The sequence below is a fragment of the Archocentrus centrarchus genome, chromosome 24, assembly GCF_007364275.1.
Source record: "Archocentrus centrarchus isolate MPI-CPG fArcCen1 chromosome 24, fArcCen1, whole genome shotgun sequence".
Lineage (NCBI taxonomy): Eukaryota > Metazoa > Chordata > Actinopteri > Cichliformes > Cichlidae > Archocentrus > Archocentrus centrarchus.
The window spans coordinates 26,948,160-27,005,064 of record NC_044369.1 but is presented as its reverse complement, the minus strand read 5'-3'; the positions used below and the strand labels follow the sequence as shown (position 1 = coordinate 27,005,064).

At 42.1% G+C, this 56,905-nt stretch overlaps 1 protein-coding gene across 3 annotated transcripts; it reads left to right on the top strand.

Moving 5' to 3' along the window:
- The first annotated feature begins 1,073 nt into the window (after positions 1 to 1,073).
- On the top strand, positions 1,074 to 52,845 carry tnfrsf21 (tumor necrosis factor receptor superfamily, member 21). 3 transcript variants are annotated; one of them, XM_030722055.1, is made up of 7 exons: positions 1,074 to 1,431; positions 15,292 to 15,991; positions 19,900 to 20,469; positions 32,378 to 32,643; positions 48,804 to 49,056; positions 50,638 to 50,697; positions 52,419 to 52,845. In XM_030722055.1, the coding sequence occupies exons 1-7, from the start codon at positions 1,396 to 1,398 to the stop codon at positions 52,454 to 52,456; spliced, it is 1,923 nt and encodes a 640-aa protein (XP_030577915.1). In that variant the 5' UTR covers positions 1,074 to 1,395; the 3' UTR covers positions 52,457 to 52,845. The 3 variants fall into 3 exon arrangements, with proteins under 3 accessions (XP_030577915.1, XP_030577914.1, XP_030577913.1); XM_030722054.1 differs by lacking the exon at positions 52,419 to 52,845 and having other exon boundaries at positions 1,074 to 1,390; positions 15,416 to 15,991; positions 50,638 to 52,260; XM_030722053.1 differs by lacking the exon at positions 52,419 to 52,845 and having other exon boundaries at positions 50,638 to 52,260.
- The last annotated feature ends 4,060 nt before the right edge of the window (positions 52,846 to 56,905 follow it).

Below are 56,905 nucleotides of genomic sequence, written 5' to 3'. Positions count from 1 at the left end.
ATATTGGTGAACCTGTGCAAGCTGTAGCCTCAGTGTCCTGCTTTTAGCTCACAGGACTCTCACCCACCAGTGTGGTTTTCTGCTGCTGCAGCCCATCTGCTTGGTATTTTGATGTGTGTTCACAGATGCTCTTCTGCATAACTTGGTTGTAATGAGTGGTTAATTGAATTATTCTTGCCATCCCATCAACTTGAAGTAATCTGGCCATTCCCCTTTGATGCTGGATATGTTCTCTTTTTCGGATCATTCCCTGTAAGCCCTAGCGATGGTAAACCCAGTAGATCAGCAGTTATTCTGACATCCTCAGATTTGCCCGTCTGCCCCAGCAACTTAAATCCCCTTTCTTCCCCATTCTGATGCTCGGTTTGAACTTCAGGAAGTCATTTAATCATCTCTACATGTCTAAATGCATTAAATGATTAGATTTAGGAGAAGTTTAACAGATATACCTAACTCCTGTGTACCTAAGTGACTTTTTTGTTATATGTAATTTAAAAACACTTAAAGACGGCTCCAAATGCAGTATACTTTCAGAGCCTTTTTTCTTTGTTTGGCCCAATATAGAATCACAGTCTAGTAGAAACAAGAAAAACTAGTCTTTAATCATTCTGTGGGGGATACTTTCATCTAGGAAGATAGAAGCTTTGAGGGACACTTTCAGAACAACTGGAGTTGAAACTGTAACAGTCTTAAATTAGATAAATTTAAGCAGGTTGATTTACTTTTAGAAAAAAAAATGCTGGTCTGTGACCCCAGTGAGCGCACATGAGCAGACTGGGGCTAATTTGGCTATCACAGGTTTCTTTTCTAATGTAAATAATACAGCAGAATTTCTTGTCTTTAAAGGCAGCTTACACAACAACACACTGTGTCCTATAGTCTCACAGCACACCAAGGACACTGCCTGGGTTCACCTCCACTCCACACGCCACCCCTTCTTTTCTAACCAGAAGCGGGGTTCAATACACGTGCACGACTAATGCGGGGCTGCGATTGGCCGAGACGCTTCGCTAGGTCCCGCCTCTCTGCTTTACGTCAGCGGTGTCTGTGGAAGTCTGCAGAGCGGACAGAGATCCGCACTGCACGCTGACAAGCCAGGACGGGGCGAGGCGGCGGTCCCGGTGTATGCCCTCATCCGTCATCGCTATGGGAATTACCACAGCGCTCTCTGTGAAGCAAACCCTCACCACGTACCGTCTGAAACCGGTTCACCTGGAGACACAGACTATAAAACACTGCAGTTGAGGCTGTCGCTGCTCAGAGCCCGGCTCAGCTCCTCTCCTCCAGTAAACTGAGGAGGACGATGATGATGATGATGAGAAACATCTAGAGATGCCAAGTGTTTCTCAAGCAGCCAACTTGGACCTTTGCTCGACCTTCATCTGTATACTCTAAATGAGGACCATGCCTGCCTTGTGTGTATCCGCAGTGGTGAGTACATCCCATTTCCCTTTACCTCTCGCTGGTTTTTTATTCTTTATTCTAAGGACTCCTCCAGCAGGTTCTCCATTTAAAGGGCCAGTGCCTGTTTTTTTTTTTTCTTCCGCGCTTGACACAACTTCAAATGAATTATCCACAATTATTTAGGAGTCTGACACTTAAAGAATGCATTTATTATTTTTTCAACTCAAAGTGTGACAGCTCAGGAGTTTGTCATGAGTCTCCAGTGGAAGGATGGAGAAAGGAAGGGCACTCAGCGGTCTATTGTTTAGCCCTGTTGCACTGCAAACAACTGAAATGTCAGTCAATGGAATTTAAACTGATAAGTCTTTGTCACAGCTAATGAAGGGTACAGTTATAGATATTACAAAACATAACTTAACACAACGTTATATTACAAAACATAAGTTTCAGGGATGGACAAGCTGATGTTTTCATGCAGTTTAATACAGTTATAATGTCATCATTCTTGCCTCCACTCAGATGAGACTTTGCCTTTGTCTCCTCCCGGTCATGTTGACTTGTGCTAACAAAGAGTGAAGTGCTTCTTTATGCAGATATCATACTTATTTCATCATGATAATTTTATGGAATTCATAGCTTTGAGCTTGGTGTATGTTAGCATCCATCCATCCATCCATCCTCTTCCACTTACCCAATTTAGGGTCTGGGGTGGGGGATGCCAGGTACACTATGGACACAGGTCATTCAAACACAATGGTAATGGCAATAATTGAAACAAAAATCATCATGATGGTATCTTAAAAAGCACATTCTCACATTTACAAACTAAAGGTTTAAAGTACTGCAGTACTACAGTATATGTGACTTCAGGATTAATAAGAATATAACATCTCCATTCAGAAATTCAAATTACCAATTAAAAAATACCATCTGCTGTCACTGCAGCGTGCTACAAATGGTTCTGAGTGTCGTGTAATTTATACTTACCACTTCTACATGGCTGCAACTGTATGCAAGGGTCTGTCTGTGTAATGTTAACTGTGTCATCTAATTATCTCCATAATAACTGATGTATGTGGACATGCTGCCCTCAACAATGGACCACAAACATATTCAGCTGGCTTCAGTCTGTTTATTATCTGTATAAAAACACTGAACAAAAATCAGATCAGGTTTAGTCTGAGTTGTTGCATGAAGCTTTATGCTTTGAATATACCAGTTGCCTGTGTCATGTTGCCCAGTGGAAAACAGACAGACATTAGCTAGGCTAATGCAATGTATTGCAATGTATTACATTAGCCTAGTGGGCTAATAGTCAGTAATGGATGATATAAAGCACAGATACAACCTCATGTGGGCGTGTGGTCCAGGTTTGGATCTCAGTTTTTAGCTTTTGGGCCTTTTACACAACAGATATTTATTCAGATAGCTAATGAAAAGTGCCTTAAAGCTGTAGTCTATTTAATGGCCACCAAGGTGTTGAAAACAATGTGCTGTGAGTCAGGCGCTCTCTCCTGGTATGGTGAGTCTCAACTGCCTGGTGAGCTGACAGCTGGTGAGGCGAGCAGCTGCTAGACCAGCGGGAATGAACGGATATCTCTGAAAACGTAGGAGAACTTTTACAATTAAGCAGCATCTTGATAAATTGAGCAGACATTTAGGGTTTACACATCTGCATTCTCATCTGGAAACATGGTTAAAGTTTATTTTGTGTCACAGAAACTAATATTTAAAAATTCTCCTCCGCCATTCCTTCAGCAGATTTCAGCCTGCAATGAATCATGGGATAGGCTAGGAGACAGAAGATACACCTGACCTGTTCTTAAAATTCGGGGAAATTGCGGCCCACAAATTACAGCATTTGTGGGCAGCATCAAATTGGAAAATTGGAAATTTGATGCTGCCCAAATTGTTGCCTGTGACATAATCGGCCTTAAAATACCAATTAGAGGGATGCAGCCCCTGAATTGGGACACACCTATTGACTGTACCTGTCTCTTTTTTATTGAACTTGCCAGAGTAATACATTTTAAATGGCATAAAATCACCTGTAGTGCTGAATGTGGACCCTAACTAATGGCGCATTTCATTGCAGTTTACCCTCAAACACACCAAAGTCCAACTGCACAAAAACAAACTATTCCTGTAACACTTCAGAAAACAAACACAGCCCCAAACGACAGAGAGCTCTATTTGCAAGTTCTCTTTTTCACAAAGAATGACCTCATCCGGCAGTGCTCCCGCTCTTCAGTCATTAGCAGAAAACTCAGTAAACATCTACAGAAATAATCATTGCTGGCTATTGTCAGTGAATCCAAACAGAGTCTCTTTCTCCCAGTGAGCAGTGACACGAGGACACACCGCAACAGGTGCTGGGTAAATGTGTGAGTGTGTTGGTTAATAAGAGCATGTGGGAATGCACACATGTGTGTGTGTTTGTGCTCAGTGTTTGTTAGTGTGTGTCTGTCTGTGCATGTTTGCTTATGTGCGTTACTTAAATTTGGATAGTAATTACAGCCTAATGTCATCTCCCACAAACATCCCACCCCTGTACTGTATACACACACCTTATTATGTAACAGTTTCCAACGCGCACGCACAGAACACACACATGCTATCCTAAACAGTAGCTTGATTGTTTCTGTCATGACCCACTGTGTACAGTTAATAAAGCAATTTATTAAAACCAACTGAATTTCTGAAAGAATTACCAGTTCTCACCGACTCTCAGTCTGTTTCCTGTTCTGTGGTAAAGCTTGTCAGCATTAATCATAAGCTGTGTCACAGGATGTTTTCACGCTGCACAGCACTACCACAATACCATCAGATCATAAGTCTCGAAGACGAGCAGTTTGTCACGACAGGGTGAGCACAGTGACACCTTATGTTTGTTAACGGACTGCTGGTAGGAAATAAAAAGACACTCAAAGGTGCTTCTGTATTAGGTTTCAGGTGAGTAAGTTCATCAGGTGTGTGTAGTCACAGGTGTTAGGTGCAGTGTTTACTTTGGCCGAAATGTTTAAAACTTAATTAAAAGTCCTGCATAGAGCATTACAAAATCAAATACTATATTGATTTGCTGAAATACATTAGAATGAATAGTTGTGACTCAGCGCTTTTGCAGCTGCAGCCACAAAAGCATTTACTCAGAAAACAGTATGCAGTAAATCTTCGGACAAATGCTGCACTCTCACTGTCTTATGGAACAGCCTTTTCTTTTTTCTTTTTGCACAAAAGCAGCTTCAAGAGTATTAAATCAGCAGCCACTTGTTGCTTAAAGTTAAGCAACCGTCAACTTCCAGGGATGAAAAATTAAACTGGCACAGTGCCAAAAAAATACAGTTCCTCTAATGGCCACCCCAGTCCCATAGACTCCCATGTTTATGTGCCTGGTGTAAATAACAGTTTTAGGTTTGTTTACACAAGAATGTTTTCAGGTGAAAACAGTTTTGCGCTATGAGTACCGTTCGCTGTCTCTGTGTTAACGGCTAAAATGCTACGTTTTGAAAAGGAATTGGCACACGCACACTATGGTTGCAACTCCTGTACACGCACCGCCAACTGGTAGCCTGGCATGGGAACTACATCGTTTTCAGCGTCTCTTGCAGTTCTGTATAAAACGCATTACTCTTCGAGAACGACAACAGAAAAATGATACTGTTCTTGTGTAAACTGGGCCTTAGTCTCTAGAGTCTAATTTTTATATTACTTCACTGATGTTATGCAAAATTAGGGTGGCGGCCCCTTTGAGTGACAGGTGGCTGCGGTTTTGTCTTGTTCAGCTTTTGGTTGTGAGTTGACTCTTTAGTTTTGGCTGTTTTGTCAAAGCTAAAATTACTGTTTCATTAAATATCACAGTGAATTATAGTTGCACCTTGCTAACCAAGCTAGCTGGTTAGCACTAGTAAAAACAAAACCAACTAACTAAATTAATAAAAAGGGACAGTGACCAAAAGGATGGTAGCAAATGTTAGCCATACAAATATTCAGAGGACTGAAATGCTTACAAGTTGGTTTTGTTTGGCTAAAATGTTAGATATCACCACTGAAGATGTGTTAGCACCCTGTATCTACAGTAATTGACTGCTAGAAAGCTAATGCTAGCTACAGTGCCTTGCGAAAGTATTCGGCCCCCTTGAACTTTTCAACCTTTTGCCACATTTCAGGCTTCAAACATAAAGATATAAAATTTTTATTTTTTGTGAAGAATCAACAACAAATGGGACACAATCGTGAAGTGGAATGAAATTTATTGGATGTGGCCCCCTTGCATTAATACTTTGTAGCGCCACCTTTTGCTGCAATTACAGCTGCAAGTTGCTGGGGATATGTCTCTATCAGTTTTGCACATCGAGAGACTGAAATTCTTGCCCATTCTTCCTTGCAAAACAGCTCGAGCTCAGTGAGGTTGGATGGAGAGCGTTTGTGAACAGCAGTCTTCAGCTCTTTCCACAGATTCTCGATTGGATTCAGGTCTGGACTTTGACTTGGCCATTCCAACACCTGGATACGTTTATTTGTGAACCATTCCATTGTAGATTTGGCTTTATGTTTTGGATCATTGTCTTGTTGGAAGATAAATCTCCGTCCCAGTCTCAGGTCTCTTGCAGACTCCAACAGGTTTTCTTCCAGAATGGTCCTGTATTTGGCCCCATCCATCTTCCCATCAATTTTGACCATCTTCCCTGTCCCTGCTGACGAAAAGCAGGCCCAAACCATGATGCTGCCACCACCATGTTTGACAGTGGGGATGGTGTGTTCAGGGTGATGAGCTGTGTTGCTTTTACGCCAAACATATCGTTTTGCATTGTGGCCAAACAGTTCGATTTTGGTTTCATCTGACCAGAGCACCTTCTTCCACGTTTGGTGTGTCTCTTGGTGGCTTGTGGCAAACTTTAAACAAGATTTTTTATGGATATCTTTGAGAAATGGCTTTCTTCTTGCCACTCTTCCATAAAGGCCAGATTTGTGCAGTGTACGACTGATTGTTGTCCTATGGTCAGACTCTCCCACCTCAGCTGTAGAGCTCTGCAGTTCATGCAGAGTGATCATGGGCCTCTTGGCTGCATTTCTGATCAGTCTTCTCCTTGTTTGAGATGAAAGTTTAGAGGGACGGCCAGGTCTTGGTAGATTTGCAGTGGTCTGATACTCCTTCCATTTCAATATGATTGCTTGCACAGTGCTCCTTGAGATGTTTAAAGCTTGGGAAATCTTTTTTGTATCCAGCTTTGAACTTCTCCACAACAGTATCTCGGACCTGCCTGATGTGTTCCTTGGTCTTTGTGATGCTCTCTGCACTTTGAACAGAACCCTGAGACTATCACAGAGCAGGTGCATTTATACGGAGACTTGATTACACACAGGTGGATTCTATTTATCATCATCAGTCATTTGGGACAACATTGGATCATTCAGAGATCCTCACTGAACTTCTGGAGTGAGTTTGCTGCACTGAAAGTAAAGGGGCCGAATAATATTGCATGCCCCACTTTTCAGTTTTTTATTTGTTAAAAAAGTTTGACACATCCAATAAATTTCATTCCATTTCACGATTGTGTCCCACTTGTTGTTGATTCTTCACAAGAAATTAAAATTTTATATCTTTATGTTTGAAGCCTGAAATGTGGCAAAAGGTTGAAAAGTTCAAGGGGGCCGAATACTTTCGCAAGGCACTGTATATGTTATGAAGCTACTATAGTTATCTATGGCACTTGGAAACATAATACCATTACTCACAGGTTTCTGAATTATCCACATTCCACTATAACACAAGGTGCACTCTATCGAAATGCTTTAGCTTAACTTAAAGAAATATAACTCAGATTAAAAACTAGACATCTAGATATTTGACTCAGCAATGAACAATGCTAAATATTGGGATCCCAGCCTCCCTATTTTATCAACTGATGGTGCCTCACATCTTATTGCTGCTTCCCACTTTTACTTTCTAAATATTTTATTGCATTATAATATGAATATTGTAAAAGCTCAGTTGTTCAGTTTGGAAGTTAAAAAGTTAGTTCTGGGTGCCTTAGTACAGCCCAGCCCATAGAATCTCTTAGTCATCCAGTTTTTGCTAACACACAGAGCCGACAGTAGTTGACAGTTGACATGGCTATGTATACATCTTTTTTATACAGTCTATGAATATAAGTCAAAACTGTCTTAAAGGGTAATTTCAGTGATTCAGGAACACACTGACAGTGCTTGATGGCTGAAAGCTGGGAATTGAATAGTAGAATGTTTAAAATAAAAGCAATAGAAGCTTGAGCATGTCCCATAATGCACATATCCATATGTTGCAAACTCTACAGCCTCTGTATATGGCATTAAAACAAACAGAACCAGAACCAAACCTTACTACATCTGAATGCATTCCATTATATTTTTCACATTTTGTTTTGTTTGAGAGCATATTATTAATAAAAAAAAAGTTACGATAGCCTGATTGATAGGCGACCCAGCCTGTTCAGCTACTTGAAAAATAGTCTCTACTGTAATACTGCTGAGCTATGGAATCTGTAAATGCACTGATAATTAAAAATTGTGTGATTAAGAATTTAAAAAGAGCAACCTGTATAAATATACTACACTGTCTTTACATTTGCTGCAGGCTTTTACAAACACACACTTTAAAACAACTTCCGTGTGAAAAGTTCCACATCCAGACGTGGATGTTCTTCACATACCAGAAATATTCAGACAACTGTTCACTTAATGCTCCCGGCAAACAACAGGGAAGTGAAAAGAGGCGGTTGAAATTCAGCCATCTGTCTCCTGAAAATGATCTGACCTATCGGCTCTGCTTCTGATCAGATGCCTGCGAGCAGAGTGGGAGCTGGGCGTATCAGTGGGTTGCCTACACAGTACCTGCAGTTGGAGGTAGAATTACAGGTTTTCTGCTTAGGGAGTCACAAAGTCAGCTTGAGAGCTGTGTTTTCTTAGAGTGACTGTGTGTGCAGTGGGTGGCTGTGCTCAAAGGGAGCCTGCTCTGCAGTGGTGGTGCAGTGGTGCCACACTGATGCCTCTATGGTGTAAACACAAGCTTCCTGAGTGAAGACTCCACCCTCAGATCTCTCCGTCTGTCCTCTGCTCTGTTCTTTTCTCTCTCTCTGAATCACAGAGACATCAGCTAAATGTCTCTGCGGGATTCTCGCCGCAGTGTCCACCAGTAAAATTTTCAGATATCACCGACTGTACATGAATAGATCCTGATTGTCTCAGAAAGTTGATTCTGGACGGAGCGTTTTCAGTGCGAGAAATGTTCAAGCACTCATCCAGCACAGTACAACAGTACAGCTGCATAATGACCATTACCTAACAAAGACCCACAAGATCAGTTTCATAATTGTTAATATACAAATTGTCGTGACCATTGATCAGAGTTGGGGAGTGTCTGTAAGATGGTGAAAGATGTACTCCGGGGAAGGGGCCCATTTACCAAAATGTTTCTGCTTATGCTTGAGGACTTCAATCTTTGTCTCTTAATTTGAAGTCTCAAAGTCTAAGGTAACCCTGATTACTTCTATGTGACATCACCAAGGTCAGGCTTCTCCAGGGGCCGAGAGGATGTGTACGCACATTTAGATGTGACCAGAAGAGGGGCCAAAGACGGGACTGGGGTGGCACTGCATCCTAAGATGTTTATTCCTTTCATGAAGCATTTTTAAAGCTTTTTTTTTTTTTTTGCATCAACAGTTGAGCTGTCCAGTCATCTGCTTTAGTGCAAACAGAAGTGACAACAGGTGCACTGGAGGGTGAACAACAAGACAACCCCAGACTTTTACACTGAATTAGGTGAAACTGATTCACGGTGGATTATGCTACCTAACTGTGCAGGCTGATATTCCTGAAGTTTAGCTGACCTATACTGTGATGATAGAGTGTTCCCTTCATTTTTTTGAGCAGTGCAAATGCATCCAAGTCCCCGACTGTGCCACCTGCTTTAAAACAAATCCTCCTACTGCTCCTGGTTATGAGCAGTAAACTGAAATTTAGATCTTAAAGTTGGTGGCTTGTACCTTTAGCTTTATCCTGTGAGTAAGTGAAGCAGGTGTAAATTAAGATTTAGGTCAACTGGTCATGCTGAAAGCTAATCAGGGTTTCCCTCTTTGTTGCCTGCGCCAGTAAGTGGTGGAACTCATGGAGACTGCAAGACCTGCAGTAAGGTTTGCAGAGGCAGGGACTGCAGAGCTGGAAGAGAACACAGATACGATAGCCCAGGCCTTGTCCCATCGCTTTGTGTCTGACGCTCTGATCGGAGGTCTGTGCACCAGGCAGATGATGTAAGTTTATCAGCAATGTGGAAAGATAGAGAGAAAGTTGGCATAATAGGAGGAGGGCTGGCAGCACAAAGACAGAAATGGATTCATACAATAATGAGCTGCAGAGGTGTCAGTGTGAGTATGCAGACAGTGTCTGTCTGCGCTAACAAAGTGCTGTTACTGCACTTTGCCTCCTCTTCTGTGTGTCTTTTTTGCCAGTTTCATTGTTTTGTATCTAAAATGCAAAAAGAGGGATGATTAACAAAGTGTGTTGAGCAGAGACGCACAGCCAAATATGACCACGGGCTTTGCTGCCATTAGCTGACTCGCTGCTTCCCCGACATGCTGACTAGCAGACGTTGCAGTAATTATCTTCATTGGCTTAAAACCGTAGATGCAGACAGAGGAGGGTCAGGAGGTCGGCCTGCTCGCTGAACAGCTTTATCAGTCTGCTCAGTGAAGAAGTCTGTTTCTCCTTCCAGGAGCTGCCTTGTGTTGTCAATCAGAATATTCTGTTAAAGCAGTGCTCTCCACACCTTCATTTACTGTTACATGTTACCAGGCTCATATAAATCACAAGGGCATTTAATGGAGTTAACCAGGTATGAGTTCAATACAGGAAAGGCACTGAAAAGAAAATGATGATTAACAGTTAAACAGCTACGTGGAACGTGATGCAGGGGAGGGGGTTAGTAACACTGTTGCTAAACTACTAACATTATATGATAAAGTATATCTGCATTTGACTACAAAGCCTTATGAAATATTTATTATAATATAAAATATTTCATCCCTTTTTTAATTTTATTAATAAAATTATGAACTTGAGCCTTTCACTCAGTGTGTTTGTGTCACCTGCTCCACAACTGCCATCTAACACTTGTCTGTCACTTTTTTAAAAATGCTGTTATACACAGTTATATACAATATGTTGCATGACTTAATTTCTTTTTTTTGCTGTTCAGGTAGAAAAAGTTACTAAGTCCAGTGTCTGTGACCATAGACAGTATAAACGATGGCCATAGACACTATGACATCACCCACTGATTAGTGAAGTCCCATTTTGAAGCCTTGAGATGAGCATTTTCAGCGTTGCCATCTTGGGGTGTTTGAAACTGGATGTGAGAAGTGAGGGATGGATCTGACTGAGCTGAGCTGATGTGCTAATAAGCATGCCCTCAGCAATCGTCCTTTCTGACACTTAAATGACCAAAATTAACAAAACGAACTCAGTGTTTCGTTCAATATGACTGAAACCAAATTCATCAGGAGAGTATTTACAGAGGTCCAGGCAAAGGGCTGTTTTCACACTTATTGTTCCCTTGTTGCCTTTAAAAAGAATACATGTTTAAGGCACTTCTGTGCTGGCTTCACTTTTAAGACCTGGAAGCTATGTGTATGGCTGTGACTGGCTTTTAATGCGTACTATATTCAATGACATTAATAGTGAAAGAGAAGTAGATACTGAGGAATATGAACTATACTGCCAAACATCAGTGTCTGACCTCACAAATGCACTTCTGAAAGAATGGTCAAAAATTCCCATAAACACTCCTAAACCTTGTGGAAAGCCTTCCCAGAAGAGTTGAAAGCTGTTATAGCTGCAGAGGGTGGGCCGACATCATAACAAACCCTATGGATTAGGAATGGGAGGTGTGAATACTTTTGGAAATATAGTGTATGTTTTACATTCCAACATGAGCAGAAAGTACTGAATCATCATGAAGTTCTTTCACATACAGCAAGGAAAGATGTAGCCTACTATAATCAGTGAGCATCAGTGGAAATGTGCATGCTAAACAGTTAAAACAGTATTTTTCTTTTTACTTCTTTAGTTTAGCTCTCTAGAATTGATTTTACTTGTCCAAAACAGCTAACGAGAACAGTAGGCTAATAAATATGTGAGTTAGCTTAATGTTAAGTCTATTTCAGGTGGTGCTCACGATATCTATGCTATTGTTAACCCAAGCACCTTCAAGGTAAACAGGGATAAGTTTTAAGCAGTGTTCACCCAAATGGCGATGATTGGTATATTTTTATTGCTTCTTCAAGCATAACAACATCAGCGCCGTTGGTAGGGGAATGAGAGAAAACCTCAGAAAGTTCTTGATTAATATCAACACTGAGTACAACACCCAAATTATGGTAATGTCCAGATTCATGCTGTGTCAGTAATCAAATTCTATGGACAAGCAGAAGGAGCCATGGTGGGGAACCATCCATCGTGTCCTGTAACAAGCAGAATGTTCCCATTTACTGCTGCTGGTGTTTTGACTTTGAACATTGATTTGAATGAATGCATTGACATTGCTGACGCACGTGAGTTATGAGCAGCATGTCGAGAACATGCGCTGATGTTTATGGATGAGGTTCAGGGAATGAACACAAAGAATGAACACTGGGTGGAGTGGTGAAAGGGCAACAGAGTGGTGGAAGAATGGACAGCTTTATCCTTATTAGCACCAATCAGAAATAGTTTGCCTTCCTTTGACTGTTTATTGCGCGTAGTTTGTGCTAAGTTTCTTTATATACCCCTGCAAGTAGTTTCCATTCATCAAAACATATATGTGGTCATTTTATGCCCTCCCAACTGCTACCACATTGGTATGAGTCTGAACTGATGCTTTTGGTTCAGTGGAAGATTTGGCCCTATGTTCGCAGTTGACAAACATTCACATGCGTCATCAGCTAAATTTTCCCCTCAGTGCATGACTTCAAACCCACTGGCCCTGTTGGGACCGCATACACACACACATTCTACAGCAGAGAACACCCTTTAAACACACATTTTTGCAAGCAGATCCACACTTAGCCTGTTCTGTCTCCATCCTCGTCTGTGTTTGTCTCTGTATGTGTCAGCACTTTTCCTAATCCTTCTCCTCCCTTTTTTATTTCTGTTGTGACATAATAGCAGCTAATCCTTCATAAAGTTTAGTTTTCTTCTCCAGACTACACTGATACACAGACTTTAGGTTGCTTGTGCCAGCATCAGACTACATGATTTTTTTTTTACAGTGTGTTCACTGTGTCAGCTTCACTGCTCGCTGTGTGAGAGTGAAGTTGACACAGAATCAAAAGTTTTTGTCGTGCCAGGCATACATAGACAGTCAGGCAGAGGTGCTGAGCTGGACTTATCATCTATCTGAATGGCATGTCAGATCACATGGATGGATGACTGATTGAGCTGACCTGATTAGGGATCATGAGGGGTGAACTACTATAGCTAGATACAAAATTAATCTAAATAAATCTACTACTTTCAGTCTTGCTCCAATAAAGGAGGTTATAGGGTAGTTAGCTGTCCATGATGACGACTGGTTTAATAAAAACCCTCTGATGTCTGAGTCACTATTTGAAGCCCTAGTGCCAAATCCTAACCCTGTTTTGGAGAAAATTAGAAAAATAAAATAAAATAGTATTTTACTCAAACTCAAATTACTCAAACTGACATTACTCAAATGTCAGTTTGAGTAATTACTTAAACTTAAACTACCTTTCAGATTAAATTTCAACCTATCCCTAAAGTTTATGATTACAGCATTCGTTGTGTTGTGTGCCAACTGTGATGTCGACACAGTCCCATAAGTGTGTATACGGGTACTTAAAGGCTCATTGGCGCTCTGCAGTCTTCTCCAGAATGATAGGTATCGCCACTTGGCAAAAACCTTGCTGGTTTAAGAGTTTAAGAGTAGAAAACTTCTTAACAGCAAGCAAAACAATCATAAAGTTTTTTTAGTCACAGAAAGTCTTTTCCAACTGTTGGAGCATCCCCATCTGTATACTCTGGGAATTCTGCGCTCCTTTACTGCTGTATCATCAAAATTGTGGTAGGGGTACTACTTTAGTCGAGCGCGTGACCCATGCACTATTGTCTACTCTACATCGTCCCACCAAAATGAAGTAAAAAAAAAAAAAAAAGTTAAAATAAACAAGAACTGGTGGTAAAGACTCACGTGCTTCTACACTTTTACATGACGGGCCAGTAGTAACCCTAAACTAGGTTACGCCTAAACTAGGTGTAACCCTGTATCATGGAGTTTTGTTGACAATCTGGTGGCTGTTAACCCGCTGAGGTGTACTGTAAGTCATCATCAGTGATGACCCCAACCGTAGCCCTGAACACTAACTCTCATTCTTTGGTTTTAGAAGAAAGCAAAAAGGACTTCTTTGGAAAAAATGTAAAAGAAAAAATGATGCTCTAGAATGATTGCTCTGTCTCATAATTGCCAACACTTTGGATAAAGGTTTATTAAAAAAATAGGATTATGGTCATCATGATTGTTAAGAGGTTATTGTTATTGCTACCCATAAATCTTATGCTTGGTTGTTTTGAAATAGATAATAAGAGTAAAAGACTGCAACTAGTTGTTCAAAAGTATGAAATGGTAAACTCCTGTCAGGTCTCTCTCATTTCCTGGTATCATTACTCTGACATGACTCATTTTGAGTGCGTAAATGTGTAATCTTAGACATGTGTGGGTTATTCCCTCAACTCACAGGTTCCCAGCAGAAGTGAGAGGGAAGCCTAGGGGAAGAAAAGAGAGGAAAGCTACCCATCAGGCATCAGTTACATTCTTAGCTATGGACATGAACACACACCATTTGATGCTCAAGTTGAGAGGGGCAGGATGAGTCAGTGGAGTGACTAAGTGAAATTAGTGAGTCCAGATGGATGCATGAGCTGTGTCCATGTAACCTGAGTCACACGAAACTCAGGTCATTGCTGCCTGGTGAAGGATGCTGAATACCAAAAAGGGCCACCAAATGGTGACAAACTTAACTGAATGAATAAACATGACCCACTTTGGAATTTGATGATGTCACTCTTTTGTTCTAATTTGTGACTCTGTACAAAAAAAGTACACATGAACAGGAGTCATGTTATTGTTCGGTCCTTCTGTGCTTCTCCCAAGGGCTGCTGTCAGGGAACAAGGAAAGTAATCATTCTGACACATAAAAATGTTTTTAGATTTTTCTCTAAAAAAGTACTTTTTGCTTGTTTCTGAAACAGGTTTAGGTTTTGGTTTGGGGGCTAGGGTTGGGACTGTCACTGATGACGACTTAGACCTCAGAAGGTTCATCTCTTAGCATCCACAGTGTTACAGGCGACCACTTTAGGCTAAGGCTTAAGGTTGGGTTTGTTATAGTCACACACTCAATAGGCAGATGTTCACACACTAGATGTTTCAAGTGTCATAGTCATACATTTTGGCATTAAAGTTTTTATATTAAAAGTTTTTAGATTGGAATGCTCCAAACAGGCGAAAATTCTATGAAAAGGCGTGGACGACATGTTTGTTAAGATGCTAATGGAAATAAATACCATAACTGGATATTACACAAGCCTCCATCTCTAAAACTAAGTTACCCCATACCCCCATCCTTCAGCAGACAGTGCTGACAAAACCGCCTCATGTGTGAAGCTGAAATCACTGAGCCCTGGTTCAAGAAGTCAGATGGTCATTGTGTGGTTTTTGCTTTAAACCCTTCACTTCAATGTTATGACTGCAGCAGCCTCCATGGTGTGACAGACTGTCCTACCTTGGAGGCACACTAGAACATCTTTAAAACGTGTAACATTTTTAGTCTATCACCTAACGGCTGCCTTCTTTTTTCCTCTCAGCTCTTATGTGCAGTGATGGCAGATATCTCAGCCCGGGTTTTGACCACATCCAGCCCAGATGACCAGCCGATCCTTTCTCCACGTCAATATCAGCACACTGACCGAGACACGGGCACCCAGCTGGTCTGTGATAAGTGCCCGGCTGGCACACATGTCTCCATCCACTGCTCTCCAACAGCCGTGAGGGAGTGCAGCCCCTGTCCTAAAGGCACCTTTACGCGGGGAGAGAATGGGGTTCAGCAATGCCATCACTGCAGGGATCCTTGCCCAGGTGGCTTTATCCAGAAAGCACCTTGCACGGCCACCCAGGATCGCATCTGCACATGTCCACCCAATACATTCTTGTCAGGGGATGGTGGTGCAGTGTGTAAGCCCCACTCCTTGTGCCCTCCAGGCAAGAGGGTGAAAAAGCAGGGCAGTGATAGAAAGGACGTAGTCTGTAAGCCATGCGCCGAAGGGACTTTTTCAGATGTGGCATCTAATGCAACGCAGTGCCGAAATCATACAGACTGCCAAGCTCAGGGGCTGGTGCTGCTCACACCAGGGACTAGAGAGAAAGATAATGTCTGTGGACCTTCTTATACAGCTCTGTCCTCTGCCTCCACAACCACTCCAGGTGGCCAAGCACAGGCCGTGCTAGTACAGGAACCCATTATTTCTTCAGTCTTTCCGGCACCCCTGGCTGGACCTGCACTTAAAGGTGAGGGGTGAGGGTTCTGAACATTTTAAAAAACTTAACATTTTTTTAAAATATTCTTTTACTTTTATTTGACTGTCACAACAGAGACAGACGGGGAAATGTGGAAAGAAGGAGAATGACATACACCAAAAATCTCACTTTATGTAAAAGAGTGAATAAATTTCTATGCTTTTTCAAACATTCTCTCTATTATATAAAGAAATCCTTTTGGTTTCCAGAAGTTCCTTTATTTTCAAATGAAAGATGCGGGATGGGTTTCCTGCAAAAATTCAAAGGTGGCATTTATGCTCTGTCGATTATTGTCTTGCCTAAATGCCTCTTTTCTGTTCTCTTACATCATCAAAAGTGAGCAACATTAGCTACGATTAGCCAAATGAGTCTGCTGATCAGTAATGACAGTAAACGACTGGCTCCCAATGCAGGCTCCACAGGAAAACTGAACGTGACAGAGAAAACAAGTCAGAATTAGTCAGCTTGCTGACTAATTCTGACTAAAAAGTTATTTTTTGGAAAAAGTGTAAATAGTTTTTGTAATGTATCACATTGAATGACTTAGGAGACTAATTTTTTTTACTATTTTATTTGTATAGTATTCAAAGGCACACAAAGTGGTTCACAGGTCACAGTAGGATGCACACATAAATTAAAAGCCATCAGACTTCTTTATGAATCATTGCTTCCTGGAAACTGGATAGGACATCTGTAGGCATGGAAACAAACTGGCTGCTGCACCCTGTGTCAGTAATGCTGCAGTTTGTGGACATTAGGACTTATGGGAGTGTCTCTCTTCTTCCTTCAGCAGACTTTCAGGTGAAAAATCTGCTCCGCTCCCTTTTGATTCTGCTCTATGTTCGAACCCAGGTCTCATTATCAAGGATTCTTTATTGCCATTCGCATCACATTTGCATGCAGTGGAATGAAATTCTGTCCTCAGGTCCTAGTGTTGCCCATGTAATAGTTATGAAAGTTTCAAGTGATTTAAAGAAGAATAAATATAAATATAAGTAACAATAATATAAAGAAAAAAATATATGCATGTATGCATACATTTATAGCTACACACACTCACACAAATATACACCTGTGTGTATCTTCCAAGGTAAATAAAAATAAATATGGAATTAACAGTTTAGGATGTGGAGTAATGGCAAGGTAGAGACCTATGGTGCCACAGTAGTGACTTGTGCAAATGACAGTAGCATAAGTATGTGCAACAACAGTTGTGTAAGAGCAGTCCGGCTACAAAGCCCGGCTGGACTGCTCTTGCACAACTACATTCATATCACTTTAACTGCTTTTCTGAATCAGTCATGATTCTTTCAGAAAACCAGTAATTTCTCAGAATCAACCATTCATGGTCAGTATGTCCTTTCTTCCCTGGATCAGACCCCCACATCTATAATACTGTCACTGCTGTATGTGTTGGCATTGGATTGATGGCTTCACAGCCAGTTAATCTGACCCCATCTGTACAGCAATAGTGGGGGTGTTACATACTCATGGTTGTTAATTTTCACCTGTCTCATGTTGTCAGTAGAAGTAAAGGGGACCACTTCATTCTGGGAAGAAAAGGAGTGGAGATTGAGTTGTAGTGGGTGTGTGTACTAAAATGTCTTAGCACAATGGTAACAGCAGTGATAAAGCCAGCATGCACTCGCTACATGAGGCTCTATGCAATTTAAGGTTTGTAAGGTACAACACTAATCTCCTAGCAGCCAAATATATTCCGCCAAAACTTGAATCCATACACGGATCTACGAAAAGGTTACAGAAGTCTCAGAAAACAGTGACAACAGCAAGAAGCCAGGTAACGCTCATTTATCGTGGCACAAAGTGATTTACTCCGAGACGTAAAGATCTTCATATAAGATTTTAAAAGAAGTAGAATCTGCTAGTTATCATCTAGTTTATCAGTGATATTCATTTTCTTCAGTGGCTTAGAAATTATTTGCTCATCAAACCGTTTACTGGACATGGTTAAAGTTCTACTAAAGTCAATAATCATCATGCTTTGGGAACCATAAATCTGTGTTCCTACCTCGATTACAGCCCATCAGTCGGTATTTTCAGCCTAAATTACCAACTGATGGACATTTTTATGGCTAATAAAGCTAAAACCAATATTCATTGCTGAAAGTCACCACCTACATTTTTTCCCCCAACATTTGTAATTTATTTCTCTGTGAATATATACAGTTACATTATCTGACCCTCATGCCCTGTTATAATTGTACAGTGTGTTAGTGCCAGCCAAAATACCAGCCTCATTTTGGGGATTTGACTTGTACTTACAAACAAGAGCCAGTTATGATTAGACAGCAGTGGTCCCATTGGTAGTATTATGCAAGCTCGGAGTAAACAGAGCTGCCACACTGATCATTAATAAAGGTAAATGATGCCCTAATACTGACTGATAATTAGTTTGTTCTAGCATTTCAACACCTTGCAAACAGTTTTTGGACCGTTCTTTTTTTCATATATAACTTTTCATCCAGTCAGGCTGATTAGTTTTTCCCTCACTCCTTAATTAAGGAACAGATTGTGGGATGAGCAATTTAGAGCTCATCTGCTCTGAGATAACAAGGTGGAGCACAGCTGGGCCTGTGCATAATAAGAGGAGGAGGAGTGGGCGATTAAGGATAAGTTTGCGGTTACGTTTTCATGGGTGATTTACCTGTTGTAGGATGCAAACATACTGTAGTCGCCCAAGACACTTGTGTTCACACTAAATACGAGTGTCTCAGGAGAAATGACATTCAACACCTGTTTTATTTCAATCTGAGAAACCATCATCACTCCTGTGGAAACCCTTTGGAAAGCTATGCCTTTTCAGGCTTTCTCCTTGGACACCATTATTTAATTTTCTTCAGTTGGACTTTGTCCTGCTTTTTTTTGTGTTAGTGGTGCAGACTTCTCTCTTACAACACCATTCAGGCTTAAACCACTCCCCCTCAAGGTAAACATATTTCCTTATGAAATGTCGGCATCATGTATGGGAATTGCAGGTAGCAAGTTTAGGATTCCAATAAACTAACATATGGTGATAAAAACAAAATTTGATAAATGTGATGATAATTTTGTGTGTGTGCTTATTTTTTTGTGCAAGGTAAGAAATTTTCTATGTGTGAATAAGGTCCATTGTCACAGATTCAAGATCACTAATAGTAGGTAGAGTGTGCTACATCTAAAACTCTTTTGTACTGGAATCCCAGCTGAACTCCTTGTATGCTCTATGATGGCTGTAATGGCCACTGCATAAAAAAAAAAAGATTTCTTTGGCCCTGTGAACATCTGCAGACCTGTTGGAGTTTCAGCAGTTAACAGCTGTTTTTTTTTAATTTTTTTATTTTTTTTAGCAACACTGATCACTGGAATTCAAAATGTCAAATCTTCTTTTCTACTGTGAAAATTGTTTTGCCAGGTGGTCGCAGATATAAAATGTAGTGCTCAGTGCTTATTGTGGGCACATGTTTTTGATAACCAAATTCAAGTGACTGTAACCAAATGTTTTCTTATGTCATTTTTTGTGTAAACGTTGTTATCATCTCAGATATGGATAGTCATAACAATCTCAAAAATGCAGTGGTGGACCTACTCCAGTCAGGTGTACATGGCCCACTCACTGATGGAGGACGTCAGCAAAGGATAGGAATTAGAAGGGGAGGTTACTCCTTCTGTTTGTGTGCCAGATTGCTTGCATGGATTAAGGTGTTAGGATTCCCCTCCTGTGATGCCTTCTGTTTTCATTGTCTGAGTTAGGCAAATCAACCAAGTGAGTTAATTTAATTCCCTCTTTCTCTGTCTCTCTGTTTTCATCTATCACTTCTGTACTTCTGTATCTTATTTCTTTGCTTTCCTTGTTCTCTCTTGTTCTATATCTCCATCGATTACTCTACCTCTCAACACAGGTACCCACAGCCAGTCAGCAGCTATTCAGCTGAGGGAGACCCAGGGTGGAAAAAGCCACAGAGCAGAAGAGAACCTCCCAATCCATTCCAGCACTCCCACCCCACCAAATTGGACTCCACCTCCTCCAGCTCACGAGCAACTGATGGATCATGAGCAACAGAGGGGGCAACCGAATTCTGAGCCAAACCCAGGGCCAGAGGGCAAGAGGGCAATGGAGGGTCTGGAAAGTGCAGAAGGAGTAAAGGTTGGAACAAGTATAAGCAAGATTAATGGGCAAGGTAGTGGAGGTGGGGTGTCCAGCTTCTACAGGCCAACTCGCAGGGGGTCCCCAAGGCCAAGCACCCATAATCACTTCGACATCAACGAGCACCTGCCCTGGATGATTGTTCTGCTGCTCTTGCTGGTGCTGGTGGTAATCGTGGTGTGTAGTGTGAAGCGGAGCTCTCAGGTGTTGAAGAAGGGCCCAATGCAGGACCCTAGCAGCATCATGGAGAAGGCAATTCAGAAAAAACCACCTGCGCCCCTAACTCAAGTCCGAGAGAAGTGGATCTACTACTCCAATGGACAGGGTAAACCTGCTATATCTTTGATTTCAGAATGTAGTAAACTGCTTTTCCACTGAGATGGAAATACACATATCAAATCTTCAGAAGAGTATCATTGTTGGTAAATACTTCAAAGGCTATGCAACAAAAGTCTGGAATGTCCACTAACAAGTGCTAATATAAATATTGTATTTTTGTGTGATTTGGTGACATTGCTACATCTTTAGTGCTGGATATGCGAGGTCAAACCCTTAAAAAAACTACATCATGGAGTCTTACTTAGGTAAAATGTCCATTACATTGAAGATTCCCAGCACTCAGAGAAGGAATCTTACTGCAGCCATGATGTTTTTGTATTCCCAGGATTGGTTTCACAATATGCTCCACATTTGCAGCTAACATAGGAGGCTGGTGACTCTTAGTTCCTCAGCAGATATCCCAGGCTGATGGTACGATGTGCGTGTTCTGCTTGTGAACTGCGTAGAACCATCTGTCGATGTTATCAGACTGCTGTTGGTATCTGACCCAATCAATTCTACCTCACAGCACATGGTGTGTAGGGCAGTGGTTACACAAGCAAGGACATGACCCTGTTGTAGAACCAACCTGCTGTCACTATTCACCCCCAACATGTGCTCAGGTCGCCTTGCAGCTCTTAGTTCTCCAGTTTCATCTCAGTGCATCTTCATTCCCTCTTCTCTCTTGTTTACCTCCATGTTTTCAGGCTCTTCCTTTGTCATTTCTTTCCTTATTTTTAAAAAACTAATTTCCTCCGGTTCCTTTATTTTTCACTTTTGCACATTAGTCCCCCCCCCCCCCCCCCCCCCCCATCCACTGTGCCTTTATTAACTCTTCTTATCTACTTTATCTTCTTGTAGACCTGCCTTTCTGCTTGCTTTCAATTTCTTTCTCTAGATCATATCTTCACCTACTCAGAGTCCTCTCTATCTCATTTTCTTTTGTTCTTTGTTTACTTTGTTTTTCCTTTTTTCTTCAATGTGCTTTCTGTTTCCTGTCAACTCTCTGCCCACTCCCCCCTCCCCTCCACAGCTTCTCTCTGCAGCTATCAACAGGTAGAAAATATCCTTCCCACGGCACGGCTCTTGATTTCACAGTGACAAGGAAAAAGAGACTCAAACTCAGGAAACACCTTCTGCAAGTCTCATGTTTGAAAATCTGTATATACGTGGATGTAAGTGTGTGTGTATGCAAGTGTATGTGTGTTCTTTGATCAAGCTGAGCTACCCACTACCCTCTCTCTGCTCCCTCATTGACTGACCACAGAGAACTGGAACAATCTGGTTTCAGCTGCATCAGAGTTGTTGTTTGGTTGGCAAGAAACATTAGTGGGTCAATCGCGTCTCTTACAGAATGACAAAGAGATATATGGAAAGAAGGAAATGAAGAGGGAAAGTAAGATAGTGCTGGTGTTGTGTGTATGTCTGTTTGGAGGAGTTGTAGTTTTGACACAGGAAGTGTTGTACTATTGCTGGCTAACCACATTGGGGTTTCCCTGCTGTTACCTAGCAGCCCTGATACTTTGATGGGTGATATAGAGACGCAGTTAGAACAACACAAGTACATTTTACAGAGCTAACTTTGCAGCTCCCAGCTTTACCAAGTTTCAGGTCATTGTCTTGATTTAAGACAAAGCTTCACTTTTTTGTCTTATTCACATAGATATAAATGAAAACAATTGAGCAGAGGTGGACACTGGTGAAGACTAGAGCAGAGCTTTGGGCTGAACTAATATGCTTTCATAAATTTGCTGTTATATAGAGTATTTCTCCCAGTTGATAACTATGGGAGCTTCCACTGTTGGACTTAATTACTGTAGTGCTAACAGTCTGGTATAATACCAATAGTGAGGTACAGATGGAACGGTGCACACAAAGTGGGGGAGAGAGAGAGAGAAAGACCAGAGAGTTTATCTCTCAGTTTTCAGCCTGTATGAGTAAGATAGTAACACTGAATCTATCATGACTGCTGTGGCAGGCAAGACAGAGAGGACCTCAGTGCAGGACTCAGAGGCAAGAGTTAATTTAGACTTCACTTTATTGTTCAAAACTTAGGATAACCAGGCTGGTCGGGTGCCAGCTGCACAAAACCTCGAAACATACTAGAAACTCGAAACACTAAAAGCACACAGCAGGAACGCCATCATAGACACCAACACGGATGAGGACGAAAACCAAGGACAAAGACAAAAACAGAAAATAAATACACAAGGGATAATGAGGGGAGTGCCAACAGGTGGGTAGCACAGCTGAACCTAGACGAGGCGAGGGGAAGCAAAATTAAACACTAAGTACAGGGAACACGAGACTATCAAAATAAAACAGGAAGTAACTAAACATGGTACATGCAGACTTAGGGCTGGCACACAGAGGGAACCTAAACACCAAACACAAGGAAACAACGGGAAGGGAAACTAAACACGAAAAGGGGTCAAGACACTGGGATGAGACAGACACAATGAGAAAAACAGACACAGGAACACAGAGACACAGGAAGACAAGGACAAAGGGAAAAACAGAATGAAAAGCAATAGCTAAAACCAAAGACAGAATACAAAACTACAACAAACTGAAAATCTAAACAGTGAGAAAAAACAAAAAACATAACCAGAAAATACAACTAAAAGAGAACTGCACAAAATAGAACTGAAAACACTGGGCCACTGGCCCAGGACCATGTCAGAATCACAGTTAGTTCACATAAAGAATGACACAGCCTGTCGTAATCCGGTGAAATTAGTGCAAATAAGTGGATGGCTATCAGTTATACAGGTAAAATACTATTATTCCTCTTATTCCTTAAAGGAAAATTTCTTTCTTCCAGAAGTTTATATGTTGACCAAATGGCTAATGGCAACAGTAGGCTAATAAGATACATTAGCTAACTTCACAATTATAGCATTTGTACATTTATATAAAAAAAAATCTCAGTGCTTATTTATGCCCTAACGAAAATTCACTATGATTTCCTATGGTTTTTATTCAGTAACCATGGTTTTACCATGGTAAAACCATGGTTACTGTGTAAAAACCATAGGAAACCATAGTGAATTTTCATAAGCGGGTGAGCGGATTTTTAATAACCACAACTGCCTGGCAAAGTCGGAACAGGTTATTAAAGAAAGAATAAAATAACCCTACAAGCTAACACCTCAGGCTTCAGTATGCTTCAAACACTGATTTCAAACATTTTTTCTACCCTTATCTGCATAATGTCATGATGAGTGCAGGAAGCACCACTCAGCTGCTAATCATGTTTTTTCCCCCTTTGGGGCAGCTAATCAGGAAAAAGCTGGCTTAAAAAGAGGAGGCGCTAAAATGGCAGAGGGGCCCAGTTTGATACAAAGAATGACTATTTAGAACTGTGAATCATGCAGCTCTACTCTAATGAAGTCCAAGAATACAAAAAAATATATGTTTTAACCTTATGAGGTGATAATAATATTGTGTTTGCAGTTTGTCCTTATTCTGCTAAGTGACAAAACAATACCAACTAATCAAAACAAACAAACAAACAAACAACTGTTAATTGTGCCTCAGTGTTGTTTTGTTTCAAATGGATCCATGATCAGATGACATTTGACAGGAAATGATCAGGACTGAAGCAATGCTTCTCACTTTAGGGTCTCAGAACCAAAAGCCCAACTGGTGTTTAAAGTGAACAAAACAAATAAATCATCATTACCTTGACATGGCATCATGAGTACATGGTGATTACCATTATGAATGGAAGATAAACAGCACCTGCTACAGTAGACAGTCAAAATCTACAACAGCAGGTGTCTCCTAGGATTCAGTTCCTCAGTCCGTGACTATGGGCAAATCTTTTAGAAAAATGAACTTAATGAAACTCATTAAACAAATTAAAGTGAATTAAGGTTGATTTTAAATTAACCTATTTAAAGGAGACTGTGTATTTGTGCATTATGTGTGTGTGCATTCTTCTGTTTGGATGAGTAATCCAGTGCCCATGTGTATGTATTTAGGTGGAGATATATGTATGCACATGCAACCTCCAAATAGCCACTTTACACTGTTATTTACTCTCTGGAACATACAACAAAACAGCGTCTTAATACTTCCAAGGTGTGTGGCTGGCTTCCCTTCAAGGTTGTAATGCCCCTTTACTAGGGCCGTTAAAGCACTTGGGCAATAAAGGGGAAAAGAAAGGGAAACGTCAAAGCATGGATCACACACATACAGTGCTTGGCATTTGGTCAGGGCTGGCCAGGAAGTAGTGAAATGTGCTACTTCTCCACAGCAGGGGCTGAATGGTGCTCTCCAGGGCCACAGCTCAGATTTGTGTTATATATGATCTGAAAAATGTATTTATTTTTCTTAAACAAAGCTGCAGCAATCAAATTAAATTAGAGGCAATCAGGAAACTTCTTTATAAAGAGTAGCTGGACTTTGCTGTCATTCTAAAGTTATTCCAAGGTGTCTGAAATGACCTTTCAGATTGTGCCTTTGGGTTTACAGAGTAATTGGCCAGGTGTGCAAAAGTCAAAAAGAAGGCACACATCATGTGTGGCAGTCTTTGTGAACACCTACGTTTATAAATGCCTGCAAGGCAAGTCCCAAAGTGTTTGCTAATTATCCCATTCATTCATCAGGACCTGAAAGACACACAAAGAGACAAAAATGATAGCCGAAGATCAACGAAGTAAGATGCAGCCAAGAAGGTTTAATGGCTGTTTTATCTTTATTTGTAATAATCTCGAGTTAGCAACTGAGTCTGCAGGAATATATCATTCATAATGGAATATAATCTAACAGAAATGTGGCTTGTATGTATATAATTCAGATGATTAAGATTGGTTGACCTTTTTCCCAGGGCCTCCGACATGAGGCACTTTCGACTATCAACATTCTTAGTAACCTAGTATTTTTTCAGGGTACTTACTCTTTGGCACAAAAGCAAAGCTGGAGTCACGCAAAAGCTCTGTGATGGTCTTGATATATGGGCTCAGTCACATATATCTAGATACCAGTTGGTGACCATCTGGCAACCACTGGTTCCACTGGAAAAATGTGCAATCCTGACCAGCTGCAAATGGTTGCTGTGAAGTAACTTGCTAAAGCCCCATTCATGCAGGCCTAGTTTAGTTGTTGACTATCTCGTAACCATTGGTTGTTAGGGAATACATATTTTTCTCTAGAAACTGGGGTTGCCATGGGGTCGTCAACCAATCAATAGGCCTGCCACTGAGGCCTAAGGCTATGTTGTTGCTAGCTGTGCAAGCTTCAGTTAGCTATAAACAACAACAAAAGACAAAAACTGAGTGATAATCGAGTTCAGGCTTTATTAAGTCTACTGTATATGCAATGAAGGAAATACAATGTTGACGCATCAAAGACAAATTTTTCTTGCATGACCGCTCAGCCAACTGTGCAAAGAGCTGCTCCAACCTAGCTTCACTGTTCCATCTATGCCATGTGTAGTATAATAAGATTACAGCAAGCACTACACCTTAAAATTGCAACCCCCTTCTTCCCCCGTTGGGCTGGTTGCAACTGCCTGTCTAACAGCCTTTATGGCTGAAAACCTGCCTTTGCAACTCCGTTGTCATCATGAAACCCATGACACATAACAAACACACAGCTCATATCAAGACATCCACTATTTGTTTGTGGTGGTTGTAGTTGTTGCTGTGCCAACTGGCTATTACATCACTTTAGCACTCCTGTTTGTGGTACAGATGTAAATAGAAGAATGGCCTTATGTATGTAAAGTTCTCAGGGAATTCCCCAATGGTCAGGTATCTTTGGGGAGTCCCTAGAACTCTTTGGATCGAAAGTGCTTGTGACACCGCATAATGAAATTGATTTCTGTTCTTCCAGTCATCACTTGTGTCCTTTAAGATTGTAATAATGCGAAGTAATGTGGTTATGTTGCTCATACAAGGTTTGCTGCTCTCAAAACCCATCTCACATGTCTAACCAATCCAAAACAGCTGTCATATTGAGTGTGTGCATTTTTTTTTAGTGTTGGTTTACAAACAGGGAAAAGCACACGTTTTATTCCTGTAAGAGGATATCACATAAAGGCAGTTTGCGCTTGGTGTGGTTACCAGCCGTATTATTTACAATCTATATTTCCAAAGTAAGTTGCAGACTGCTGAGGAAAACATGAAGGAAAACAACATTCTACCTACCCACCGTCTTTCCTCATTAAACATCCACACCGTTAATAATGCCAAGTTCCACATCCAAACCCAGTGGGGAGTCATGTGTTAGAATATATTTCTCTGTGCAGTAACAGGGTGGGCCGGGGTAGCCTGCTCTCTGTTCAGCCTGGGATTAATTGCAGAGTAGAGTTTGAGGGGTTTGTTGCCTGGTTGGAGGCACACGGTTCCTGTTGCGCTCCCACACAGCGCATTAAACATTTCACTAATTTATTGTTTTGTGTTCCTAAATTGGAATAAACGTGAGAGGACTATGTGATGTGATTAATTCAGCAGAATGGTATTTGTAAAGACGCTGACGCACACAGCACCCTGCTTCACATCATCCTACACACAATAACAGTACTGAGGTGAGACCACTTGTTGGATCTAGTTCTTGTTTTCCCCACTTTCTAAATTCTCTCTTGAGGTTTAAGGAATTTCCTGGACCTTGTCCTGTAGCAATATTATCAGTACTCAGGGTTTACCGTATATTTGTGTTTCTGAGAAATTGAACATTCTTGCATTCTAACATTATTATGCACTAAATACTTAGATTATACTTACAGATTAAAACGCCTCAGAATTTATGTCATTGGCATTGCAATCAGGCGTGAATTGTTGCAAATTGTTCAGGTTGTGCAAAACCGTGTACTGGTCAACACATATGTGATATATTTTTATGTCTTTGAGCTGCAGCCCACTCTTGACAGAGGCGTTATCGTGGCCTAAAAGAATTTGCCTTAAAAATTCAGTCAGACTCAAAGATGAACTGACTCAATTTTGTTGTTCAAATGTCAAAAATCACTGTGATGTTATGTCTTTCATTTGTTATAAATTCAACATAGAATTTAATGTATTTAATTATATTTAACACAAAGATCCAGGAGCAACTATTCGTGAACCTCTCCTCTGTTGATGCACCTCAGCCCGGTGAACTCATTATCAGTGATGACCCTAATCTGAACCCTTACCGTTATTTTGCCAAAGTCTTGGTAATTAGGGCATAAAGAAAGTAACCACACTGATGCACATAAAAAAAACGACCCCCCCCCCAAAAAAAAAAAAAAAAAAAAAAAATTAGCTTTTCTCCAAAATATGGAGTGCCTAAAGATCAATAAGTGAACCCAGTCTATTGTATTTCCTTCCCATACAAACACATAAACACGTCTGCTGACTGACATACTAAATCATCACGAGACCTATGTAGGTCATTTAAATGTGTCCAGCTAGCTGCGGCAGTGAGGCGTGCAGAGCAGGGGGATTTCTCGTCTGTTGCTGTGTTTTATGGCCAGCGATGTGGATGAGAGTCGACAGGCTCTCGACCCAGAAGGCCAGCACGCGAGGTCCTCTGGGTGCTTCCAGCATTCATGCGAGTGTATTAATCTTGAGCAGTAGTAGGGGATTGAGTGTATGCGTGTTCTTTGTTAGTCAGGAGTTTTAAGCCCTTTGGAGCAGGGACACCTTGTAAAATGAGGTCAAATGAAGCCGGTTCTCTCACTTTTTAAAGGTTTAGTTTAGAATTAGGGCTCTGGTTTCAGGTGAGATTTAACTTTAGGGTTAATATTAAAGGTAGTTTAGGTCTAGGACTGGGGTTAGGGATTAAACAAAGAACTTTGATTGGGTAAAGGTTAAGGGTTAGGCAAAGGTTCAGGATTTCAGATGGAGAATGAGAGTAGGTGAGTTTTTCTCTGTAAACATGTGTACAGGCTTCACATGTCTGTGTATACTTGCTTCTTGGCTTGTTTGTTCTTGTGTCTCTCAGTGTGTATACATTTATTTTATGTATATGTATGTGTGAGTGTGTGTGTGTGTGTGTGTGTGTGTGTGTGTGTGTGTGTGTGTGTGTGTGTGTGTGTGTGTGTATGTCCTAAGCCTTAAAGTACCATCGCTGGCTAACATCCATTTAATCTCGCTGCTCCAGTCTCTCCAAATCATCCTGGATTTATCTCCTTTGCTATTAATCAGGGATCAACCTGATGCTTATCAAAAGTGGAAGAATTAATCCTTTGTTGATGTTGTGTTAATGGCCATGTAGTACAAGAACCTTCAGTAGGTAAAATGCAGTTTTGCTGTAACACTGACAAGCCATCTTTAATCCGCACATTTTTTTCATTATTATGCAATTCAACAAACATTATTATTGCCAGAGACTTCAATAGTCATCAATCCCACACTCACCTTGTAGCTCAAGAATCTGGCTTTCTGTAGATATAATAAAAATATATCAAATACTTTGTGGAGCCTTAAAATGGGGCCATTTTCTCTCTGCAGCCATGACTGTTGTGGCCTGTGCATGAAGAAATGTCACCGAAGAACACTGTGTCATGGTGAGATGACCAAAATTGCAGTATTTGATGCACATTATGAGAACTTGCACAAGTGGTGCACATGACATTAAAGCTTGAATAAAATCTTTGCTTAGTAATAGTTTTATATATGCATTGATATATATGCCTCACCTCAGCCCCACTCAGTCACAACAGATGACTTCCCCTCCCTGAGCCTGGTTCTGCCGGAGGTTAAAAGGGAGTTTGTCCTCCTCACTGTCACCAAGTGCTTGTTCATAGGGGGTTGTTTTGACTGTTGGGTTTTCTCTGTAATTAATGTAGGGTCTTTACTTTACAATATAACGCACCTTGGGGCGACTCTTTGTTGTGATTTGGTGCTGTATAAATAAAATGGAATTGAATTGAATGGAATAAAGCACATACAGCATCCAGAACGCTGTAACTTTTGAAATGATATTGAAGCTAGACACTGTGGGCTTTACATTCAGGGAAAAAAGGGTCAGTTATACCACACACGCACACACGCATCGGTGTTGCCTTTTCTGTGTCAAATAAAACAAGGCAGCTACTGTATATTCACCCTACAAACAGGTGAGTCAGCGTTTCGATTTCAAGCCGAGTCACTGTCAGGTCACATAACAGTGAGTGAAAGTGCAGCAGAGAGTCTGAAGACGCAGCGGTGTGTGTCATGAGGGAGACTGTGAAGTACAATGTGAGGCGTGAGGCTGTTAGAGAGAATTTACTGAGACACGCTTAGGGCGCCTCAGCCAAAACCTGCTGTATATCCATGGCAGATTGCTCCAGGAATGACAGCTGTCCGTACAGCTGTGACTGGTTGGTAAAGATTAGTTGAGTAAATCCGTTCGTGGCCATTTGTACTCTAAAAACTCCAGCTGCTCAATACTTGATAAAGATGCCTTTTCCTTAAAAGCCAGTGGCAGTTTGAAAAGAAATAGGGCGACATTGCTGAAATTTGCTAAAATATAATTACCCAATACCAATATTGTTTTCTTCTTCTAATGTGTAGAAAATTTAGAAACTCAGCTCAACAGCTGCAGCCAAATGAATCTAGAAGAATTTAATAAAGGTGCTACCTCATTCACAACAGATCAAGATCTGACCGTGCTCTTCTGCTTTCATAATTCCATCAGTTTTGCCAAGATCTCCAACACCTCTGGCTGAAATACAGCCCCAAACCATGACAGAGCCTCCACCATGTTTTACAGATGGCTGCAGACTCTCACTGCTGTACCTCTCCTGACATAATCTGTATATATTGACTATTTGAACCAAAGATTTCAAATTTGGATTCATCACTCCTTGGATACTGGCAATTTTCATGGATTCAACAAAATAGGAAGAAAAGATGTGGCTAGCAGCAGCACGCAGTTAGTAACAAAGTGCCAAAAGTTACAACTTAAAATGGGTTCTTTGCTAAGCTGTTTCACTGTAAACCCAGATTTTGATTCCACTTAAAAATATTGAGTTCATATTATTTAAAATTGCCTAGAATGTGAATATTGCTTGTTAATGCTGAGTAGACTGTACTTTTTGATGGTCTAGCTTATTGTAATCATGTGTTTGAGTTCAAACAGCTTAATATCATCAAGTTTTGCACCTGCTAAAAATCTAGTTTATACCAGTTTTAACAGACTGGATTAATGCACAGCTGCATGATGGTTAGCAGTGCTGCCTCACAGGTAGAATGCCATCTAGAAGGTCTGGTTCAATTCCGGCTTGGCCCAGGCCTCTCGCTGTTTGGAATAGTAGACATTTGGTGTTTTTGTTCACAACGCTCTCTCGTATAGTTTTTTTTATTTTTCCATTGACAAATGTTATTTGTAAATGTTAATATACCAGCATTCAGCAGGGCTGAGTTTTATCATGTTTATTTACCAAATTTAAACAGACACAGTTCAACACTGTAAAAAATATTTGTGTTACTGGGCAGCATGGTGGCGTGGTGGTTAGCACTGCTGCCTCACAGCTAGAATAACTATCTGATAGTCTGGGTTCAATTCCACCTTAGCCCAGGACTCTTGCTGTGTGGAGTTTGTATGTTCTCCCTGTGTCTGTGTGGGTTTCCTCCCACAATCTGAACATGCAGTTACTGGGGTTAGGTTAATTGGTCTCTCTAAATTGCCCACAGGCGTGAATGGTTTTTTGTGTCAGCCCTGCAACAGGCTGGTGACCTGTACGGGGTGTACCCTGCATCTTACTGCCTTGTCAGCTGGGATAGGCTCCAGCCCCCACCACCCCCACACAACCATGAAAAGGATAGGGGAATTGATTGATCAAAAGACATTTTATTTTTCATGAACTATAAAAGATAAGTTTGGTCAATTAGAACATGCAATTTAGTTCAACTGGAAATGGAGTAGTGCTTACTTAACAGGCTGAGTTAAATAAACTGTTTCATTACTTAAAAAAATTAAGGCAACAAGTTACTTTGGTTTTTTTTTAAGTAGATTAAACTTATCCGGGTTTACAGTGTTGTTATGTGATGCAACACTGGTTCATCACTTGAGTCAGGCGCCTTTTTATCCTTGAATGATTCAGAGGTCAGTGTTAAGTGGCTTAACAAACAGAAAAACATTCCTCTGAAAAGGACTGTACGGAAAGTTAGTGAAAAACCTTTGGAAGACCTTCAGAAAGCGCAGACAGACCACTTTTAAAAAAGCCTTTGAAGCAAAATATAAAGAAATGAGGGGTCAGATTTCAGGTCAGGATTCTTAGCGTATTGTCTCATTTTTAGAAGGTCTGCGTATAACTCGTTAAAGACACACATGTAATTTAGTGTGCTCTGACTAGACAAGTATTTTGTTGTGTACCCTACAACAAAACTCTTAAGTCTGATTGGAATTACTTTTCTGCCTCTGTGCTGGAATCATTTGTGGTCTTGGCATCGTTCCGCTTTCTGGAATCACAAGATCTTTCCAAAAAGGTTAGAGCTACCTCAGCTTTCCTGCACATTAAAAACAACAAGAACAGTTGAGACTGATGGAAATGTTGGGATTTAGTTCATTAGTTTCTTTTCAACTGACAATTTCTCCATATTGTCCATAAATCCTGTTGTTGTTGAAGAGACTTTATCAGTATTTTACAGCTTCAGGACTGAATGTGTTTTTGCACAATAACACAGCTTCAGATAAGGGTCACCGGTGCTAATCCCACTGACTTGTATGCTTGTTATATTTTCTACTTGTGAGAGTTGAAGAAGCTGAAATTATATGATATTTAAATGAATGTAAAGATCTTTGCAACTGAGAGAAAGAGTTGTGTGTAGAACAGTGAGAGTTCTCCATGATTTAGAAATAAAGCAGTTTGTTGTTGCATCCTGTTAGCACAGTTTACTGACCTACTGAAACCATCTGAGCCTCCTTTCCTTTTTTCTTTTTAAATAACTGATTAAATAAATGATCACTTGTATTCTCTAACTTTTCTTTCTTTTGGTGTTCAGGGGTGGATATTCTGAAGCTTGTGGCAGCCCAGGTGGGCACACAGTGGATCGACATCTATCAGTCGCTGGCTAACGCCACGGAGCGCGAGGTCGCCGCCTTCTCCAATGGCTACTCCGCTGATCACGAGAGGGCGTATGCCGCGTTGCAGCACTGGACAATCCGGGACAGCGATGCCAACCTGGCCAAGCTGATCAACGCCCTGCACCGGCAGCGCCGCATTGACGTGGTGGAAAAGATCCGCTGTGTGATGGAGGACAACCCACAGGTAGGTTTGATGGATGTGTGGGTGTTGGGGACAAACATTCTACTACCACCATGTCCTGTTTTCACTGACCTTTGCTATCTTCACATCTGGTCCATCAGCAGCTCTGTAGTACACAGTGTTCTCTGAACATTTCTTCTACTGACATCTAATCTGGGAGGACATCTTTTTGGTGTGTCCCTCTGAAGTTGGGCCTCTGAGTTACTTCACTCACACAAATTGAGCTGATGTCTAAACAACACTTGCACGTGGTGCTCTAACCTCCCCCTGCATGCTCGTTAGGATAAGTAAATTAGCGAGGAAGTGGCGTGACTTTGGATGAGATTTCTGTCTGTTTGAGGCCAGGATGGATTTCTAAAGCATTTTTCTCCCAGGACAGCACAGTCTGAAGCAAGGCCAAAGTGCCCAGCAGAGTATAAACTGCAGAGTGTGTAGCAGCTCGCTGGAGACATTTATTCTGTTATGCAGTCATTTATTATGTCTAACTAAGACATAATTGGATTGGATCAGGATGTTTTATATGTACAGAACTTGAATTAGATAGTAATGTAATTGCTTTAGGGGTTTACATCATGACAAGGATAATTTTATGAAAAATACATTGCATTGACTATAATTATTGTTTATATAATTATTCATATACATATCAGAATCAGAATCAGAATCAGAATCAGAAGGTTTTTATTGCCATATGGGTGAACAGGTTCACAGCATTAGGAAATTGCTGCGGTACTTCGTGCTTACAGAAAAAAACAAATAAGTATAAAAACTATAAGACAATATACAAGTATACAAATTGCAAATATACAGAGATATTAGAGCTTACAAAATATACAGTGCAGAGACTAATTAAAAGATAAAAGAATGTAGACTATATTCCACTAATATGTACATCAGTGCAGTCAGACAGGTGCATAGACATAGGGTCATCAGCGTTTGTGGAGGGTGGTGGTAACAGTCTTAGGGTAATTGTTCATGAGTCCAACAGCAGAGGGGAAGAAACTGTTCTTATGGCGGGAGGTTCTGGTCCGTATGGACCGTAGCCTCCTGCCTGAGGGGAGAGGGTCAAAAAGTCTGTGCCCAGGGTGAGAGTGGTCGGCTGTGATCCGACCTGCACGCCCCAGTGTCCTGGAGGTGTACAGGTCCTGGAGAGATGGGAGGTTACAGCCAATCACCTTCTCAGCAGAGTGCACAACGCGCTGTAGTCTCTGTTTGTCCCTAGTGGTGGCTCCAGCGTACCACACAGTGATGGAGGAGGTAAGGATGGACTCAATGATGGCAGTATAGAACTGCACCATGGTCCTTGCTGGCAAGTTGAATTTCTTCAACTGCCGCAGGAAGTACATCCTCTGCTGGGCCTTTTTGATGACAGAGGTGATGGTGGGCTCCCACTTGAGGTCCTGGGTGATGGTAGTTCCCAGGAAGCGAGAAGAGTCCACTGTGGTGATGGGGGTGTCAGTCAGGATGATGGAGGGTAGAGGGGCTGTGTGCTTCCTAAAGTCCACTATAATCTCCACTGTCTTCTGGGCGTTCAGTACCAGGTTATTGTGGCTGCACCAGGACGCCAGACGTTTGACCTCCATCCTGTAGGCCGACTCGTCCCCGTCTGAGATGAGTCCGATGAGAGTCATGTCGTCTGCAAACTTAATAAGCTTGACAGACTGGTGGTCAGAGGTGCAGCAGTTGGTATACAGGGAGAAGAGCAGAGGAGAGAGGACACAGCCCTGAGGAGTGCCAGTGCTGATGGTCCGGGAGTCCGAGACATTCTTCCCCAGCCTCACGTGCTGCTTCCTGTTCGTCAGGAAGTCAGTGATCCACCTGCAGATGGGATCAGGCACGTTCATCTGGGACAGCTTTTCTTGGAGGAGATCAGGGATGATGGTGTTGAAGGCAGAGCTGAAGTCCACAAACATGATCCTGGCGTAGGTTCCCTGGGAGTCCAGATGCTGATGGTCAGTTTCCGGTGATGGTCAGATTTGTCAATCAAGACAAAATATTCAATATTCAATAAAACCAGCAGTACAGCTATAAAAATTACACAAATTATAAGCACTGATAAGTATTTCCACCAGGAAAGCTGTCACTCTCCTGTTTTGTTACAATTGAATGTAGCTCTCTGTTCATGTAGTGTTGTCCTGAACTGAAGTCAGGGCTCTAACACACAAAAACATGCATAAACATTATTATTATTATCACAATTACTTATTGTCAGCAGATCAGACATACCACCCTTTTCTTTTTCATGAATCGATTCTATACAGCAGAAGCGACCTTATTTTTATGTTACCTTGCAGTTTTCATTGCAGTTTCTGTGTCATTGGCATGCACGGAGTAGGATGAATTTCAGTAAAGAGCACGTGTCCGGCCTCAGTGAGCAGCCTGGTATCAGGCTCATGCAGTAATCAGAGAGGGACACACAGAGAACACGCCAGATCCTTTGCCGCCATTTACTTTCCTCCTCTTTTTCCTTCATCGTTCTCTTCTAATCTCCCTGTGATTTGTATCAAATTAGTGCTCTTGACCATGCTCACCAAGGACAGCGCTGCACACTCAGAGCCTTGTTCTGGTTATATATAAAAAAAAAAACCAGCCACTTCTAAATTGGCCTTTCATCACTGACTAATAATCAGAATATTATCGCAGGGATAAGATATCAGGGATAAGGAAGCACTCAGAGACTGCATACTTCTGCCAAGGCTGAATTCCCCATACACTGTGATCCAGAAGGATCCAGATTTGTTTGTGATGCGAAATGTCCAATTTTCTCTCCCATTGGTAAAGAATGCTTTTCCTGGATGCAGATTCAAATCTGGATTTGACTCAAGAGCAAAAGTTAATAACATCAACCAACCGACGGCCACCCACAAGAAGTGGAAACAGCCAGGGTTTGACATTTCATCCATCACCTTTAGGATGAACTGGATCACTGAGTGTGACTCTGGTCGTATTCAACATTTGTGTTGTGGACTCATAGTCTTTGGACTTAAAGAAAACAAATCATTCAGGTAAAATCTGTAAAGGTGTAACATTACCACTCGACTGGAGAAATCCACAAACACTCTGAACAGACAGTTGGACATTAACCTGGAAGAAGACTTCTGCTTCTGTTAGCACCTCTACATTCAGCTACACTAATTTGACATGGTGCCTGTGTAATGTCTTGGACACATACATGTGGCATGTTTTAAAGATATTTAACCTAGTCCATTAGATTGTGTCAGATTTTAACTGTTTTCTGAGAGCTTTCTGATTTTTAAACTAGATTCACTGACTGTTTTTCTCTTGTTAATGGACCGGTAATTTAGTCACCAGAAACATCCCTAATGATCAGATTCAGAGGTGAGAAATAACAAAGTACAAATACTCCATCCATCCATCCATCCATCCATCCATCCATCCATCCATCCATCCATCCATCCATCCATCCATCCATCCATCCATCCATTCTCTTCCGCTTATCCAGGGCCGGGTCGCGGGGGGCAGGGGCCTAAGCAAAGAAGCCCAGGCTTCCCTCTCCCCAGCCACCTCCTCCAGCTCATCCGGAGGGACCCCAAGGCGTTCCGAGGCCAGCCGAGAGATATAATCTCTCCAGCGTGTCCTGGGTCTACCCCAGGGCCTCCTCCCAGTGGGACATGCCCAGAACACCTCACCCAAGAGGTGGCCAGGAAGCATCCTAATTACATGCCCGAGCCACCTCAACTGGCTCCTTTCGATGAGGAGGAGCAGCGGCTCTACTCTGAGCCCCTCCCGGATGGCCGCAATCCTCACCTTATCTCTAACACTAGAACTACCAGCATTTTCCCTCTACTCCTTTTTCTACCAAGCGCTGCCAAATGGCAGTTTTACATCTCATTAGGCCACCTTTTGTTATGTACACGGGGCCAGTAGATTGGAATGTGTGTGGGATGGGTGTGGGGGTGGGGATGGGTTACCAATGATGACAAATGATGACTCAGGGTCGCCAGGTGTATAAAAAGCCAGGTCACAACACATATTTCACCTACTCTGTTGACTGAGAAGCAAAGATGCCAAAGGTTTACGGCACACAGCAAGCTTTGGACATGATCCTCAACCATGTCAACCCCTGTGACTCCGATGGAGATGAAATAACCCTTGTGCTAAATTCCGACTCTGAAAATTCTTCTGGTAAGATTTCCTAAATTTCCTATTTTCGTTTGCCGTTTGTTGTGTTTTAGGAAGAGATGAATATCTTTGCGATTGCACATTATTTCAACATTTCACTAATCAAATCTCAAACATGGTCACCCTGTAGATGAGGAAACTTCGCCACCTCCAGAAAAGAGAGGTCGCATGGAGACACATGAGTGGCTGACAGAGACGGCAAAAGACGGCACAGTGTGGCGTGAGGAACAGATCGGAAGGCCTCTGCATCACAGCCCAATTGATTGTTATGCCACAGATGGAGAGCCAACTGCTTTGGCCAGAAGAAAGGTGTCGAGTCGCTTACAGAGTTTCCTCTGTTTCATCACTCTGGAAATGCTTCGGACCATTCAGGAGTGGACTGTCCAGCATGCACGCCAGACACAGCAGGGAAACTGGTTCATGGCCCTCCCTGAACTAAAGGCGTTCATTGCAATCCTCATCCTGCGTGGGATTGTCTGCCTTCCAGCGGTGCATGATGTATGGTCAGCAACACTGGGAGTGCCCGCAATCAGCAAGATTATGGCCGGAACCGCTTCCAGGACATCATGCGGCACCTACGCTTCGATGACAAGGACACACGCAATGAACGAGTTGCAAATGATCGGTTTGCTGCACTCTCTGACATTTGGGGGTCTTTTGTTTCCAACTGCATTACCTCTTACAACCCAGGAAGGCACATCACCATAGATGAGCAACTTTTTCCAACTAAGACCCGTTGCTGTTTCCTGCAGTACAGTGCGACAAAACCTGACAAGTTTGGCATAAAGTTCTGGGTGGCATGTGACCTGAAATCCAAGTATGTATGCAACATCATCCCATATCTTGACAAAGACCCCAGTCGTCCCACGGGGGAAAAACTATCGGAAAATGTGGTGATGAAGCTTATGGAACCATTTATGGACAAAGGAAGAACCGTTACCACAGACAATTTTTTTACGTCATTGTCACTAGCACAACGACTGCTCAGCCGGAAGACCACACTCCTTGGCACAGTAAACAAGGTTCACCGTGAGCTTCCAGACTCCGCCAAAAAGACTTTGGACCATGAGGAATTCAGCACACAGGTGTTTTCAACCTCTGGTGCCACACTGATCATTTACGCGCCCAAACGGAGAAAGACTGTCTGCATCCTCAGTAGCATGCACAGTGTGGTGGAGACTGGGGATACCCGGAAAAAAAAACAAACACAGTCACCGACTACAACAACCTGAAATGTGGTGTGGATGTCATGGACCAGATGGTGCGAAAGTACACTGTACGTTCAGGAACACGGCGTTGGCCAGTCGCTGTGTTTTACAACTTGATTGACATTGCAGCACTGAATGCACATGTGCTTTACCAAGCATGCACTGGGGTCAAAGAGAGATGGACAGACTTCCTGGTGAAGCTTGCAAGAGAGCTTGCACAGTCTCATATGGCAGCCAAGGAGGTGCATAAGGAAAACCTTCAGCTGGCTTCAACTTCACCTGGCACAATGCCCTTTTCCCTGTGTCAGGTGAGAGTGGTTGCTGCAAGAATAACCATGCCAGTAAGTGTTGTGTTTATTGCAACAAGTTCACATGTGGAAAATGCAGAAAGGAGATGTCGTGGCAGTGCCAGATGTGTTCAGACAATCTGTAACAAATATACCAATAAAAATGTGCTGGATAAATATTTTGGTCGTCTTCAGTCCTTTTATAGTCGTATACAACTGTCCATCAATACTGAGATAAAGTATTCCTAAAAATCATAACATAACAACATTCACATAGAACTTATATATACATATATGGAGTTCTAAGTATGGCAGTTCAATACTTTAAAATAAAAAATAAATCAAATTAAATAATATTTGAAAATAAGCCAAAACACTAAAACACAAATAAAAACTTACACTCTAAAGTTAATGGCAGCTTTACACAAGGGCATTTATGTATGGACTATGGAACACAAATGATTTATAATAGTTTTACAGATATTTACAGTTAGAATTTCCTTACAGTACATGGCAATAGGAAGCCTACTTTGTCTTGTTGACCGATGCTGAATAAAGGGCATGTGAAAATGTATGAAATGGTCAAAAGTTTATGTGGTATAGTAAATGTGATGAGTGAAACAATACAGTCCATTTTGAAAGCCCCTTCTAGTCCCTACTCAGAAGAGATGTCTCAGGCATTTCAGACTTCTAGGCTCTGCTCAAGCATACCCCTCCCCCTAAGGTCTGTGCTTGAACCTCCAGGTCTGGCAGGTAATGGCTGCATTTACAAATGAAAGGGGGTCGTCTAGTGTCTAGTTGTGCTGGCCTCATTTGCATGACACAATTCACAGCTGCCATTTGGCAGCACCTTGGGATTTAAAGGTATAACTGCCATTTGGCAGGAGTCTGGTAGTTCTAGTGCTAAGGGAGAGGCCAGTCACCCTTCGAAGGAAACTCATTTCTGCCGCTTGCATTCGCGATCTTATTCTTTCAGTCACTACCCAAAGTGAGGGTAGGAACGTAGATCAACCGGTAAATCGAGAGCTTCGCTTTTAGACTAAGCTCCCTCTTCACCACAACAGACCGGTGCAGCGTCCGCATCACTGCAGAAGCAGCCCCGATCCGTCTGTCGATCTCCTGCTCCCTTCTCCCATCACTCGTGAACAAGACCCCGAGATACTTGAACTCCTCCACTTGGGGCAAGAACTCGTTCCTGAGCCAGAGGGCACTCCACCCTTTTCCGGCTGAGGACCATGGCCTCAGACTTAGAGGTGCTGATTCTCATGCCGGCCACTTCCCACTCGGCTGCGAACCGTTCCACTGCGAGCTGGACGCCACCCCCTGATGAAGCCAACAGGACCGCATCATCTGCAAAGAGCAGAGATGAGACCCTGAGGCCACCAAGGAAGAAGCCTTCCGCCACCTGGCTACACCTAGAAATTCTGTCCACAAAAATTATGAACAGAATCGGTGACAAAGGGCCTCCTTTCCAGCACCCTGGCATAGACCTTTCCGGGGAGGCTGAGGAGTGTGATCCCTCGAAAGTTGGAGCACACCCTCCAGTCTCCCTTCTTAAAGATGGGGACCACCACCCCAGTCTGCCCATCCAATGGCACTGCCCCGGATCTCCACGCAATGTTGCAGAGGCGTGTCAACCAAGACAGCCCTACAACATCCAGAGCCTTCAGGAACTCAGGGTGAATCTCGTCCACCCCAGGGGCCCTGCCACCAAGAAATTGTTTAACTACCTCAGTGACCTCGCTCCCAATGATGTTCAAGTCATCTCCCTCGTCCCCAGACTCTGCTTCCACTACAGAAGGCGTGTCAGTGGGATTCAGGAGGTCCTCGAAGTATTCCTTCCACCTTCCGACTATAGCCTCAGTTGAAGTCAGCAGCACCCCACCCGCACTATAAACTGTGTGAGTGGAGCACTGCTTTCCCCTCCTGAGTTGCCTGACGGTTTGCCAGAATTGCTTTGATGCCGTCCGAAAGTCTTTTTCCATAGCCTCACCGAACTCCTCCCACACCAGAGTTTTTGCTTCGGCCACTGCCCGAGCTGCATTCCACTTGGCCTGTCGATACCTGTCAGCTGCCTCCGGAGTCCAACAGGCTAACCAAGGCTAACCAAGCCCAATAGGACTCTTTCTTCAGCTTGATGGCTCCCTTCACCTCCGGTGACCACCATCTGGTTCGGGGGTTACCACCACAACAGGCACTAACCACCTTGCAGCCACAGCTCTGAGCAGCAGCCTCAACAATGTAGGTGCGGAATACGGTCCATTCGGACTCAATGTCCTCAGCCTCCCTTGGAATGCTGTTGAAGTTCTGCCAGAGGTGGGAGTTGAAGATCTCCCGGACTGGGGCTTCTGCCAGGCGTTCCCAGCACACCCTCACAATACGTTTAGGTGCGCCGGGTCTGTCCAGCATCTTCCCCCGCCACCTGATCCAACTCACAACCAGGTGGTGATCAGTTGACAGCTCAGCTCCTCTCTTCACCCGAGTGTCCAGAACATACGGCTGCAGATCTGATGATACGATTACAAAATTGATCATCGACCTGTGACCTAGGGTGTCCTGGTGCCATGTGCACTTATGGACATCCTTATGTTCGAACATGGTGTTCGTTATGGACAAACTGTGGTTTGCACAGAAGTCCAACAACAAAACACCATTCGGGTTCAGATCGGGCGGGCCGTTCCTCCCATTCATGCCGTTCCAGTCATTGCCCACATGAGCGTTGAAGTCTCCCAGCAAGACTATGGAGTCACCAGATGGAGCACTCTCCAGCACCCCGCCCAGCGACTCAGAAAAGGGTGGGTACTGTGAACTGTCATTCAGTCAGGACCCGTTCCCCAGCCCGAAGGCGCAGGGAAACTACCCTCTCGTGCACCGGTGAAAACTCTGACGTACAGGCAGCAAGCCGGGGGGATACAAGAATACCCACCCCAGCTCGCCGCCTCTTACCGAGGGCAACTCCAGACTGGAACAGAGTCCAGCCGATCTCCAGGAGACTGGTTCCAGAGCCCAGGCCATGCGTTGAGGTGAGCCCAACTATATCTAGCTGGTATCTCTCAACCTCATGCACTAGCTCAGGCTCCTTCCCCACCAGAGAGGTGACATTCCATGTCCCAGTAGCCAGTCTCGATAGCCGGGGATCGGTCCGCCAGGGCCTCTGCCCTCGGCCACCGCCCGACACACAGTACAGTACAGTAAACAGAGTACAAATACTCAATAATGCTTAATATTTTAAAGTAGAATTTTCACCATACTGGTGTGTCCATCACTGGGGCTTAAAAATAATTTATACATCATTTATAATGCTATAATCAGGGGTTAAAGTGGGCTGCAATGATGTGGAACACTGTTTTTGGTACAGATGTCCGTATGTTGTGGTCATGGTACTTCAGCATATACCTAGTGCTACAGAAGACGAGTGAGCATAAAGGCAGCAATGTTTTTAAAGTGCAGGTAATTTCAAAAGCATTGTTTCTATCATCTCAACAAATATCAGCAAACACACAAACTGTTTCTGTGCAGTCTGTCACACAGTGTGTCTGCTATCTAAAGGTCCAGCTGCTGTATTTCCCAGAGAAAAGAGTGTGAGATAACTTTGCTCAGACTGGCAAAAGATGTACAAAAGACAGGACAGGAGAGGAAGAAGAGAGGTTATATTTAAAGGTGAGGACTGCTTGGTGGCAACTGGAAATGAAAGCATATCTGTAATGTTGTCATTTTAAAATCAGATGCTGGATCTCTATATTCTAATCAGTTCAGTTCAATTCAGTTATATTTATGCAGTGCCAAACAGCAAGAGGTCACCTCAGGCACTTTATATTGTAAGGTAAAGATCCTACAATAATACAGAAAAAAACCCCAAAACAACAATCAGATGACCTCCTATGATCAAGCACTATAGGCAACAATGAGAAGGAAAAACTCCCTTTTAACAGAACCAGGCTCAGGGAGGGGCAGTCATCCGCCCTGACCAGTTGGGGCAGAAGGGAGAGAGACAGGACAAAAGACATGCTGTGGAAGAGAGCCAGAGATTAACAATAACTAATGATCAAATGCAGAGTGGGGTATAAATAGAGTAAAAAGAGGTGAATGAAAAGAAACACTCAGTGCATCATGGGACCCCCCCAGCAGCCTAGGCCTATTGCAGCATAACTAATGGAGAGTTCAGGGTTACCTGATCCAGCCCTAACTATAAGCGTTATCATAAAGGAAAGTTTTAGGTCTAAGCTTAAAAATAGAGAGGGTGTCTGTCTCCCGAATCCAAGCTGGGAGCTGGTTCCACAGAAGAGGGGCCTGAAAGCTGAAGGCTCTGCCTCCCATTCTACTCTTAAGTATCCTAGGAACCACAAGTAAGCCAGCAGTCTGAGAGAGAAGAGCTCTATTTGGGTGGTATGGTACTATAAGATCTTTGAGATAAGATGGGGCCTGAATTTTAAATTCAATTTTGGATTTAACAGGGAGCCAATGAAGAGAATCTCTGATTCCTCTGATGTAAGGGTGAGGCTCTGTCATGGTCTGGGGCTGCATTTTTGCCAGTGTTGTTGGGGATCTTGTCAAAATTGATGGAATTATCATTGCGGAAAAGTACCATCAGATTTTGATCCACCATGCAGCATCATCGGGAAAGTGTCTGATTAGCACTGGCTTCACTTCTCAACATGACAGTAATCCCAGACACTGCCAATCAAGTAAATGCATCCCTGGATAGAAAACACACAGTGGAACACTATCAGTCATGGAATGACCTCCCCAGAGTGCAGGATCATCCGAACAGAGAACTGAACGAAGGGCAGCCAAAATCTGAAGAAGAGCTTTGAATGTCCTTGAAGGAGAACTATTCCTGAAGTTTACTTAAAATCATTAGAAGAAAGCTGCCTAAGAGAGTTCAGGCTGTGTTGAAGAATGGTCATACCTAATACTGACATTCAAGCCCATTAGAACTTTACAAACTCTGTTTTTGCCATATACATTCTATTTCCATGTATGTTTGCACATTTCAATAAATCACAGCCCATATTTCCCATTTTTTCTAGCCAAACGAAGAAATGAAGAAATGAAGGGTGACTCAAGGCTTTTGCACAATACTGTAACTCTAACAGAAATGCTCCAAAATATACCAAAACTACAAAAAAAAAATTAAAAAAAAGATCCAGTTCAGTGATTTGAAATAGCAGTGGCCTGACAGCCTGCTATTGGGTACATTTCCCTGTGACAGCAGGGAGGCCAAACCCTGATTCTGCATCAGGCTAAAAACATGTTTATGTCTTCTGTAAAATTCAGCATTGCAACATTATGATCTGTAGAAACTGACTCGCCTTTGGAGCCAGCCTCAAGTGGTCGCTCAAGGAGCTGCATTTTTTTGCTCTTCCATGTTGGCTTGATCTCTCAGCCGTGGAGACTGGTGCAAGGTTAAGAAAAGGTTATATAGAAATAAAAAAAAGAGTTAAAGAGCACATCTTTTGGGTTTGATGAAGGCTGTGATCAGTCAGCGCGCTGTACTGCATGTTTCATATCTGGTCAGTGTCACTCACTTATGGAAAGCATATCAATGCGTCTGTTACATAACAGCGATGTATGACACTGGATGTTGTATCATCTCAGAATTGATGGCATTCCCACTAGAAAAGCTGAGCATCAGCAGTCTGACGGATGTTTCTATTTTTATCGTCAATGCTGCACGAGAGTGGATTCCTTCCTCCTCGCACTTGTGCTCCTCACTGTGAGCTATGAGGCCCCCTCCCAGGAAGTGAGTTTGCAGAGAGCCAGCTCAAAAATAAGACCTGGGATAGATGTAATCTCCAAAAAGAGACTGCCACAGATATTAGCTAAAACCTATGATTCCACATGTCTACAGATATATTTTATTTTGGACCTTAAGTACTGTAAAATATATACCAAATCATTAGCACAAAGTTGACTTATTTTTCATTTACAAATAGCATAACTCCTGAAATTTAGTGAAGTTAAAAAAAAATGTTTTATTCATGTATCAAATTAATGTTTTATGGACTTAGTCCTGTGCCTGCTTGTTTCTGTTGCCCTGGCATCAATATATACAATAAAACTGATTAAAGAGTAGCCACGGTGTTTCATTTCGATAAGTTTCTGTGTGTTGTGTCAGAGAGTGCAGCACATGCAGCTGCTGTGTCCAGGGAGAGATGAAAAACAGAAATTACAGTTAACAGAACACCCATCCAAGAAATACAAACACAGAGACAAACACAAACAGGGGAGACAGGTGTCTGAGGTCATGCAGCCGTTTTACCGGCGCTACAGAAAGAGATACATTAGGAAAGTTAGGTTCAAAAAAATCATCTCGTACTGTGTTCATTTTGAACAGTAAAGACCTGACAAAACATTGCAAAGAGCGGTGGGACACTATGGTTAGAGCATGACTGACTCTGCCAGGCTAAAACACAGGGGGAAATAAAATGTACAGGTGATTACGGTGTTGTGGTCGTTAGCACTGTTGCCTCACAGCTAGAAGTTCTGGGTTTGAATCCACCTTGGACCTTTCTGTGTGGAGTTTGCAGGTTCTCCGCGTGTCTGGGTTTCCTCCCACAGTCTAAAGACATGCAGTTACTGGGGTTAGATTAATTGGTGGATCTAAACTGCCCATAGGTGTGACTGTGAGTGTGAATGGTTGTCTGTCCGTCTTTCTGTGTTAGCCCTGCAACAAGCTGGTGACCTGTAAAGGGTGTACCCTGCGTCTCACCCTATAGCAGCTGGGAAAGGCTCCAGCCCCCCTGCGACCATGAACAGGATAAAAGGATGGATGGATGAAAAATCCAATATGTGTTTTATTTGACATTTTCCTGTCTGAGTGTTCAGGGCTGCTGGGTAGGTAAAAGGAAATCTCGTAAGTGAGTAATGCTTTTAAGGACTACAGTACTGAAATTGAGAATAGTCCACCATGCGAGAAACTCAAGAATAAACTTCTTATGTGCATTATATAATTATACATATTTGTTTTTTGTACAAATGGTTTCTGGTTTTCAGTGATTAGATCTTCTGTGGTTCACAGGACGAGACAAACAAAGTCCTCCATCTACTCTGTTCCAGTCCTTTCATCCTCGTAGTCTTCCTCCTCTTCTCCTCTGTGAAGCAAATGTACAAAAAGCTACAGTTTTTCTCCCTTACTGCCACAGTGAGCACAGTTAAATACAATTCCTGCCCTAATTGAGTGTTTATGACTAAGGTCCCATTAGATGCCTTTCAGTCCCTTTTGTAACAAGCTCCATGGATAATAAAAGGAAACCACATCCATTACTTTCTTTGGAAAAGGACAAAAATTTCCCAGAAACTGCACTGACTCTTTCAGCTCAGAGAGATTATTTGCATATGTCTGTGAGTGATTCTGACATCAAGAATGCTGTAATGCAGCCTGAGATCAGTCTGATCTGCTGCACTTTAAATGTCATACTGTAGATAAAGTTATAGATCACTGAGTGAGCTCACATGTTTTGGGATTAATTACAAGTGGGTGATCTTCATTTTCATCAAATCAATTTTAAACATTCCCTGTGTGTGTGTGTGTGTGTGTGTGTGTGTGTGTGTGTGTGTGTGTGTGTGCGTGCGTGCGTGCGTGCGTGCGTGCGTGCGTCCTTCAAGCCAGTGCAGTTTGTCAACTCTGCCAAGTGAGGCTAGCTGGCTCAATTTTCACGTGTGTACATACTGTATAAGTAGGCTGTGTGTTTGGTGTGTGTGTCACAGCCATTGTCCCGAGCAGACCCTCGTGGTGCACCTCAGTCTAGTCCTTTCTCTCTCTCTCTTTCTCAAGCACACACGCAGTAGCGTCGGAGCTTTCTGGAACAGCAGAGCTGTCCTTTGTCTCAGTGACCCCTCCGCTCCGGCTCCATCCCCAGCAGCTCTGCTGTGAGCTGCTCAGTGCTGCTGGGGTAGGGAAACAGGACTCCATGTGGTTTACAGTGCTTTCAGAGGGAGTGAATAGACATCCACAAACATTCACTCTAGCTGGTTAGGCACTAATGAGCAAGTGAGGGGACTAAGCTGTTATAATTATCCTAGCTGTGGACTGTTGGTCTGTATCACCATGGTGTAATTTAGTCTATAAGTCATCCATATACTGTAATTTGTTGCTTCATCCTTTTAATTAGGTCACACAAACACAATCAAAGGTTATTGAGCTGCAAGATAAATACATAGATTCATGTTTTCTGCACAGACTGGCATTAAATTTAAATGATTTGGGTTCAATTAGTTGAAACACTTCATGGACTCCAGTATAGTGGCATGGTGTTGCCTCACAGCAAGAAGCTCCTGGTTCAATGCCAGTTTGTATATTCTCCCATCCTTGGGGTCTCTTTGGGTACTCTGGCTTCCTTATGGATGGGGTTAGGTTAATTGGTGTTTTGTGTGTTAGACTGGTGACCTGTCCAGGGTGTACCCCACCTGGTTGGTTGGTCTGCTATTCTCTAATCTAAAGTTAGAAAGAGATAACGATAGAAATATTGCACCTACGGTTGATAACTCCTCTTTTACCTCTGTAATTAGCTCATAGAGGTAAAAGGTCAGTTTATATTTTTTAAGTACTGACCTGACAGACTAAATGAAAATGTTGAAACTGCACTGAAACGGCAGATTCAGCAGCCAGAATAATCTCTGGTGTTATTCTGGCGTGACTTCCTGTCCCCTGATGCTGCGTCCCTCTGGGACCTGTGTGTGTTTCTGCATCTGCCCCTGAAAACTGTTTGTTCCAGTGCTGTTGTATGAAACTCGGTGTGTCATTGTGACTGTGTGTATATGTACATGTGTGCATATACTCTAAGTAAACTTGCCTGTGTGAGCGAAACAGAGGGCACTTGTTCCATCAGCATCATGGATGTAAGCTGTGTCATGCTGCAGCCCAGTGATCCAGACATTATGGGATGGAAAGAGGAAAAGAGAACAGCACAGGTGTTTCTGTGTTATATCCTAGAAGAGAATATCCATTCTAGTAGACTCAATTCTCCACTGCATTAAAAAAAAGTAGTTTAAAATATGTTAGTTTTGTGTATTTAATTGTTGTTCTGTCTGGTTTTTGATCTGTTCCAGTCACCATTTCCTTTTCCAGTGTGTGTGGTGAATGAAATGACCTCTGCTGCTGCAACCTTTAGGCCCGCCCGGGCTGTGAAAAACAAAAAAGTGCTCTCATGATCTCATCCCAAGAACCAGTTAGTGCTGGTTCAAACCACGGGTCTATTGCCTCACTAAAGACAGAAAGAGAGAGAATAGGGGGTGAGGGGAAGAGAAGTGGTTAGGTGCAACCCACGGGAGGAGACAGGAAGAAGAAGAAGAAGAGAGAGAGAGAGACTGGGACTCACTAAAATTTTAGTATGAACATTATTATTAACATTATTATTAGGCAACCACCAACAATAATGTGCATATATATATATATATATATATATATATATATATAAAAAATCAGGGAACAAAGGAAGTAATACTACTCTAACTGATACACATCAAAAACTATTGACATTTCTTTTCAAAAGAAGTCGTTAGTTACTTTGGATCATGGCTTTTTTCATAGCAAGGCATTCAAGCCATGCAGCAACATATTAATGAATAATCTTGTTTTGTGGATGGCGTCAGACGTTCTCTTGGCAGGGGCCCATTTTCAGCCTTCTTCGTCCTTCCTGATGGCTTTTCTGTTTGCCAATCATTGACCCACAGCCGGACTGTCAGTGAGATCCGTTGAACCCTGATCTTGAATTTTCCCTTTATTAGCCAAACAGTAGGTCTGTAGCTAGTCACATGGTAGCAGAAGATTACCAGCCTTCCAAGCATATTTAATTTTACATCTTTGTTAATGCTCAAAGTTGTGGCAGTGCTGTATGACACTTTGTCATTTTTCATTGTCACAGAATAATGTGAATACTGAATTAGTGTTTTTGCGGAAAGGGCCAGAAAAGAGAGAAACTTCCTGCTTCAAACCTGCTTGTCTGTTCAGTGTGGAGCCTCCGGGCTTGGTCCCAAAGCCATGGACTGGCAGCAAGCCCAGATTAATTGGTGATGCTGAATTGGCTGTATGTGTGGATGTGAGCATGTATCTTTTTAATTAGCTATATTGTGCAAAGTGGGCAGATATAGTTCTGCATTACCTAAATATTCCTCGGCATCATCCTGAGATGAAGAGAACTGCAGGATCAATCAGGGACCACGCAGCAGACACAGGAGCACCTGTAAACATTCAGATCTTGTTAATGGGAGTAATTCAGAGCCAGGACCTTTTTGGAGGCATTACTTATTGCAAGTTTCTTCAGCAGTCTCAGCCCGAAGCGTTCAAAGTTGCTTTTCAAAAGCCTGAATTTGTCAAACTTCACTTCTTCTTTCCATAAATGTAAAATGTCTCTGTGCTTTCAGTGGTTCAGGCAGTCACGTCATTATTTTATAGTCATACTCCATATATCATCGGTTAGCCATTTCTCCCAGGCCTCTCAGATAACTTTTTCTCTTCTCACTCCCCCTCCGTGTCTTCTTCCCCTTCTTTTCCTCACTTTTCGCTTCTCCTTCATATTTACAGTTTGATATCAACCAGCTGATGACCTCAGTGAATGTAAGCAATAGTCTCAGTCCCATCCACAAGCCCATGGAGTCTCCCATTAGCATCACCAGCAGCGGTAGCCTGGGCCGGGTCAGTGGCGTGGGTGTGGAGCAGTCACCAGTGGAGCGAACCAAAGGCTTCTTCCCTGATGAATCGGAGCCCCTGCTTCGCTGCGACTCCACCTCCAGCAAAGACTCTGCCCTCAGCCGGAATGGCTCCTTCATTACCAAAGGTGAGACTTGACCACACCCTGATCTGTTCTTTGCCTAAACAGAACTCTAAGATTAAGGTCCAAAGAAGGTTCAATTCATTTGGTGCTTTTGGGGCTGTTGGTGGTCTGGGATCCCTTTGCAATTCCCATCTTCTCTTAGCTAGTGGTCCAGTCTTGGTAATACTAGACAAGACCTGAGGTTCCACTATGACTGAAAACCGCAGCTTAAATCAGTTGACTTCAGGATAGATGGCCTCACGTGACCTTTAAGCACTTTGTGATGTGAATGCAGTGGAAAACAAGCCCCAGACCATAACAGTTTCACCACCATAAGTCACAGGTCGTCTTTTGCCTGCCAAATTGTCTCCTGTTTTCTCACACAGGCAAAAACTCCACTTGACCCGGTCAGCTTTGTCAGTGAACATGTAGATGCTCACTGGTAAGCTGCACTTTGTCCAGTAACAATCAAGTTTTTGTCTGGCATGTCTTCCATGTTTTGTGTCCTCACTGAGTTACCTGAGTTTACGTCTGACTTTGGGCTGAACATCATTCTTTTAGAATCTAGACCACTTGTAGATGCTACTAGTTTAATTATTTTTGACTCTCTACGGTAAACAAACTCCTGTATTAGTTTTTTTCCCCCTGAGCTTTAATTCAAGTTTCATTTTAATTTTTACTTTGCACCTATATTAATCTGGCAGAAAACAGGAACTACCTGAAGGTATCTTGGCTTGAATATGCAGTAACTGCAAACACGACCAGTTCAGCCAGTCTGTATTATACCTCAGGGAACTGAAATGAAGGCAAAGAAAACATGTTGTTGATCTGATTCATTAAATGCACTTTTTCAATAATACCACATTCGAGTTTAAAATGGAACCATATTTTTATCAGCTGTGACAGTATTTCAGGTCTCCAGCACAGATCATTAATCTGGAAGGAGAGATTGTGTGCATAATCTATACAAGCAGTTTCTCGTTTCAAACCATATAGAAAAATCTGTCACGCACTCATTCAAACACCAATGTGTGAGTGCTGACTGCCCTCATGTGGTCACAATTCACACCAGTCACAGTGTTTGTTTTTTTCACATTAACTCTCAAATGTCTAACGAATGGTAAACAGACTGGTTCTTATATTGTGCTTTTTTCTTAAAGAAATGTCCTTTATATTAATTTATGCTCAATGAAACATGCTTGTGATCTGATCATTTTCTGTGCCCATTCCTGGGATATGTAAATGTTTTAGAGAAGTACTGCTCTGAAGATCCTTTTATTTGAAGAAGCTTTTTTCCTGATTTTGAGGAAAATGTTTTTTTTTTAATTTATTTATTGTATTTCATAAATGATACTATCAGTTCTGCTAAAGCAAAAAGGTTTAAAAATGACTAAATTTTTTTTTTAAAGGTTAGCTGGTCACATTGGCATCATGAAGTTTGGAACACAATTCCCTGGGGTAGCCAGCTTGCTAACTTGCTATTTAGTGCTTATGTTGCGCAGAACCTGTGCAAGGGGGAGTATTCAGTTACTTAGGGTGATTACAAAGCCTGCATCAAAGTAAATAGTTCTCTAACAACCTTTTCCTCGCTTTTTTCCCCTTCAGAGAAGAAAGACACGGTGCTCCGGCAGGTGCGTCTGGACCCATGTGACCTGCAGCCCATCTTTGATGACATGCTGCACATCCTGAACCCAGAGGAGCTTCACATCATCGAGCAGATCCCAGCTGCTGAGGACAAACTGGACCGGCTCTTTGAGATCGCAGGAGTGAAGAGTCAGGAAGCCAGCCAGAAGCTGCTGGACTCGGTGTACAGCCACCTCCCTGACCTCTTATAGTGGAGGAGCGAGGAAGACACAGACGGGAGCTGGCACAAGAAATACAAGAAATACGAGGGATGAATAAGATGTGGTGTTCTGATTAAGTCTGGGGTGGTTTGCACCCAGTGAGTCTTTCTAATCTTTATTTCTCTCCTTCTCTTGCACATGAGTACCCCTTCAAAACAACCCATCCTGTACCACGATACGCAGTGTAACAGAGTGAGGCTCAGAAGCCTCCTATTTTAGGGGAATGCTGGTTTGGAAAGGAGCAAGACATAAATGGACTCCATAGAAAATCACATGTAGCACTTTCGTTATCTGAAGTGGTCGTTATGCCTTCACGTCTACAGTTTAATACCCGTGTTTTTTTGTTGTTTGTGCCGATCATTCAGGCTTCTCTTGCCTTTAACACGACTCAAGTGTAACAAGCTACATTTCAAAATGAACATGGGCAAAGTACATAAGCTATAAACGACACTGGTATTATTCTTTAGTTTTAAGGTTCTTGTAAACCATATTTTTGCCCAAGTGTGTATTCAACTGTAAGTCATGTGCCTGAACTTGGCCCCTTTTTCAAAGTTTTGTTCCTCCCTCCCTCATATTATAACCACCAGCAGGCAGTAGCATTAGTTAGATGTTTATCCTGCTTCTCTGCACCCAAAACCATGGATCAAAAATACTGGATTTAAATGACATTTATCTGATGTTATGATATATGGTTTTGCAAAATAACTCTTGTTAAGAAAAAAGCTTTAGTGCACTGACTGTTTCTCTGGTACTGAAACCGTGTCACTTTGGAAGCTCAGCTGCTGTTGGATTCATTCAGGAGAAGTACTTAGTATGTAGTAGTAGTCTTATACTAGTATGCACATACAGACCTTTGCGAGCTAGTCCTGTTTGCCTCCACAGATGTAGCGTTGATAAAGTGTTCTTGATACATTTTGGAGCTTCATGTTGGTGTGGTTGTCAGTCAGATGAGTTGCCTGAGTGTTTCAGTGCTACAGCAAAAAGGATAAAATACAAGAGATTTTTTCCCTCCCTGCAGTCGTGTGTTGCTACCTGCGCCATGTAGTCGATGAGAAAATGTAATAATGATGCACTATTTTCCATTGGAGAGGCAGATCTTGTAATTTCTGTGTCCTTCACATTTTCTAACTAACTAACATTTAATTTGATTGTTTTGTTTTTATAGGTTCTTATTTTTCTGTCAGTGTTTTGATTTTTCTCTCACGGGCATTCAGATGTCGTTACTCCTGCTCGGTGTCAGGATGTAACGTATGCATACTTGAAGTCTGTCTACTTCTGTCACTTGATGTAAATGAGCGAAAAAAATGTAATCTCTGTTCCTTCAACGTCCACTGTTCTTAAGACAACAATAAACCCAGAAAGAGACCACCTCCCCACCCCCCCACCCCCCAAAAAAAAACAAAAAAAAAAACAGGAAACACATCAATGTTTGGTGCACATCCGCGTGGTGCTAGATGTGATCTCACACCGGCTGGGGGACAAGGACAGAGATACTCAAACTAAAGACTGAATGAAGAAGTGTGGAGGTTGTCTTGCGGGATGTTGATGATGATGATGATGATGAGGAGGAGCTTCTGTGAGCTTTCTTAACCTCTTAATATCCACCAGGTGGTGATCCATGAAGATGAGGTTTAATTTTAACCACGTGCTAAATAGACACATTTCCAGCAACTACAAGCTTTGCCATCTGGGTGCTGCAAACAAGTGAAAATTCTTTAAGTGTTGGACATCAAATAAAGCCAAACTTAGCCTGTACCCACAACCTTTACCCTAGTTCAGTCACCAGGAACCTGGTGGAACTAAAGAGGTTAAAAACTGTAGGATGTGAGCTTTTTTTTTCTGATAGAGGTGTGAAATGCACATGAGGACTGAGTCGATGAGTTAATCAAATTTCACACATGTAACCAGTATGTTTATTACTATGTAACCTCTGAAAATCAACTAATTAAAGCTAAAATATTTGTCATAATTTTATGTCTTATGTGTTTTATGTGTTATCTGTATCCGATGTGTTATGTCTGTTTCAGTGTTTACATTATTTTGCAGGACTGGTGCTAAGTTATGACTGTGTGCACTGTTCCCAGAACAAAACAAAGTTCCTTCACCAATTTAAAAAAAATGGAGTTTTAAAGACCGCAATAAATAAGATTTAAGAGAGAGTAATGTCAAAATTGGATATTACAACTGAGCCACAACATTCAACAGTGCAATAATCCTTTCAGAACAATATTTAATGCTTGTTTTTGATACACACGCCAGTAAAGTTAATAGCTTTTGGACCGTTGGTGTGACAAAACAAGTAACCACATTCAATTCAATTCAATTTTATTTATAAAGCACCAAATTACAACAACGGCCACTTCAGTGTGTTTGATGTTGTAAGCTAAAGATTTTACAATAATACACAAAAATGACTTGGTGACAGTGGGAAAGAAAGCTCCACTTTTATCAGGAAGAAACCTTCTGCAGAGGATGGTGTATAAACACAGAGAGTGAACAGAGGTGAGTAAAGAAGCAACATCATGGGAACCCCCCCAGCAGCCTAGGCCTATTGTAGCATACGTAACTAAGGGATGGTTCAGGGTCACCTGATCCGGCCCTAACTATAAGCCTTATCAAAAAAGAAAGTTTTAAGCCTAATCTTAAAAGTAGAGAGGGTGTCTGTCTCCTGAGTCCAAACTGGGAGCTGGTTCCACAGAAGAGGGGCCTGAAAGCTGAAGGCTCTGCCTCCCATTCTACTCTGAACTGCAAGTAAGCCAGCAGTCTGAGAGTGAAGTGCTCTATTGGGGTGATATGGTACTATGAGGTCTTTAAGATAAGACGGGGTCTGATTATTCAAGACCTTGTATGTGAGGAGAAGAATTTTAAATTCTATTCTAGATTTAACAGGGAGCCAATGAAGAGAAGCCAATATGGGAGAAATCTGCTCTCTCTTTCTAGTCCCTGTCAGTATTCGAGCTGCAGCATTTTGGATCAATTGTCACTGATTTCTATAAGACAAATATTGCTGTACAGTTGGATTTTATATTGCCTCTTATACAGTCTCTCTCTCTCTTTTTAAAAATGTCGTGTTGAAATTAGCTTTAAAACAAACAAAAAAAAGAATTCAGTTTTGGGCAGAAAGTTTAAACTTTGCCAGGTGGTGAAAACAATACCTTCTTTTTTTAAAGAACAAAGACAAACACCATTTGTCTTTTGTCTTTGGTTTGAAGGTGAATGCCTGAAACTAAAGGAATGGTTAAACCTGAGGAGTGTCACTACATGTTTCAGTACATCAGTACATGTTTCAGGTTACCTACTGATCAGAAGGTCAGCGGTTCAATTCCTGGCCACTCCGGGCTGCATGCCAAAGTATCCTTGGGCAAGATACTGAACCCCAACTTGCTCTCTGACGCGAATGTGTGTGAATGTTAGACAGTAAGCACTTAGCTTAGTTACTCTGGGAAGTGCTTGTGTGAATGGGTAAATGTGAACGTGTTGTATAAGTGCTTTGAGTGCTCAGACAGAGTAGAAAAGCACTATATAAGAACTAGTACATTTACATAGATTTACATACAGTTACACAGACTCGATAACCTTACGACTCTGTAAGCTACCATCATAATGCAGTAAGTGTCCCAAACAGAAGAGAGCTGCTGGTTTACACTGTGATCTTTACACTGTGTTATTGTGTTCTCAATAAACCATAATAGTTTTAGTGCAATAGCGTTAACAGTGAATTCTGTTTGGTTTAACTCTGCATACTGCTATTAAATTTATTTGTGTTCAGGGAAAATGAAGTTTCTGCAACACAGAGAGAAAAAAGGAGCTGCAGGGTGACCGTCGTTTTAACCTCGTTAGTCAGGTAGTCCTGAAATGCCAAGTTAAGCTTTTTGATTTTTCAGTTCCTCTTTAGGAAATAATCACTGGAGTGAAATTTCATGTAATGTCAGTATGTTTTACCACTCTCATGTAACTCTTGCTTTTGCACCATGCTTTTCTATTTTGAAATTATACTCACTGTACAGTTGTAAATTCTAACTTTCCAACCAAAAATCATGTTTTGCTGACATACATTTCTTGACAACTCAACATTCATTTTAAACAAGGACAGCCAAATAAATCTGTCTCAAAGTTGTACAACCAGAAGCTGGAATCCGCTCAGCCTCGTGATGATTACCACTAACGTGAGCCAGCAGTCATTCCTTTTTGTGATCGTCCCCTGGAGGGATTCAGGTGACAGCTACGTGCTCTGCACCGTGCCAGCTGGATGACACAAGTGATTTATGGAATCAAGTTCTACTTGTTCAGAAACCAGTTTTAACTGACTGGTGGTGAATTCACCGGCTTGAAACGTGTAACCAGTGTAACAGTCTGAGACCCGCTAGGTGGTCTGAATAAGCTACGATATATTGGACTAGTGTTTAGGTTCGAACGTTAGGTGCTAGAGATCAGAGATGTGTGAGAAGTAGCTTCGAGGCTTTGACTGATTTTGCTGTACTTGTTCTATTTGACAATGCCGAATCACAATGAACAACTTAAAAGGGTGCTGAAATTCAACATTTACCAAACAAACCAAATAAATAAGTAAATAAATGTCACTGCAATGTGGATTATTAGACTCTATACTAAAAAATTATCACTGGTAATGACATTAAGTTCTTCCAGTTCCTTTCTATTCAATTTTAAACTGGGTTCTTGATGACAGTCAGTTTTGTTCCAGTCAACAGTCAACAGTTAGTCTGGCAACTGAGCTGAGGTCAGTCAGGACTGCGTCACTGCCTGCACCTCCAAGCTGAAGAATATTTAGTCAAGTCTTAAGACTATTGTCTCTTCCTGTGTTCCCCCACAGTAAGAGTCAGTGACAGTATGTGGGCTATGTTAGTCCTCCCACATTAGAACATTTCACTGGGGGTGGGGGGGGATAGGCGGGTTCCTTCTTTGGTAAATGGAATAATTGATTCCTTGGGTGGCTCACCACCTCCTCGGCCAAGGACGAAATCCAGGATCCAACTCCAGGGAGCTTCAAAGGGTATCAGAGAAAAACAAGCCAAGATGGTTTAGTTAAAAGTAGTGGAAAGTAGTTAAAGTTCATCAAGCTCGTTACCTGTCGCCTGGGTCACTCCTGCTTCTACTCGTGTACACTTTTAGAGGATGAGAAAGACTTTGTTCTCACTTTTTTGGAAACTTTATTCTCGGCTGTCTCCTGCCACGTGTGTCACGCTGGGTCTCTGCTCTGGCTGACCCTCCACACTAGGAGGGGGCAGGACAAGTTTCCTCCCTGCAATAAGATTCCAGTAAAATCGTGGAACCAAGAAAATGAAAACTTTTCAAAATAAACTTGAATGATACATAAATTAATCAAACAACTTCTTTTTTTTTGTCATCTGAATGACATATAAATATTACATAAAACAAAATGAAATAAATATGGTACTTTCTTTCTACTGGGCTACAAATGCATTCCCGCATTTGCTGGCATGCTGCACATCAAACCCTAATTCACAGCTTCTTCTGCCATCAGTGCCCCACCCAGTGACCTGACATCTTCACATTTCCAAGGCTACCAGCAAGCAGTTTACCAATCATATGGTATCTCAATGAAAAGCTGGCGGACTAGCATTTCTTGTTAGATGTATTTCACTTGACATTCAGTGCAGGATCATTATCTCACTGAAGGAGAAAGGCCTGGAGAACCCATTCCCCTGGAACGTGTATACATCACAGCAAATGAAGCCATTGCTGCCGAGGCAGCAGCAGATTTTCTTCTCATGTTGCAATTTTGAAGCATTCACTGTCACTGTGGACCTCTTAGATAAGGACCCTGCTGAGTGGGAGGTAGACCTGTCCTTCCTGTTTGACAGGCAGGTCATGTGCAGGCTTGCTATCATCAGTGATTTTGTTGAGTATTTGTCCATGCATACATTTTTTAAATTATCCAGTTCATCCCAGTTATTTTTGGACAAGCGGTGGGGTACGTGTCTTTGGACCTGGAGGAAACAATCTGAGCACAGAAAGGACATGTAATACCACACAGAAAGGCCTCAGTT

Coding starts and splice junctions, on each gene's coding strand:
- tnfrsf21 (XM_030722053.1), top strand. CDS start 1,396: ATGAGGACCATGCCTGCCTTGTGTGTATCCGCAGTG. Junction 20,470..32,377: donor CTACTACTCCAATGGACAGG/GTAAACCTGCTA, acceptor TTTGGTGTTCAG/GGGTGGATATTCTGAAGCTT. Junction 49,057..50,637: donor TGGCTCCTTCATTACCAAAG/GTGAGACTTGAC, acceptor TTTCCCCTTCAG/AGAAGAAAGACACGGTGCTC.